We start from the raw sequence: 72,089 nt of genomic DNA, 5'->3' as shown, positions 1-72,089 counted from the left end.
CCTTAGAGGCTGCTGGCCTATATACATAAACTTGAATATTGGAACACTAGTAACTTTAATAATGTTTAGATAATGCTTTACTCATCTACTATGTACAGTTGAAGTTGGAAGTTTACATACACTTTAGCCAAATACATTCCTGATATTTAATCCTAGTAAAGATTCTTAGGTCAGTTAGGATCAGTGCACCAGTGTCTTCTGCAGCAATGCACCCCCACAACATGATGCTGCCACCCACGTGCTTCAAGGTTGGGATGGTGTTCTTCAGCTTGCAAGCATCCCCCTTTTTCCTCCAAACATAACGATGGTCATTATGGCAAAACAGTTCGATTTTTGTTTCATCAGACCAGAGGACATTTCTCCAAAAAGTCTGATCTGTGTCCCCATGTGCAGTTGCAAACCGTAGTCTGGCTTTTTTTATGGCGGTTTTGGAGCAGTGGTTTCTTCCCTGCTGAGCAGCCTTTTAGGTTATGTCGATATAGGACTCGTTTTACTGTGGATATAGATACTTTTGTATCTGTTTCCTCCAGCATCTTCACAAGGTCCTTTGCTGTTGTTCTAGGATTGATTTGCACTTTTCGTACCAAAGGACCTTCATCTCTAGGAGACAGAACGCATCTCCTTCCTGAGCGGTATGACGACTGCGTACTCCCATGGTGTTTATACTTGCGTACTATTGTTTGTACAGATAAACGTGGTACCTTCAGGCATTTGGAAATTGCTCCCAATGATGAACCAGACTTGTGGAGGTCTACAATGTTTTTTTCTGAGGTCTTGGCTGATTTCATTTGATTTTCCCATGATGTCAAGCAAAGAGGCGCTGAGTTTGAAGGTAGGCCTTGAAATACATCCACAGGTACACCTCCAATTGACTCAAATGATGTCAATTAGCCTATCAGAAGCTTCTAAAGCCATGACATCATTTTCTGGAATTTTCCAAACTGTTTAAATACACAATCAACTTAGTGTATGTAAACTTCTGACCCACTGGAATTGTGATACAGTGGATTATAAGTGAAATAATCTGTCTGTAAACAATTGTTGGAAAAATGACTTGTGTCATGCACAAAGTAGATGTCCTAACAAACTTGCAAAACTATAGTTTGTTAACAAGAAATTTGTGGAGTGGTTGAAAAATGAGTTTTAATGACTCCAACCTAAGTGTATGTAAACCTCCGACTTCAACTGTATATACTGTATTATATTCTACTATATTTTAGTCAATGTAACGGCCGTCGTCAGAATTAGACCAAGGTGCAGCGGAGGATGTGTTCATCATTAGAATTTTAATAGACTGAACGAACACAATACAAAAACGAAACAAAAACGACCAGAAACAGTTCTGTCAGGAAAACACACTGGCGGGCGGCCCCGGCGGCTCCGGGCTGGCGGGCGGCCCCGGCGGCTCCGGGCTGGCGGGCGACCCTGGCGGCTCCGGGCTGGTGGGTGGCTCCGGGCCGGCGGGCGGCACTGGCGGCTCCGGGCAAGCGGGCGGCTCTGGCGGCTCCGGGCGGCTCTGGCGGCTACGGACCGGCGGGCAGCTCTGGCGGCTCCGGACAGGTGGGCGGCCCCGGTGGCTCCGGGCTGGCGGGCGGCTCTGGCGGCTCCGGGCAGGCGGGCGGCTCTGGCGGCTCCGGGCCTGCGGGCGGCTCTGGCGGCTACGGACCGGCGGGCGGCTCTGGCGGCTCCCGACTGGCGGGCGGCTCTGGCGGCTCCGGACTGGCGGGCGGCTCTGGCGGCTCCGAACTGGCGGGCGGCTCTGGCGGCTCTGGCCCAGGATTCACCAGGCTGGGGAGACATGCAGGAGGCCTGGCTCTGGGCGCAGGCACTGGACTCACCAGGCTGGGGAGACCCACTGGAGGCCTGGTCCGTGGAGGAGGCACAGGACTGACCAGGATGGGGAGACCCACTGGAGGCCTGGTCTGTGGAGGTAGCACAGGACTGACCAGGATAGGGAGACCCACAGGAGGCCTGGTCCTGGGAGGAGGCACAGGATAGACCAGGCTGGAGAGACCCACTGGAGGCCTGGTCCTGGGAGGAGGCACAGGATAAACCAGGATCGGGAGACCCACTGGAGGCCTGGTCCGAGGAGGAGGCACAGGATAAACCGGGCTGTGGGGGAGCACTGGAGTTCTGGTACGTAGGCTATTCACCCATACTCCAGGCTGAATGCCCACTTTGGCCCGGCATGGGCGGAGCGCAGGCATTGGGCGAACTGAGCCCTCCCAGCGCCCTGGAGACACAGTGCGCAGAGCCGGCGCAGGATAACCTGGACCGAAACGGCACACTGGAGACCAGACGCGCTGAGCTGGCACAATCCGTCCTGGCTCGATGCCTACACTCGCTTGGCACTTGCGGAGGGCTGGCTTATAACGCACCGGGCTATGAGGGCGCACTGGAGACACCGTGTTCTTCACAGCTTAACACGGTGCCTGACCAGTACCACGCTGCTTCCGGTAAGCACGGGGAGTTGGCTCAGGTCTAACGCCTGACTCCGCCAATCTCCCCGTGTGCCCCCCCCCCCAAAAAAAATGTGGGGGCTGCCTCTCGTGTCCATCGCGCTCCCTCGGCAGGTTGTTGCAGTGGTCAAATAATTGTTCCCATGTCCAGTCAATCCTTGACTCCAAAACCTCCAGCGACCAGGATGCCATTACCTCCCGAGCACGCTGCTTCATCCCCTCCTGGTGCTGCTCCTTCCTCCGCTGCTTGGTCCGTTGTTGGTGGGTGATTCTGTAACGGCCGTCGTCAGAATTAGACCAAGGTGCAGCGGAGGATGTGTTCATCATTAGAATTTTAATAGACTGAACGAACACAATACAAAAACGAAACAAAAACGACCAGAAACAGTTCTGTCAGGAAAACACACTAACAGAATACAATCACCCACAAAACCCAAAGGAAAAACAGGCTACTTATGTGTGACTCCCAATCAGCAACAACGAACTACAGCTGTGCCTGATTGGGAGCCACACACGGCCAAACCAAAGAAACCAGCCAACATAGAAAAATGAACATAGAACGTCCACCCAATGTAACACCCTGGCCTAACCAAAATAAAGAACAAAAAACCCCTCTCTATGGCCAGGGCGTTACAGTCAATGCCACTCCGATATTGCTCGATCGAATAGTTATATATTTCTTAATTCCATTATTTTACTTTTAGATGTGTGTGTATTGTTGTGAATTGTTAGATAGTACTGCACTGTTAGATATTACTGCACTGTTGGAGCTAAGAACACAAGCATTTTGCTACACCCGCAATAACATCTACTAAATATGTGTATGTGACCAATACAATTAGATGTGATTTAATTTGATATATGTGACCGATGGTTCTCCTCAATTACTTCCTTTAGATCTGTTTCCCATTTATTCATTATAGGTTCTGAACCATCAGGTAGAGTTTCAATCAAGCGTCGATATAACTTGGCAATCAACTTCCTTGTCGTAGCAGCTTCAGTATTCTTTCTATGCTAGATGCCTTAGGTTCATCCAGATTCTGTTGAAGTGATTGAATAAGATTTCTGTGTTGTAAGAACTTAACTCTTAAGGATCCGCCCCCTCTTTTCAGTTTTTGCCTAAAATGACAAACCCAAATCTAACTGCCTATAGCTCAGGCCCTGAAGCAAGGATATGCATATTCTTGGTATCATTTGGCAAGGAATATGTTAGTCCTAAATATTTCAAAAATAAAATAATTGTATTTGGGACAAATCATTCACTAAACCCTAAACCTCAACTAAATTTGTAATGAATAATGTGGTAATTGAGCAAGTTGAGGAGACTAAACTGCTTGGAGTAACCCTGGATTGTAAACTGTCATGGTCAAAACATTCAATAGTAGCTTGGAGAAGTCTAACCATAATAAAGCTCCGCTCTGCATTCTTAACAGCACTATCAACCCAGGCAGGTCCTACCGGCCCTAGTTTTGTCACATCTGGACTACTGGTCAGTCGTGAGGCCAGGTGCCACAAAGAGGGATTTAGAAAAATTGCAATTGGCTCAGAACAGGGCAGCACGGCTGGCCCTTGGATGCACACAGAGATCGAACATGAATAATATGCATGTCAATCTCTCCTGGCTCATAGTGGAGGAGACATTGACTTGTATTTGTGAGAGGTATTGATATGTTGAATACACCAAGCTGTCTGTTTGAATTACTGGCACACAGCTCGGACACCCATTCATACCCCACAACACATGCCACCAGAGGTCTCTTCACAGTCCCCAAGTCCAGAACGGACTATGGGAGGCGCACAGTACTATATAGAGTCATGACTATATGGAACTCCACATCAAGTTTGTCATGCAAGCAGTACAATTTGATATAAAAAACAGATACAAATTACACCTTATGGAACAACACAAACATAGGCACAGACACATGCATACAAACACACAATAACATACCCATTATACACACACGTACACATGGATTTTGTGTTGTAGATATGTGGTAGTAGAGGAGGAGCCTGAGGGCACACACTTAATATGCTGGGAAATCTATTGTGAATGTATTGTAAATGTTTTAAAAAATGTAGAACTGCCTTAATTTTGCTGGACCCAAGGAAGAGTAGCTGCTAGCAGCAGCTAATGGGGATCCATAATAAATACAAATACAAAATGATCAATGCATTTTAATTGCTTTGAATGTTTAATTTATTTTCAAATGTTAATAGTACATTTTTGGCAAACCTTTAGCTACATTTTTACATAAAGATGTGCCTTGTTGCAACTCATAACATAAATTAACTTAGTTCCTACAGTACATTCATTTCCTCTCTTCCTTTTTCAATTTAATGCATGGAAAGGATCATGTGTAACAACATTCAGTTAACCTTGGCGGAATTAGCTAAATTGTGCTGGACTATGGTAGATGAAGAATCAATCTATCTGTTTAGAATGTTAGAGTATTTATCTGGTCAAAATCTTAGTGTATTATGTCTGTTTGTAGCAGTGTGTTATATGTGAAAATGAGATTGTATTATAAATTGTATTTTAATGTTTAAGGACTCTTGGAAGATTAGTCCAAATGAGGACTAAAAGAGATCCTAATAAAAATGAAATCAGGCCTTTATGGTAGAGTGGCCAGATGGAAGCCACTCCTCAGCACATGACATACCCACTTGGAGTTTGCCAAAAGGCACATAAACACTCTCAGACCATGAGAAACAAGATTCTCTGGTCTGATGAAACCAAGATTGAACTCTTTGGCCTGAATGCCAAGCATCACGTTTTGAGGAAGCCTGGCACCATCCCTACGGTGAAGCATGGTGGTAGCAGCATCATGCTGAGGGGATGTTTTTCAGCGGGAGGGACTGGGAGACTAGTCAGGTTCGAAGGAAAGATGAACAGAGCAAAGTACAGAGAGATCCTGATGAAAACCTGCTCCAGAGCACTCAGGACCTCAGACTGGGGCGAAGGTTCACCTTCCAACAGGACAACGACCCTAAGCACACAGCCAAGACAACGCAGAAGTGGCTTCGGGACAAGTCTCTGAATGTCCTTGATTGGCCCAGCCAGAACCTGGACTTGAACCCGATCTAACATCTCTGGAGAGACCTGAAAATAGCTGTGCAGCGACGCTCCCCATCCAACCTGACAAAGATTGAAATGATGTGCAGAAAAGAATGGGAAAAACTCCCCAAATACAGGTGTGCCAAACTTGTAGCGTCATATCCAAGAAGACTCTAAGCTGTAATCGCTGCCAAAGGTGCTTGAACAAAGTAGTGAGTAAAGGATCTGAATACATATGTAAATGTGATATTTCCGTTTTTTTTCAAGAGCTAAAATGTCTAAAACCTGTTTTTGCTTTGTCATTATGGGGTATTTTGTGTAGATGAGGGGAAAAAAACCCTATTAAATCAATTTTAGAATAAAGCTTTAACATAACAATATTTGAAAAAAGTAAAGGGGTCTGAATACTTCCGAAGGCACTGTATGTTGCCCTAGAAGACTAGATAAACCCTTGCTCACCAGAATCTACTTGACAGCGGTAAAGTTCTCTCTGTCATCTCTCCTTCTTTTGCGGAGAAAAGACATTTACGGATCGGGGAGAAAATGCTAAAAAACAATAATAATAAAAAATGGAATGATTGTCTGTGCAAAATGTCCAGATGACATCAGTTTGACAAGGAAATAGAAACCTGTGAAAAACGACCCAACATGTTCCTGATAAGATTTCAGTTCGGCTTGGATGCATATTTTATGTGGTTGAAATACTATCAGCTTTTATTACGCTGATAAAGATAGATACCATCTGTAGAGGTGCTAACTGCCCATTCACATTCTTTCAAGATGCTTAAGGAAAGAAATCGTATTTCAAAATGTAGCCTACATTTGGTGTATAATTTTACTGCAAGAAATGCTCGACGTGCCACAGGCCTATTTGAAGTCCCCATCTTGTGACTGTCGAATTTGTATAGCGCTTCACAATCATCAAACATAACACCAGCCATGTCACCCATGATACAAGTCAGTATTTGACGTCCATCCATGTCTAAGGATGTCGGGAGGTGGCGTGGAAACCGGCCACTAGGGGCAAGAGTGAGCGCTGTTACCTTCAAGTAGGTTTTTGTTTTGCAAGTGTTGTGGATGGGAATGGCGGATGGGTGTAAGCATCTGCCTCTGGTTGCAAGTTCAAATCCAGCAATAGAAAGTTAATTTTCATATTTTAGTTTTAAGCCTATCCCAAACCCTTACCTTAACCATGAGGAGTTAATGCCTACCCTTAAGAATTTGGAGTTAACGCCTGAATTTAACCCTAACCTTCAAAATTCGGAGTTAATGCCTAAACTTAACTTTAAACACTTCGACGTTTGGCGTTTGATAAACATGGATGAACGTCTGTTTCTGACGTGAGACTGTTAGAGGTGGCAGCAGCATAACACAGCCAGCACTGCTGTCATCCTCTTTTACCACTTCTACAAATCCTTCCCAAACATTACTTCTCTGGCCCTCCCTCCTCTTTATTTTCAACTCTCTATTCCACAGCTTTTCTCTTATTGAATTAAACTCCGACAATCTTCTTTTTGACACCGTGGATGGATGTTAACTTTTTCGGCCCATTCCCAAAAGCAATTGATGTGTAGCCTATTTGGCGTCAGAACAGATAGACCCTAAAGCTTAGTCTTACTCACTAATGCCAGATAGCCTAACATAATGAAAGAAAAAGCTCAATGTAGCGTAGTCTATAAATATAAATTGCACAAGAACAATACATTTGTGGATTTTTTAAGGTACTGTTTCTCTTTATTTAACCTGCCCACCACACACCCGCCCTTCATCCACACAATATTTCATGACTCTATACCCGCCCGCCCCATGGATATAACCACAGGGACTGCGGCTTATGAGTCAACCCGTGCATCACTAACAGTGAGTAGTACACTGGGGGACTTGTTCCACAGGACATATGACTGGCTACTTCTGGAAAGAGAGTGGAATTAGGAGGAGAAAGGAGACGGCACATGGAAACTATTATGATGTTGGTTAGTCGGTTCTACAATATGGCCCTGAAACACACACTGACGCAGACACACACACACCTTTATTACGCTGGTTAGTCGGTCTACAATCTGTCTGGGGGAAAACACACCAAAACAAACCAGTAGCAACACGAAGGAATCTCTTTCATCCTTATGTTCACCTGACTGGGCACAGACGCTGCTGTGATCAAAAGAAAGCTTGCGAAAGGTGTGGGGAAAGGCTGTTATTGATGTGAGTCTGAGAACCACAATGTTGTGTTGTGTTGTGTTGTCAGGGCACCCACCGCTGAATGCTGATATCAGTTATATGTTGGTTGTCTGCATGAGTAGACCATATTCTGTTTGATATATGATTCAGGATTCAGGACAGTGTTTCATAGTGTGTGTAGTGCTTTCATTGTGTGTTGGGTTGGAATTAGGGTGGAAGTGTGGGACACATGCTGTTGTTCCCAAAGAGAACTCCTGGCTGAATTCTAGGACTTCACTACAATCTAGGAGTTCCCAGAAGTACTTTTCCCCCAATTCCACCCCTGGCGTTACCCAGTGGCGTCATTAGGCCTGGGCTTCCGGGGCTATAGCCCTGGATATTTTGGTTCAACCCTAACCTTTTGATGGTAAAAGAAAACACATTTTAGTCTGATATGAGTTTCCACACATCACTTGCACTATGCAGTATTTAATCAAATAAAATAATTACTGACAAATTTGTATATAAAAAATAAACAATACAATATTATGCATTAGGCAGTACCATGCATTGCAAGAAGTCCCTGGAGTGACGCGGTGCCTGCTGTGATTGGTCAGAGTCTGCAGCATAGCACAGAGCAAATATGGAGGGAAAAAAGCATGCAGGTTAAGCAGGTTGCGGCAGCAGTGAATGAGGTGGAGAGGAGAGCAGAACAGCCGGAAAGTCAAAGTGACCACATTTAAAATACCCAAATGCGGAACAAAGGGATGATTTTGCGTGAACATTCGCAGGACAGTGTAGCCTACATGAGTAATATTCTTTTGGCAGCACCCCCTCCCTCCCCCTCACAAAACCCCCTTCCCGCTGCACCAAACGAGCTAACTGAAGTGTGCCTATAGGCTACTACTCCTTTGCCTTGTGCAAAATTTGGTCATGTGAAAATGAGAGACCAAATATGTGGCTGTTTTATGAAAATCTGTAAATACTTAGCCACCCTGCATCCCACTGCTGGCTTGCCTCTGAAGCTATCTAGGGTTGGTCCTGGTCAGTTCTTGGATGGGAGACCAGATGCTGCTGGAAGTGGTGTTGGAGGGCCAGTAGGAGGCACTCTTTCCTCTGGTCTAAAAAACGATCCCAATGCCCCAGGGCAGTGGTTGGGGACATTGCCCTGCGTAAGGTGCCGTCTTTCGTATGGGACGTTAAACGGGTGTCCTGACTAAAGGTCACTAAAGATCCCATGGCACTTATTGTAAGAGTAGGGGTGTTAACCCCAGTGTCCTTGCTAAATTCCCAATCTGGCCCTCATACCATAATGGCCAGCTAATCATCTCCAGCTTTCAATTGTCTCATTCATCCCCCTCCTCTCCCCTATAACTTATTCCCCAGATCGTTGCTGTAAATGAGAATGTGTTAGTCAACTTAACTTAAGAGTTAAATAATCAAATAAAACAAATCTATGACACATTTCTGGTTGGAATGTGAAACAGTTAGGACGGGAGACTTCTAAAATGGGATTGAGTGAAGTAGAAACAAATATGTTGAACGAGCATTGCGAGCCTCACAAGTTTGACGAAATCACCTTAAATCTTTTCAGTCGAATCACCTTATATATTTTTAGTCTAATACGGCTATCTACTTAATTTTGAAGATCTTCATCAGAAGCACGCTTTTTGTAGTAGTTAACTGTTCTCTCCAAATGTAGCTGGAATTTAGACCGAAAGGATTTGACAAATGTGATTGGTTGAAGATATTACATTGGGCTACGTCGTGCTGTGCAGTATATCAGATGTCAACAACAATTGGAGAAGTGTTTAACATTACCAGTACCACATCCTTTTGATATATATCTTGTCAAAAGCGCAATGTGACTGCAAACAGAGATCTGTTCATGATGAGATGCTCATGTCTCCGCCTTAACATTGGGAGTCGTTGTCCCAAATGCGGAAAGGCAGGCGACAAGCTTTGGTCCAAAATAAGCCCATAGAAAGGCATTGGGCTTATTTTGGACTGATTTGGGCGAGAGTGAAACCTCTCGCTTCGCTTCCTATCTGCTGCAAAATAGACAGGTTGGAATGTCTGACTGAAATACGGGACAATTATACCTTTTTTTGTAAATTAGTGGTGTTTGAATTTGTTGATAAAATGCGGGACATGATTGTTTGGTTGCGGTATAAGGGCCAAAATGCATGATTGTCCCGCACAGTCCGAGACATGCAGTCACCCTAGCAGCAGTAAGCCATAGGTTTGTGCAGGGTTGGTGGTGGCTAACTAGCTAGTCTCCCTCAGCATAAGGGTTGGCTAATGCTAATGAGCTAGCGCTAGCACTCAGCATCCTTAAGTTATTGGGTGTAAGAATTCTTTAACAGTATATTTAGTGAATGTGCAAGCTAAGGATGTTGATATAAGTCATGATATTAAGAAAAGTGTTTATTTCCAGCGAGTGTATTTGATGGGTTTCGTTTCTGTAGCTAGCTTGGCTGGCAGGCCACTTCGGTACTGGCTGGCTAGCTAGCTGAGACCGAAGAGATGAGAGAACGTTTTCCTGACTGAAGCACATATCTTCTGAAAGTGACACAGTGCCTCCCTGTGGACTGAAGGTGAACTTTACTACAACATTATATTAGCTATTTAGCAGGCATGTTTAGCAGTCTTATGGTGTGGGGGTAGAAGCTGTTCAGGGTCTTGTTGGTTCCAGACTTGATGCACAGGTAAAATGTTTTTGCCTTCCTCTGACGCCGCCTTGTATAGAGGTCCTGGATGGCAGGGAGCTCGGCCCCAGTGATTTACTGGGCCGTACTCACCACCCTCTGTTGCACCTTGCGGTCGGGTGCTTTGCAGTTGCCATACCAAGCGGTGATGCAGCCAGTCAAGATGCTCTCAATGGTGCAGCTGTAGACCTTTTTGAGGATCTGATGGCCCATGCCAAATCTTTTCAGCCTCCTGAGGGGGAAGAGGCATTGTTGCGCCCTCTTCACGACTGTGTCGGTGTGTTTGGACCACGATAGTTTGTTGGTGATGTGGACACCAATGAAATTAAAGCTTTCGTCCGCTCCACTACAGCCCCGTTGATGTGAATGGGGGCATGCTCGGCCCTCCATTATATGTATTCCATGATCAGCTCCTTTGTCTTGCTGACATAGAGGGAGAGGTTGCTGTCCTGGCATCACACTGCCAGGTCTCTGACCTCCTCCCTGTAGGCTGTCTCATCATTGGTGATCAGGCCTACCACCGTTGTGTCGTCAGCAAACTGAATGATGGTGTTGGAGTTGTGTGCGGCCACACAGTGGTGGGTGAACAGGGAGTACAGGAGGTGGCTAAGCACGCACTCCTGAGGGGCCCCCGTGTTGAGGGTCAGCGTTGCGTATGTGTTGTTGCCTACCCTCACCACCTGGCGACGGCACGGAAGTCTTTGACAGAATTTGGAAACCATATGTTGATCACCTTGGGGAACGTGTTGTATAGTGGGTGTTTTGATTTTGTGTTTTTTTTGTGGGGTTCTTTGTAAAAACAATAAAAACAAACTGTCAAAAGTTTTTTTTTTAAACATGTAGGTATTACAGACTGGGTCAGAGAGAGGTTGAAAATGTCAGTGAAAACACTTGTCAGCTGGTCAGTGCATGCTCTGAGTCTGCGTCCTGGTAATCCGTCTGGCCCGCAGCCTTGTGAATGTTAGCCTGTTTAATGGTCTTACTCACATTGGCTGCAGAGAGTGGAACAGGTGGTGCTCTCATGCATGATTCAGTGTTGCTTGCCTCGAAGCGAGCATAGAACTAATTTAGCTAGTCTGGTAGGCTCGTGTCACTGGGCAGCTCGCAGCTGGGTTTCCCTTTCTAATCCGTGTTAGTTAGCATGCTCTGCCACATCCGACAAGCGTTAGAGCTGGCGTAGTAGGATTCGATCTTAGTCTTAGTTTGATGGCTCGTCGGAGGTCATGGTGGGATTTCTTATAAGGGTCTGGATTAGTGTCCTGCTCCTTGAAAGCGGCAGCTCTATCCTTAAGATCAGTGCAGATGTTGTTTGTAATCCATGGCTTCTGGTTGGAATATGTACGTATGATCACTGTGGGGATGACGACGTCACCGATGCAATTATTGATGAGGCTGGTCACTGATGTGGTAAACTCCTTAATGTTATCGGATGAATCCCGGAACATATTCCAGTCTGTGCTAATGAAACAGTCCTGTAGCTTAGCATCCGCTTCATTGTACCACTTTCGTATTGAGCGCGTCACTATATTTTATCCATGTCCTTGTTCAGCCACAACTCAGAGAAACATAGGATATAACAGTTCTTCAGGTTCTGTTGATAGGATAGTCTCCGACGGAGCTCATCCAGTTTATTCTCTAGTGATTGTAAGTTCGCCCATAGGACGGAGGGTAGAGGTGATTTATTTATTTGCTGACATAGTTCAGGGAACCCGCTCGTTTGCTTCTCTTCCTCTTCCGAGTCCCGGGGATTAGGGCCTGGTCCGGAATGAGCAGTATGTCCACAGCTACCGACTCGTTGAATTAGAAATCTTCTTCCAAATCAAGGTTAGTGTTAGCTGTTCTGATGTCCAGAAGCTGTTTTTGGTCATAGAAAATGATGGAGGAAATATTATGTTCCAAAAAAGTTTCAATCAGTATTAAAAACACACACAAAATAGCAGAATTGGTCAGGAGCCCATAAGACAGCAGTGCCATCTTCAACTACCACGCAGGACCAGGAGTTTTTCCGGACCATGTATTCTGACCAGGAAAAACTCTAGAGTTTTTCAAGTTCATTTGGACAGGAAAAACTCCCAGGCCTACATAATTTATAAAGGAACAATTATCTGTTTTGACTCTGGAAAATGAGCCTTTGTATAATTCATACTCTCGATTGGTGTGACCTGGAAAAACATGGAACTTAAACAGACAGAGTCAGATGGATGACATTCTTTGCCCCGTACAGCACAATGGGGCTTAACTCAAGTAAGTTCATTTCTATTCTCACCAGGACTGCCCTAGAAGATCATTCTAGAAACATGAGAAAAAAAGGGGGGGAAAGTATGAAAATGTATGCACTCACTCTTGTAAGTCGGTCTGGATAAGAGCATCTGATAAATGACTAAAATGTAAAGTCTCTTGAAGTCTCACTGTATTCGTCGCATCTTACCAAATTGGCTCATATGTTTGCAGACAAATACAATCCCACAGGCTGTGTGGGTGACTATTAAGCCTTTGGCTTTACAGTTGAGTCTAATGACAAAGAGAAGCCCAATGTGGAGGCTGTAATTTGGGGTTTGGAGTTCCCTTCCCGCCACTGGAACAGCCTGAGCTCTGATAAATGACTTGGTCTAATTAGAAGTTGACTAAACCCTCCCCACTGCTACTAAATAGAGTTGTGCAACTTCATTCATTTGAGTACATCCCCATCACACCACAGGGTAATAACAGTGTGTGTGTGTGTGTGTGTGTGTGTGTGTGTGTGTGTGTGTGTGTGTGTGTGTGTGTGTGTGTGTGTGGGGGGGGGGGCAGGCGTATGTGCTCACATGGGTCTGTGTATAGGCTACCTCTTGATAAAAAGGGGTATAGGGATAAGAAAACCTGAGCTGCACAATTTCACATCTGTCTCCAGTCTATGAATAGCAGCCAGGGTCTGTTTCGGGGGCTGGGGGTTGGGATTAATACAAACCCAGTTACAGGGTTCAGTCTGAGGTCACCGACCACAGTATGACGTGACTCAGTCGAGGGTCTCAAGCAACCTGACGTGGGTCGTCCAAGTATTAATGATACGCTTAGCCAATCACAGCGTCTTTCACTGATCCAGAACCTCACTTCTGTGGAAGGTCTTTGTGATAACTCAACCAATCAAAGGAGAGTTTAGTCTGTGGGTGTCCTACAGTATCTCTGTTAACTACTTGGATTGAGTTCACACCAGAAAACACCAAAATACCGAAAAGACATCCAAACAGTGATGTATTGGGGTTGAGTCGCAGAGCATCATGGTCCTATGTGTTGGAGATGATCCTGTTCATATAAATAGTTTAACTTAATTCTTGTCTCCTGTCACATCATTATTTCATTTTTACAATGACGTGGTCATGAAACCCACAAGTCATAACAAAAGAGACCGCTCAGAACACCTGTGGTATCTGGGTACAGAAACTAGGACTTCCTCTCTCAACACTTTTTGTTGATGTAGCTCTAGCAAGATCCTGTTTGTCCATTTAAGGAGCAGATTTGCACTGCAGCCATCTTGTGTAGACTTCAGTTAGACTGAATCAATGAAGAATGCACTCCTAACCAAAACGTCTAGCTGCCTGGTACAACTCAGCAGCAGGACAACCAAAGACTTCTTATAGATACACTACTGTTCAAAAGTTTGGGGTCACTTCCAAATTTCCTTGTTTTTGAAAGTAAAACACATTTTTTGTCCATTAAAATTACATCAAATTGATCAGAAATACAGTGTAGACATTGTTAATGTTGTAAATTACTATTATAGCTGGTAATGGCAGATTTTTAATGGAATATCTACATAGGTGTACAGAGGCCAATTATCAGCAACCATCACTCCTGTGTTCCAATGGTAAGTCTACACTGTATTTCTGATCAATTTGATGTTATTTTAATGGACAAAAAATGTGTTTTTCTTTCAAAAACAAGGACATTTCTAATTGACCCCAAACCTCTTAACGGTAGTGTACATTTCCTGGTTTTCTTAAATCAGAAGTTTCTTCAGTTGCTAGCTTCCTATGCCAGTAGCTAGCTACTCACTGAGGTAGTCTGGAATACCTAAATACTTTGAAACCACAAATGCCTTGAGATCTCCAAATGGAACAAGTCTCCATGCTCTTAAAGGGCACAAAAACGAATAAAAGAACAAAAAACAAACATTATTAAGCCTCCTGTTTATTCATCTCTGCCAAATGTGACGAGTAGTTTGGTGCCAGACATGTTGGCGACCTCCGGCCATGTGTTCTGGCTTGTCTAACGCTGTGTTGACCTCGGTGACTGTGCTGGGCTTATTAATTACAGTTTGGGATCTGGGAATCTATTCAACGGTCATTTTAATGAATGTATACATTGATTCTTAAATAAATAACTTTTTAATGCTTCATGAGCTCAGTAAAACCGCCTTTTCCAATCACATCCCACAATATATGGTTGTTTTACTCCATTGTTTGTAACAATGTCTTAGTTCTTTTACAATGTATACCTTCCAAATATGCTTCTAAAACGACCATATTTATCTCATGGATTGTTAGTCCTTGCATCAATATATCTCATTACATTTCTCCAGCCCCATCCCTCAGCTTTAGAGCGCAACCAAGTGGTGGGGCTTCCGTTGTCCTGAAAAACAAATTACGGATTGTGGCTTTATTTTGGTTTTCCAGATCACTCATTTCCTGTCCAAAGCTTGGGGATGAAGGGGAAAACAGGATGCATCGGAACCACTGAAAACCTGAAGGAATACTTAACAGTGTTTGGGAAGAGGAGGTGTGTGGCAAAAAAATGCCTCCTGACTGCCAGGAGTCAGACTGTGGATCTGAAAAGTGGCATAGATCAAAAAGTCAACCATTATTTTGCCTGGCTTGCTATAAGTAAGGCATGTTCACTGCCCAAGGAGTTCCTGAACCATGGAGGAAGCCCTTCATGCATGCACGTGCGCGCACACACACACACACACACACACACACACACACACACACACACACACACACACACACACCCTCACACACACACACACACACACACACACACACACACACACACACACACACCACCACCACATCCCACACACACCCTATCCTAACTCACACACACATCTACCCACACACACACGCACACACACACACACCACATCCATCCATAGCAGCCAATACGGTGGAGGATGTCTTGGTCACTCCTTCTCTGCATGTGGCCGTCTAAGGAAAGCTTAAATCATCTCCAGCCCTGTTCCCCCCCTTAGTCATCCTCCCGTCCTCCCCAGGCTGCCACACACACACAGCAGCTGTTCCCAGCCTCACTATGACAGCCTAGCCTCACCTCTGTCTCTACAAACACACACATACCAGGCAACAGTACAGGAGGAGCACCACTCTGTCCGATAGGGATCAGTCATTCCAGAGAAACAGATCTGAGAACAGTGAGAGGAGAGAATGGGGCTGTGGACGATGCTGATCGTGGCTTCGCAGCTGATCTTAAACCTGTGCTCAGACGTGGGAGCCCAGGGCTCAGGTGAGTGTAGCTGAGATTTTTTTTCTTTGGCATCACATTCAGTAATAATAATGTGATCTTGATGTGGTCAGTAAAGTCTATCGAAACAATGCAATTGCACAACAAAGTATTTTGAAGTTATTGCTTTTTTATTTACATTTGTCATTTAGCAGACGCTCTTATCCAGAACGACTTACAGTTAGTGCTTCCATCTTAAGATAGCTAGATGAGACAATCGCATATCACAGTCATAGTGAATACATTTTTCCTCAATAAAGTAGCTATCAGCGAAGTAAAGCAAGACAAGCGTGAGTGTTAGCGCAAAGAAAGGCAAGGGTGATATTACATTTTTTCTTTGGGGAAGGGGGGGGGGGGGTGCTGTGGGATTAAAAAGGTAATTGAAGAGGCAATTACAGGATACTATAACAATTTGATGGTAGTCAGAGACAGACAGTTTAATTTGACATACGGAGAGACTGTGATGTCATCTTCAAATGCCTCTATCAGTGTAATAAAGCTCTCAGCACTCTACCCCAGAGGATTCTAAGAGGACCATGAAGCTCTGAGGTAATGATTGATCGAACAGACACTGTGATTGAGAATAGAACATTCATTCCTTCGCCAATCCAATATACACAAAGGGCTACACATGGCATTTGATACTCTGTTGTGATCAATATTCCTCTATAGCATTTGTGGTGAGAAGATTGAAAATACATCCGTCAGAAGAGTGTTGTGTACTGATGACTGAGGTGTGACTCTGTGTGTGTGTGTGTGTGTGTATATATATCTCTGTGTGTGTGGGGGGTCTGCAGTCTGGCTCTGATTTAAACAAAGTCCCAACTTAATCACACACATGGGAGTAATCACTAATGGTCTGTATGCAATACTGGAGTCTGAGCACACACACACACACACACACACACACACACACACACACACACACACACACACACACACACACACACACACACACACACACACACACACACACACACACACACACACACACACACACACACACACACACACACACACACACACACACACACACACACACACACACACACACACACACACACACACACACACACACACACACACACACAACGGGTTTTGAGATGCCATATGCTTAATAATATCCTCTTAGATGTCAAGTCCCCTGTTTTGGGGACCTGTGTAGTTCTGGTACCCGTTCCGACCAACATTTTTGCTTATATATTGATATGTGGCCAACATAGACCTAAATGGCTTGCATTGAGTGATAGCCCTGATTCTCACTGACGCAGGAGTATGTCTATTCTGCCTGTGTGAAGTAGGATGGGAAATCTGACACCAATTGAAGCTGGGATGTCCCTCCTACCATTTCATTTGCTCTTCTGACTGTCCATCAACTCCTGGCTGAACCCTACATCACAGTCACTAACATATGCCTAGAATCCTTACATCGTAATGCAACAGGAGAGAGTTTTTGTTGTTGCTGTTGCACAGTCAGTGATTGATTTATAGCCAGTAAGGTAAACTAACTAACTCATAGATTTTAAACAAAACCCACTTTCTGTTTGTCATAGATGGACAATATTAATATGAGACGAAAGGCGAGTTCCTAACAAGTTCAGGAAGCTACAGCTATGTGAGACGTTCACAGCGATGGGGGCAGATGTTTTGATCAATAGAGACATTTACAAAATATGCACATTTTCTATAAGACTAAATATACAAATATGTACACTACATGACCAAAAGTATGTGGACACCTGCCCGTCGAACATCTCATTCCAAAATCATGGGCATTAATATGGAGTTTGTCCCCCCTTTGCTGCTATAACAGCCTCCACTATTCTGGGAAGGCTTTCCACTAGACGTTGGAACATTGCTGCGGGACTTGATCCATTCAGCCACAAGAGCATTAGTGAGGTCCAGCACTGATGTTGGGCAATTAGGCCTGACTCGCAATCGGCGTTCCAATTAATCCCAAAGGTGTTCGATGGGGTTGAGGTCAGGGCTCTGTGCAGGCCAGTCAAGTTCTTCCACACTGGTCTCAACAAACCATTTCTGTATGGATCTCGTTTTGTGCTAGGCCTTCCCCAAACTGTTGCCACAAAGTTGGAAGCACAGAATCATCTAGAATGTCATTGTATGGTGTAGCGTTAAGATTTCCCTTCACTGGAACTAAGAGGCCTACCCCGAACCATGAAAAACAGTCCCAGACATTATTCCTCCTCCACCAAACTTTACAGTTAGCACTATGCATTCGGGCAGGTAGCGTTCTACTGGCATCCACCAAACCCAGATTAGTCCGTCAGAATACAAGATGGTGAAGCGTGATTCAACACTCCAGAGAACGCGTTTCCACTGCTCCAGAGTCCATGGCATGGCATTGCGCAAGGTGATCTTAGGCTTGTGTGCGTCTGCTCGGCCATGGAAACCCATTTCATGAAGCTCCTAACGAACAGTTATGGTGCTCATGTTGCTTCCATAGCCAGTTTTAAACTCGGTAGTGAGTGTTGCAACCGAGGACAGATGATTTTTATGCACTACTTGCTTCAGCATTTGGCGGTCACGTTCTGTGAGCTTGTGTGGCCTACCACTTAGAGGATGAGCCGTTGTTGCTCCTAGACGTGTGACAAACTATGTGGTAGTGATACTTTATGTGTGGGCTGTCGGTGGTTGATTTTATGGTTAAGATGTGGTTTAAGGTGGATTTAGGTGGATTTGAAGGACATGGTTTTGTGTAGCTCGATGGTGGCTGTGGGGATGAAAGCTGATCCTTTCTCATGGAGATCCTGACCCACACATGGCTCTGAGTCTAAAACACAGATGGGAGCAAGTGTGTGTGCATAGTGCGTCTAAACAGATGGATGAGAATAGAATAAGAGTGGGTTTGTTCAAATTATTTTGTTGGTGCACCCCCAGTCCCAGTTTGCAGGCCAAGTCACGTTGAGGCCAAGTCACGATGTTTGCCTTACCTCCCTCCACAGGCGAGGGGGACAATAGCGAAGCTGAAGCCTTTCACAAACCAGGTCTGTCTGTGGTTATAAAGGTGAAATTGAGCGCAGGAAACGGCATGAAAAGGAAGCCTGTTTTCGTGGCTCGGGTTACGTTTAACCACACGCCTTTAAAAGCCCCGTGCTGCTCCCCGATGAACTGGAACAGACTGAGACCAGGCAGTTGGAACCGGAGTAAAGACTGGGGTCAAGAGAAAAGAACAAAGATGTCTGAAGCTGAATACACACACACACACACACACACACACACACAATATCTTGTCTGAGGATCACACTCTGCAATCTTGGCTGAGAATATGGGGGGGGGGGGGATATGAGGGCAATTTTCTGGAAACATTTGGGAGGAATTTGTTGCCCTCATGACAGTGTGCCTTAAAGACAGCTGCTAGGGAACTTGTGTATTCATGTAGGGTCTCAGACTGGTGGTGAGGGATTCAAGGCACATGCTCCTGAGGCCTGCTGTGTCCCGGAGTGACTTTATTCAGCTAGAATTGTAACCGTGGGCTTACCTCTTCAATGGCTTCTACATTCCACTCCGTGGCATTGAGTACAGTACAGTTTATCCATATTTATCTAACTTAGCCTGGTCTTGATCTTCCAGCCATTTCTAGTCTATAGAAAGTATCCCTTCTCTACATCAAAACTACTAGCTCAAGAATTATCAGAATGTATGGTATTTTGATCAAAGTACAAATGTTTTACCCAAAACTCATTTCAGCCTCATCAACCAACTACCAACTCTCTTGACTACCAGTATCTTCTCAGCCAGGGGCGGACTGGCCATTTGGCATTTCAGGCAAATGTCAAATCGGCAGGTTCATTTTTAACTTAGATTGTTGTGCAAAATGATTATCATCTGGCAAAAAATGGGGTCCAGATGGGGGAAAAAAAATAGGCCGGTGTGGAGGCCTCAAGTAAAAAAGTTGGCCGGTGTGTTGAAAATGCCAGGGTTGATTTCTGGTCCCAGTCTGCCCTTGTTCTCAGCACATCAAATCCTCAGCATCATTTTCTGCCACATCTGACTCATCAACTAGCCTACAGATGTAGGATCTTAATTTGAGCCAGTTTGCTACAGCAGGAAAATGAAGCCCTGGGCCCAGGCCTGTAGGGGGCCCAAGAGGCAAAATAAATAAAGGAAATATATCCAGTATACAGTATATATTGTATATGTATTATACAGTTGAAGTCGGAAGTTTACATATACCTTAGCCAAATACATTTAAACTCAGTTCTTCCCAATTCCTGACATGTATTCTTAGTAAAAATTCCCTGTCTTAGGTCAGTTAGGATCACCACTTTATTTTAAGAATGTGAACTGTCAGATTAATAGTAGAGAGAATTATTTATTTCAGCTTTTATTTATTTCATCACATTCCCAGTGGGTCAGAAGTTCACATACAATCAATTAGTATTTGGTAGCATTGCCTTTAAATTGTTTAACTTGGGTCCTGGTCCCATGGTGTTTATACTTGCGTACTATTGTTTGTACAGATGAACGTGGTACCTTCAGGGGTTTGGAAATTGCTCCCAATGATGAACCAGACTTGTGGAGGTTTACCAATTTTCTTCTGAGATCTTGGCTGATTTCTTTAGATTTTCCCATGATGTCAAGCAAAGAGGCACTGAGTTTGAAGGTAGGCCTTGAAATACATCCACAGGTACACCTCCAATTGACTCAAATTATGTCAATTAGCCCATCAGAAGCTTCTAAAGCCATGACATAATTTTCTGGAATTTTCCAAGGTGTTTAAAAACACAGTAAATTTAATGTATGTAAACTTCTGACCAACTGGAATTGTGATGAATTATAAGTTAAATAATCTGTCTGTAAACAATTGTTGGAAGAATTACTTGTGTCATGCACAAAGTACTATAGATGTCCTAACTGACTTGCCAAAACTATAGCTTGTTAACAAGACATTTGTGGAGTGGTTGAAAAACACGTTTTAATGACTCCAACCTAAGTGTATGTAAACTTCCGACTTCAACTGTATATTTTATTTTTTACTGCAACCGACAATCACAGGAGGACTCTGCTAATCATCAGATGGGTGGAGGAGAGGAGGTATGGGGCCCACGTAGGTAACTGAGGGGCCCTATCTTGGTTTGGTAACTGATGGGATTTGCTTCGAGGGCCACCCCCACCTTGCGGGAAAAACACTTTGATGGCAGAGAGAAAGTACATTTCCTGCAATTCTACACATTTTGCCATGGGGCGCAGAGAAAATGTTGCAATTGTAAAGCAAGTTACCTATAATTCTACACATTTTGTCATGATGCTAAGTTAATGATATCTGAGTGGGATTCAGGCCTCCTGGAGGTCAGGGCCCCTGGGCACTTGCCCTGCATGCCCGTTCGGTATTTGGCCATGTTTAATACACGGCTGACTAATTTACCAATCTAAAAATTGTTAGCTGACATGGCTAATTGAGTGACTGTCAGGGACTGACATAAGCACAGGAAGTTGAGACCCCTACTGAGTTCCTAAAGAAATATATTATAATGATTTGTTAATCCGGCCCTGTATGTGGATTATAATGAATGAAAACATTTTGTAGGGGTTGATAAATTATTCGTTAGGGCAAATAAAGTATGACATTTTCAAGTGGAAATTACATACTTTAGTTGCCCTTTTAACCATTGAATAGACTACAAATGTGCATTTCCTGATGTGCATCAAATTACGATCCTACATCTGTACTCTCTCTTGACCAAAACCTCTAGCTCAGAAATCATTAGCATTCGGGAAAAAGTGAAGAAATGGATTCTGCTGCTGAGCAGGCAATTTAACATTTCCCGCCAGCTACCCAAACTCACTGTGATGTTCCAGCCTAGTTTAGTCTATAAAGTATTGACGTGGACTTTCCCCACGGTATATCCAAAACACCTTGCTCAATAACCATCCACTCCGTCTATTTAAGTTTGTTTATTCTCGCTCTACTGAGCCACAGACAGTTTGAATAATTAGAATAATGAATATTCATAATTTCCTACGGTTTGTGTTACTTTACTTTATTTTTCCCTCTGCAGTCTATGATCTCCTAAACACCCCGGACTGTCTGCCAGACCTGCTGCAGGGCGGCCTGGTGGAGCAGGGAGTGAATGAGGCATTCATCCTCACCACCTTTAAACTGCAGCCCAAGACTGGCACCACTGTGTTCGGTCTGTACAACCCCCGGGACAACAGCAAGTACTTTGAGTTCACCGTGCTGGGGAAACTCAACAGAGGTAATGGTTAGGAAGGAGAGGCTAGGGACTTAATGCCCAACTGAGGGGGTTTATCTACTTGTACACTGAAGATATAGAAGATATGGTTTCTTTTACGCATTATTAATTTAAAGATATCGAATTTGGCCATCAGTGCAGCCTCAAAGAATTAGGTGCGGAATGGCTCAGAGGATAAGGGATGCATAATATACTGCACTTTTCTGTAAAATGTGATATTGAAAAGTTCTCTCTCTCTCTTTCCATTTCATTTGTGTTTAAAAATCATTACTTTTGCCTTTCTTTTTCAACATTATTCATGTATTCAATTCATTGATGCATTTGCTGTGATTCACTCTCCATCTCATGTAATTTTACACTCTATGGCCTTCTTCTTTTTTATCCCTTTCCCTCTCTCCCTCACCCCCTCTCCCATCACTCACTCACTCCCTCTCTCCCAGCTGTGCTGCGTTACCTGAGGAGTGATCGGAGGATGAGCTCTGTGACCTTCAACAACATCCAACTGGCGGACGGTCAGCGCCACCGCCTCCTCTTCCACCTGAAGGGGATGCTGCAGGGACCCAGGGCGGTGGAGCTACACCTGGACTGCAGACTGGTGGAGACGGTCAGGGACCTCCCCTCCGTGTTTCAGGGCCTGCCTGCAGGCTACGGCGTGGTGGAGCTGAAGAGCATGCAGGGCAAAGCAGAGGTGATGTTATGGTATTTGTCTCAAATGGCAACCTATTGTACACATCTCAAATAACATTATATAGTGCGCTACGTTTGACCATTGTCAGATTGGATGTTATTCAAATGAAGCACATCATATGCGATGCAATCATTATTGTGCCCCACCAATGAAATCGGGAAGGGGGACTATAGATCTGTCTCTGTCTGTTCACACGCAATGTCTCAGACCCCACTGACCCATTTTGATGAACATTTTGCCATAGAGATCCAGCATTTACATAATTAGACTGATTGGCACGATTTTGAGGAAACTTGGGTGAATGATGTTACTTGCCATAGAGATCTGGAATTGACTAAATTACACTGATTGGCCCAAGGGGGGCGATTCATCATTTGTGGGGAACAACATGTTTACTGTTGTCTTGTTTACTCATAGAACCATAGATGTTTCTGTTATCCATCCCAAACCATTACCTTTGTACTCAGGGACATCATTTATTTACTCATAGATCCTCCTTCCCAATTCAAATGACCCTAACCCTAGCCTGGGTGCCAGATGTTGCCAAATCCTTGTCTATCAAAAATGCAGCATTTGTCAAACGATTTAGAGTTGCCTAAAGCAGGAACAAATCTGGCAACCAGAAAACAAACCTGGCAACCACCTTGTCCTCATCAAGCCCATCCATCAGCACTGACTCCAACTAATGGATCCCTGTTGTTGGACTTCTTCACAAACAGGAGGAGCTGGAGGAATTGAAACTGGTGGTGGGAGACACGTTCGAGAACGTAGCCTCTCTACAAAACTGCCACCAACAAGGAGACTCAGTGCAGACTCTGGGTAAGAGTTTATGACAAAAAAACAAACCAGCTCATTTCCCTCTGTGTTCCCTAAACTGTTAATTTAGTCTCTACTGTCTAGTTTAGTCAGACATTGTTTTTGAGGAAAGGCCTTTTCTTGTACGTCACCCAACCACTTTTCATGAAAGCAACTAAATGGTGATAGAATGCTCATATGTACACTACCGGTCCAACATTTTCTAAACATCTACTCATTCAAGGGTATTTCTTTATTTTTACTATTTTCTACATTAAAGAATAAAAGTGAAGACATCAAAACTATGAAATAACACATATGGAATCATGTAGTAACCAAAAAAGTGTTAAACAAATCAAAATATATTTTCTATTAGAGATTCTTCAAAGTAGCCACCCTTTGCCTTGATGACAGCTTTGCACAATCTTGGCATTCTCTCAACCAGCTTCATGAGGAATGCTTTTCCAACAGTCTTGAAGGAGTTCCCACAAATGCTGAGCACTTGCTGGCTGCTTTTCCTTCACACTGCGGTCCAACTCATCCCAAACCATCTCAATTGGGTTGAGGTCAGGTTATTGTGGAGGCCAGAACATCTGATGCAGCACTCTATCACTCTCCTTGGTCAAATACCCCTTACACAGCCTGGAGCTGTGTTTTGAGTCATTGTCCTGTTGAAAAACAAATGATAGTCCCACTAAGCACAAACCAGAATGGATGGCATGTTGCTGCAGAATGCTGTGGCGGCCATGCTAGTTAAGTGTGCATGGAATTCTAAATAAATCACTGACAGTGTAACCAGCAATGCACCCCTACACCTTCACACCTCCTCCATGCTTCACGGTGGGAACCACACATACGGAAATCATCCATTCACATACTCTGCGTCTCACAAAGACACAGCGGTTGGAACCAAAAATCTCAAATTTGGATTCATTTGACCAAAGGACAGATTTCCAATGGTCTAATATCCATTGCTCGTGTTTCTTGGCCCAAGTAAGTCTCTTCTTACTGGTGTAGTGTAGTGTAGTGGTGTCTTTGCAGCAATTCAACCATGAAGGCCTTATTCACACAGTCTCCTCTGAACAGTTGATGTTGAGATGTGTCTGTTACTTGAACTCTGTTAAGCATTTATTTGGGATGCAATCTGAGGTGCAGTTAACTGTAATGAACTTATCCTCTGCAGCAGAGGTAACTCTGGGTCTTCCTTTCCTGTGGCGGTCCTCATGAGAGCCAGTTTCATAATAGCCCTTGATGGTTTTTGCGACTGTACTTGAAGAAACTTTAAAAGTTCTTGACATTTTCCGGATTGACTGACCTTCATGTCTTAAAAATAATGTTGGACTGTCATTTCTCTTTGCTTATTTGAGCTGTTCTTACCATAATATGGACTTGGTATTTTACCAAATAGGGCTATTGTAACGGCTGTCTTCAGGAATGGACCAAAATGCAGCGGAGTTAGTATTCATCTTTCAATTTAATTAGAAAGAACACTATAACAAACAAAACAAGGAAACTGACAGCCAACAGTCCTGTCAGGTGCAAACACACTAAACAAGAAACAATTACCCACAAACCCCAGTGACAAACAACTCCTACATATGTGACTCCCAATCAGGAACAACGATTCCCAGCTGTTCCTGATCAGGAGTCACAAGACACACACCAGACTGCCACGTCCTGACCCCCAAACTACTACACCAGCTCCATCTGCTGGTCAGGACGTGACAGCCATCTTCTGTATACCAACTGATTGGCTCAAACGCATTAAGAAGGAAAGAAATTCCACAAAATAACTTTTAACAAGGTAGACCTGTTCATTTAAATGAATTCCAGGTGACTATCTCGTGAAGCTGTTTGAGAGAATGCCCCGAGTGTGCAAAGCTGTCATCAAAGCAAAGGGTAGCTACTTTGAAGAATCTCAAATATAAAATATATTTTGATTTGTTTAAAACATTTTTGGTTACTTCATGATTCCATGTGTGTTATTTCATCATTTTATGTCTTCACTATTATTCTACAATGTAGAAAATAGTCAAAATAACGAAAAAAAGCCTTGAATGAGTAGGTGTGTCCAAACTTTTGACTGGTACTACATACGTATATACTGTCTAATTCACCCTGTTACTGTAGATTGAGGGTAGCTCAAACAAGAACCCCAACTCAAGTGTTTTGGTATGACCCATGTTCTTCCCCCATGCAGGGGTCAACACAAAGCAGCTCTCCAATCAAATGCTTGAGCTCACCCAGGTGATAAATGAGCTGAAAGATGTCCTTATTCAGCAGGTAACTATAATGGTCAAGCTCCTCTTGGAACTCTTAAACTGCACCTCCTGACCCACTGAGTCCATATAAAAACATGCTACCTGGGGCGGCAGGTAGTCTAGTGGTTAGAGCGTTGGACTAGTAACCGAAAGGTTGCAAAATTGAATCCCCGAGCTGACAAGGTACAAATCTGTCGTTCTGCCCCTGAACAAGGCAGTTAACCCACTGTTCCTAAGCCGTCATTGAAAATAAGAATGGGTTTTTAACTGGCTTGCCTAGTTAAATAAAGATATAATGAAAATGTTTCTGCTGCTTTCTAAAGGTCAAAGAGACATCTTTTCTCAGAAACACCATCTCTGAGTGCCAGGCTTGTGGTGAGAACATCCAATTCCACCATTATTACAAATGATTTATTAAAGTTCTGTATTCATGTTATATGTTGTTTATAGATTGGGCCAAGATTTTTTCCTGACCATGAGACCTAACAAGGAAAATCCCTAGGCCCTAGTTTTACTTGAAGCATGTTCGCTTATGACACATTCATAGCTAATACATGAGAAGCCACTGGTATTGTGAAAATTAGTGTCATAAAAATATATTTCCTCTGGGTGTTTTTGAAGGACTGGATGGAAGTGAGGTCATGAAGCCAAAGTGTGCCCCTGGTGTTTGTTTCCGTGACGACATGTGTATTGAGACGGAGGAGAGTGTTGAGTGTGGACCCTGTCCTGATGGATACACAGGGGATGGCTTCAGCTGTAATGATGTGGATGAGGTAGGGTGTGTGTGTCTGTGTGTTTACTGTATGTATTTGTATGGTTGTAATCATTCTAAAATACCATCCAAGCGTCTTCTACTGTCTCTCTCCCTCTCTCTCTCTCTCTCTCTAGTGTCAGTTTAACCCTTGCTTCGCCAAGGTAAAGTGTGTGAACACAGCTCCAGGGTTTCGCTGTGACGCATGTCCTCTGGGCTACACTGGTCTGGCTGTGGAGGGGGTGGGAGTGGTCTACGCACAGACAAACAAACAGGTCAGTCAACAACACCAAATGGAGTCAAGGTCTCCATATCAATTGGTTTAATGAAAAGGAAAAGCTACACACTCTAGAAGCTTAATAAAACTCCTTTACACCCCAACGTTTCGACAGCGAGCTGTCTTCCTCCATTTCAACTTGGTAAACTCAAGAAGATGAATTGAAATGAAATCGACCCCCACCCGGTGACTTTGGAGGATAACTCATCTTGTAACATCTTTTCACGCTATATATCATCATTTGTATTTTTAGGCTCATCTCCGGTTTTGTACTGTATATCTCTTAGGTCTGTGACGACATTGACGAGTGCAAAGGACCCAACAACGGAGGGTGCACTGCTGACTCTCTCTGTCACAACTCTGCGGTAAGGGCTGAGTGTCTGTCTGATAGCCTGGTGGTCGCCACGTCTTTTTGCTTCAGCCAACTCCTGACCTTCGTTATCATACAACAGAAACTACTTGAAGCACAAGCAGATCTGGGGACCAGGCTAGTATCTGGAATCCAAATAGAATATTGCTCCATTTTAATAAACAATAGGACAATGGAACAATGTGTGTTAAAAGGATTCCAAGCTAAATATCTGACACAAGTACAAGTACTACATGTTTTATATGTTGTTCATTGCCTGTTACCCTGTATTATCCCTGTATTAACCTTGTATTATCCCTGTAGGGTTCATACGTCTGTGGGGGCTGTAAAACAGGCTACATAGGGGGCCAGGTGAAGGGCTGTAAGCCAGAGAGGAGCTGTGGTAACAGTCGGACCAACCCCTGTGATGTCAACGCCCAGTGTATCCAAGAAAGAGACGGCTCCATCACCTGTCAGGTGGGGTCCTATGGATCACAAACTAGCCTCCATTGACAGAACTCTCTCTCACTCACACACGCATGCACGCACACACACATAGATACAGTGGGGGGAAAAAGTATTTGATCCCCTGCTGATTTTGTACGTTTGCCCACTGACAAAGAAATGATCAGTCTATAATTTTAATGGTAGTTTATTTGAACAGTGAGAGACAGAATAACAAAAAAAAAATCCAGAACAACGCATGTCTAAAATGTTATAAATTGATTTGCATTTTAATGAGGGAAATAAGTATTTGACCCCCTCTCAATCAAAAAGATTTCTGGCTCCCAGGTGTCTTTTATACAGGTAACGAGCTGAGATTAGGAGCACACTCTTAAAGGGAGTGCTCCTAATCTCAGCTTGTTACCTGTATAAAAGACACCTGTCCACAGAAGCAATCAATCAGATTCCAAACTCTCCACCATGGCCAAGACCAAAGAGCTCTCCAAGGATGTCAGGGACAAGATTGTAGACCTACACAAGGTTGGAATGGGCTACAAAGACCATCGCCAAGTAGCTTGGTGAGAAGGTGACAACAGTTGGTGCGATTATTCGCAAATGGAAGAAACACAAAATAACTGTCAATCTCCCTCGGCCTGGGGCTCCATGCAAGATCTCACCTCGTGGAGTTGCAATGATCATGAGAACGGTGAGGAATCAGCCCAGAACTACACGGGAGGATCTTGTCAATGATCTCAAGGCAGCTGGGACCATAGTCACCAAGAAAACAATTGGTAACACACTACGCCGTGAAGGACTGAAATCCTGCAGCGCCCGCAAGGTCCCTCTGCTCAAGAAAGCACATATACATGCCGTCTGAAGTTTGCCAATGAACATCTGAATGATTCAGAGAACAACTGGGTGAAAGTGTTGTGGTCAGATGAGACCAAAAGGGAGCTCTTTGGCATCAACTCAACTCGCCGTGTTTGGAGGAGGAGGAATGCTGCTTATGACCCCAAGAACACCATCCCCACCGTCAAACATGGAGGTGGAAACATTATGCTTTGGGGGTGTTTTTCTGCTAAGGGGACAGGACAACTTCACCGCATCAAAGGGACGATGGACGGGGCCATGTACCGTCAAATCTTGGGTGAGAACCTCCTTCCCTCCGCCAGGGCATTGAAAATGGGTCGTGGATGGGTATTCCAGCATGACAATGACCCAAAACACACGGCCAAGGCAACAAAGGAGTGGCTCAAGAAGAAGCACATTAAGGTCCTGGAGTGCCCTAGCCAGTCTCCAGACCTTAATCCCATAGAAAATCTGTGGAGGGAGCTGAAGGTTCGAATTGCCAAATGTCAGCCTCGAAACTTAATGACTTGGAGAAGATCTGCAAAGAGGAGTGGGACAAAATCCCTCCTGAGATGTGTGCAAACCTGGTGGCCAACTACAAGAAACGTCTGACCTCTGTGATTGCCAACAAGGGTTTTGTCACCAAGTACTAAGTCATGTTTTGCAGAGGGGTCAAATACTTATTTCCCTCATTAAAATGCAAATCAATTTATAACATTTTTGACATGCGTTTTTCTGGATTTTTTTGTTGTTATTCTGTCTCTCACTGTTCAAATAAACCTACCATTAAAATTATAGACTGATCATTTCTTTGTCAGTGGGTAAATGTACAAAATCAGTAGGGGATCAAATACTTTTTTCACTCACTGTATGCAGAATAATACACACACACACACACACACACACACTCGTCACTCTATAAAACTAGGCCAAACTTTTACTTACTGCCTTACACACACACCGACACACATACACTGCCTCAAGTGTTTTCTCTTATTTTCCCTGTCAGTGTGGGATTGGCTGGGCTGGTAATGGCTACCTATGTGGGAAGGACACAGACATTGATGGATACCCTGATGAGAAACTCAAGTGCAAGGATATGGTCTGTAAAAAGGTAACCATGACAACTGAACAAATACAACTATCCTGGAATAAACAGCACAGGTGATCTCTTTCCGTGCCTTCCCGTCTCTCTCGCTTTTAACTCTCTCTCTCTCCCTGTATCACCATCTCTCCCTCCCTCACTCTCCCCCTTTCTCACTCCCTCTTTCCCCTGCTCTCCCTTTTCCCCTCCCCCATCTTATTTTGATGCTGTGTCTGTTAAAGGGATAACAGCGTGTTGAAATAAATCTGTCTGTTGTCAGGATAACTGCATGCGTGTTCCCAACTCTGGCCAAGAAGATGCTGACGAGGACGGACAAGGGGACGCTTGTGACAATGACGCTGATGGAGACGGTATTCTGAATGAACAGGTAGACACACACACACACACACACACACACACACACACACACACACACACACACACACACACACACACACACACACACACACACACACACACACACACACACACACACAGTACAGCTCCCTCCCTCAAACTCTCTGCTCCCCCTGTGCCCCTCTCCCATGCAGGATAACTGCTGGCTGAAGCCTAACGTGGACCAGAGGAACAGTGACAAGGACAACCATGGTGACGCCTGTGACAACTGTCGTATGGTGGAGAACCCCGATCAGAGGGACACTGACAGTGACAGGAAAGGAGACGCCTGCGATGATGACATGGATGGAGATGGTACGTACAGCGACACATCACTACCACCTAACTAGCGTCACAGCAGTCTGATACAACAGCCGTTTGACTAGAAAACACCAAACACCAACCCTACCCTGATCCCATTACTAAAATCACCTCTCAAACAAACACAAACACACAGTATGCCTTTGTCCTCCTCACGCTTTGATAGAGTACATGATTGTCTGGGTTTATTTTTACAGACTCTCTACAGACCACTTGACCTTTATGCAATGATCACAGTACTGTTGCTTCCCTGAGATAAATGAGAAATGACACACCTAGGGCCTTCTGTACAAACACTTCACTCAGATGACAAATGCAACAGCGCCTGCCTGTGGCACTAGTGAACTATTAGAAACGGCATATCAACGTAAACAGCATCAACCACATGGAGTTTGCTTTTAAATAATAATGTATTGATTCAACATCAGTGAGTAAGCCTTCAAATCACATAAATCATGCTTTATGATTTTTCTCATGGGCCATACTTACACTTTTTTTTACACTTTCACAGATGTTCTTGAAATATCTAGAACAGCTATCCCCGGTGTGCAAACATCACAAAGCAGTAATCCTGAAAGAGACTACTTTACTTAAGCACTGTCATGTATTTCTCTAACACTTCTGCAGAGTGGTGGGATACTATTGGTCAGATAACTTTACAATCTCAAACTCTGTAATTTAATTTGTTTCCAGGCTTGAAGAACTTCCTGGATAACTGCCAGCGGGTGGTGAACCGGGACCAGTTGGACCGGGATGGAGACGGAGTGGGAGATGCCTGTGACAGCTGCCCCGATATTCCTAATCCTAACCAGGTCAGACTGCCTCCACAGGCCTCCATTGGAGGTTCTGAGACCTGTTCAGTTTACAGATATATACTGGAATATGGAGCAACTGAGATGTCGTCCCCTGTGAGAGGTCAAAAAGTGTTTTAACAAATCTGTGCTCTGATTTCAGTCCGACATCGATGATGACCTGGTTGGGGATTCTTGTGACACAAACCAAGACAGGTAAAAGAAAACATATTTTAAAGTATCTGACGTTACAAAAAGTATTCTCTTAAAATATCAACTTCATGATTTAATTGATTTAGTCAATACATGATTCCAGTAGTCAATTCATCCCTTTATTTTTATGAATATTCAACTACAGTATATATACTGAACAAAAATACTGTGTTGTGTGACAAAACTGCACATTTTAAAGTGGCCTTTTATTGTCCCTAGCACAAGGTGCACCTTTGTAATGATCATGTTGTTTAATCAGCTTCTTGATATGCCACACCTGTCAGGTGGATTGATTATCTTGGCAAAGGAGAAATGCCCACTAACAGGGATGTCCAAAAATTGTTTACAAAATTTGTGAGAAAGACCTGATCCTATCTTTTCTGTCCCTTCTCCTTTTGTGTTACCTGCCTGGTCTGTAGTGATGGTGACGGTCACCAGGACACCAAGGACAACTGTCCCAACGTGATCAACAGCTCCCAGCTGGACACAGACAAAGACGGCCTGGGGGATGAGTGTGACGATGATGATGACAACGACAGCATCCCTGACTTCCTGCCACCAGGACCCGACAACTGCAGACTGGTGCCCAACCCCGACCAGCTGGATGAGAACAGTCAGTAGTAATCTTTCTTTCACACTTTTAAATTTACATTACTGCTGCGACCAAATTGCCCAGCAACAGGAAATAACACTTTTCTAAATCTGAATTATTGAGTTATCACCTAAAAGCTATAGCCTAGTGTTTCAGTCTGTTTGGGCTTTGACCAACTCTTTTCTGTGTACGTTTGTGTCCTGCCAAACGTGCTGTAAATGGTGTGATAACAATAGAAGACTTGACTACACATACAGTATGAGTATGCACATTTTTTAACTGAAGGTAAAACGTGAGGAAGTGAAGCACCTATGGACTGACAAGGTTTTCCATCACATTCAGCTTTGACACCTGCAAAAGAACTGGAGCTTCACTGATCTAATACTGTACTTCAAACAACGTATACTCAGTCACCATTGATCTTCAACCAATCAACCAACAAATCTTAAACTCTCTGCTTTACTAGTGTATTGCCTATGCTTAGAACCTTATCGGACATCATTTCTAAGCTTTTGTGTATTCTCTCCTCCCAGATGACGGTGTTGGGGATGTGTGTGAGTCAGACTTTGACCAGGACAAGGTGATTGACAGAATAGACAACTGTCCAGAGAACGCTGAGGTCACTCTGACAGACTTCAGAGCCTATCAGACGGTGGTGCTGGACCCCGAGGGTGACGCCCAGATTGACCCTAACTGGGTTGTCCTCAATCAGGTGTGATGGCCATTTACAGGACTACCGGAAATAATAAGCTAAATATGTTCAAATGCTTTGACTTTGACAACATGACTGACATTTTATCTCTCAAACAGGGAATGGAGATTGTGCAGACCATGAACAGTGACCCCGGACTGGCTGTGGGTAAGAAAGACTTCCAAATCATTATCAAGTATCATATCGTATTGTATCAACTCGTATCCTATTTCATCGTAACCTCTTTGTTCTGTTCCCTAGGTTACACCGCGTTCAGTGGGGTGGACTTTGAGGGGACGTTCCATGTAAACACAGTGACTGACGATGACTACGCAGGCTTCATCTTTGGCTACCAGGACTCCTCCTCCTTCTACGTGGTCATGTGGAAACAGACAGAGCAGACCTACTGGCAGGCCACACCCTTCAGAGCTGTGGCCGAGCCTGGCATCCAGCTCAAGGTGTGTGTGTGCCTTATTTCATTGTATGATTCGTCTTTTTTATTTTTGTATTTACCACTTCTTACCTTCTCTCCCTCGCTATCTCCCAGGCTGTGAAGTCTAAGTCGGGTCCAGGTGAGCACCTGAGGAACTCCCTTTGGCACACAGGTGACACCAACGACCAGGTGCGTCTGTTGTGGAAGGACCCCAGGAACGTGGGCTGGAAGGACAAGGTTTCCTACCGCTGGTACCTGCAGCACCGGCCCCAGGTTGGATACATCAGGTGAGACGGCTGATATGACGCACACAGGATGGCTTCTGAGAGTGAGTGAGTGAGTGAGTGAGTGAGTGAGTGAGTGAGTGAGTGAGTGAGTGAGTGAGTGAGTGAGATGTGATGTGATCTCTCCATCTAATACTCTAGTTTTCTAACAAGAATGACTGTCTGTTGGGTTTTTGGACAGGGCCCGTTTCTATGAGGGTACAGAACTGGTGGCTGACTCTGGTGTGACCATTGACACCACCATGAGAGGAGGGCGACTGGGCGTATTTTGTTTCTCTCAGGAAAACATCATCTGGTCCAACCTAAAGTACCGCTGCAATGGTAAGTAAAGAGGCTAATTGAAACTGGTCACTTGAAATGCTCTTTTTTCTTTACTGAGATTATTTGTACATTTATAACTATATTCAAGCTATTTGTTGTTAACTCAAATTTGTCCAATTTTTGAACCACATTGGCATCCTTGATTTAACTGACCCTCAGTAGAAATTGACCCTGATCCTTAACCTCTGACCTATACAGACACCATCCCTGAGGACTTCCAGGCGTTCAGCACGCAGCACGGTGTCAACGACAGGCTCTAATCCTACAGAGAGTCTGAAAGAAAGACCGTTTCTCCACGTGTTTGGAATGTTTGTGGTGTGTGTGTGTGTACACAGTGGCAATACTGTATGTACTGTATGTTGTCTGTTTATGTCTATGCCACCCCCCCTCAAAAAAAAAAAAAATCGAATCAACTTGTCTTCCTGAGTATTATAATCAGTGTCCTTGGGGCTCTGAATGAGGACTACTAGAGTAAAATAAAATTATGTTTATCATTTCATTTCATGCATATTACAATTCAAACTCTAGATTCCCTTTATTCTTTGAGCACATTTTGCATTATCATCCACATACACAATCATCAGCCATTGATATAAGCTTCCTTCTCTGTCAGAGCAGCATTTATTCCCAGTGTGATATACCAGCCCCACACTCTGCACAATGTATTCACATGACATGGACATGAGAGGGAGCACAAGAGAGGAGTCAGACCATGGTGACTTGGCCATGCCTGAGCATATTCCATTTTCTTGTACCCTGGTCCCATATCTGTGTGTGCTATCTTGCCATTTTGGAAAGACAACACACACAGATCTGGGACCAGGCTAACTGTCTTGTAACTCTGACCTCAATCGTCACCCGAGGCCTAGTCTTAACCAAGAGTTTGGTTATCATTGCTTATCACGGCTCCTTGACGCAACTCTCTGGAGGCTAATGGAAAGTGATGCTTTACATACTTAAATGATTCTCAAATCAAATCTACTCCTCTGTCTGGTTTCACTCTTAGACATAGGTGTTGATATGTTTGAAATTCATGTTGATTCTTTTCTAATTGTAAGGTTATAGACTAGAGAATTTCACATAAAAAAAATGTTAAGAGACATTGCATCATTTTGTTGTCTTGCCTTATTGTAAGAACAGATTCCATTTGTTTCTCAAGAATTTCATCAGCCAATCTCTCACTTCATGTGGTCAAAATAATTTGACCACGTTGTATATTTATAGAAGTGAGGAAACAAGACTGTTGACCTGTTAACCTATTATTATTGGGGGTGACCATGTGACACGGGCATACATGAAGTCTCCTTATATATATTTTTTTTTAAACTAGAGGGCTTAACAATCAATCTACCGACTAGGGTCATTTTGACCCCAGAGGCATAGTGCGAGGTGGTTTGTTAAATTCGTACTTTTTTTCATGACTTGACCAATCAACTTGTTCTTAACAAATCTAAATCATTGTTTAGTGTTTCTGTATCAATAGGGGCTTTAAAAAATATATATTTTGTCCTTTGAGATCATTTTGTTCTCCCTAGACCAATAAAAAACTAAATTAACTTATTTTTGTGCATATAAAAATGTGCCAATCAAATAAAATTGTATTTGTCACATGCTTATTTACAAGCCCTTAACCAACAATGTAGATTTAAGAAAATACCCCAAAAAAGTAAGAAATAAAAGTAAGAAATAATTAAAGAGCAGCAGTAAAATAACAATAGCGAGGCTATATACAGGGGGTACCGGTACAGAGTCAATGTGTGGGGGCACCGGTTAGTCGATGGTATAAATACTTAATAGAACTGCAATACAGAACTCAGATACACTCTGAATCTCCACACAGCAGTATTGGGGTGTATTCTCCAAAAAGTAGTTATCCAACACTCTTAGAAAAAAGGTGCTATCTAGAACCAAAAAGGGCTCTTCAGCTGTCTTCACAGGAGAACCCTCCAGGTAGATCCCTTTTGGATTCCGTGTAGAGAGCCCTTTCCACAGAGGGTTCTACATGGTACCCAAAATAGTTTTACCAGGAACCAAAAAGGGTTCTCCTATGGGGACAGCTGTAGAACCCTTTTGCAGCGCTTTGAGTGTAGGGAAAATCTAAAAAACGATCTATTTGAATCCAGGTTTTTCTGGAGACATAATATTAAAATTATACATATCATCAGAGGATGGAGGGGGAGCTATTGGAGTGATCTTGACCTGATAGACACCTGCAGAGATGGGGCACCTTATGTACTTGCCTATGGTTAAAACTAGGCATGACCACGTACAAAATCTAAATTACCCTAGATATATGCTTAGTTTCTGTAAAAACAGCTCATAAAAGTATGTAAATTGTATGAATACTTTGTAGAACTGTAATACAACTGTAATATAGAAACAGCTACCCTCTAAATGTACACATTGTGCTGTATTGGTGTGTATTCTCCAATCAAATAGTTATTTTACTGAAAATTGTATATGTATACCAGAATTCCTATAATATCCTCCAATACATTATACGTGCAATTTGTTATGATACTGTATTTTGGGTGCTATACCAATTGGTTTGAAGTGATTTAGAGGATCTGGGCATGATTTTTGAAGCAGCCTGCCATAGGCCCTATAGTCCAATTATTTCACTAGCAGCAATGCTAATGCGGTCTCTGGGGTAAGTAAATAAAGAAAATGAATCCATATGTTGGTCAATGTCTCTCAGGATCACTTGGCATTCATCTTTACCCCATAAATATGACAAAATGTGTACAGTGCTTTCGGAAAATATTCAGACCCCGTCACTTTTCCACATTACAGCCTTATTCTAAAATGGATTTAAAATATATATATATATTATCAATCTACACACACAATACCCCATAATGGAGCAAAAACTGTTTTTTAGACATTTTTGCAACAAAGAAATAAGTCGATTTTTTGCTAAAATTGTTTTTCCCCATAGTTTCTGTTAATTTATGTATGTAAAATATGTTGGTAGCTTGAGGGTTAATCAGTAAAAAACATAATATTACGATTTTCGTGGTAAGTCATGCCAATGAGTCAGTCAAGGTTTTTGTTTAATAAATTACAGTACCTGAGAAGAAAGAAGAAACCTGCACACTGCTCTTGCTAGTATCACTGCTCGTTATTAAGCTTTAGGTATCGACCTCAAGGCCTTCGTCAGAGCTTTTGAGAGTGTTCACAATTTGCACCCCTATGTAGACATTTCCCCTCCCACATCCGCTCAATGCATCGAATGGGGTTGGAGTCGAGGGAAAATAAGCAAGTGTTACCAAATATAACAATGTGCATTTCTATCAAGTAAGTTTTCATCAATCATTGGGTATAGTGCAAAAAAAAACGTCATTGTAATCTGAAGTGGTGGCATTAATTCATATTCACATTTACAACATAACATGCATGGGCATTTCATCATTAAGACCTTTTGGGAATAATGTCTGGAGGGTGAAAATCCAAAAACATTCTCTTTTACTCAGAGTATTATTTATATCACCTCCCCTGTCTGATACTTTCTCTATGCCACAAAATCCCCCCAAAAAAGGTAGACATGTCATGTTTTAGGTCATTAAAATGTACTGCGACTGGATAATCCCTGTCGTTTCACCTGATTGAACCTTTATGTTCTCTAATTCTCTGTTTGACAGAACGAGAGGTTTTAACGACATAACACAGCCCACATGAACATTTATTCATGTGGAACCATTTTCCTTTTCACCCTCCAGACATTATTCACAAAAGGTCTTAATGACGAAATGCCCATGCATGTTATTTTGTAAATGTGAACATGAACATGAATTAATGCCACGACTCTAACCCCATTCGATGCATTGAACAGATGTGGGTGGAGCAACATCTACATAGGGGTGCAAATTGTAAACGCTCACAAAAGCTCTGATGAAGGCCTTGAGGCCGATACCTAAAGCTTAATAATGAGCAGTGTACAGGTTTCTTTTCTCATTTTATTCAACTGTTACCATGCACCTGCAACAAAGATAGCTCAGATGTGCGAGTGCCTTCAGATTTTTTAAAATAAATTACCTAAAGAATAAATCATCACTACCAAAAGAAGTCAATTCACCACATTTATAAAATACGGCCCACAGTTTTCCTTGGTCAGGTCACATGGTCAGCAAAACCCCCTTGCCTTAACCAAAGATGGTGGTATAGGCCTATACTCCCTCACTATCAGGAATCAAGGTAAGACCCAAGTGAGCCCTAGGACCATGCCTCAGGACTACCTGGTATGATGACTCCTTGCTGTCCCCAGTCCACCTGGCCGTGCTGCTGCTCCAGTTTCAACTGTTCTGCCTGCGGCTATGGAACCCTGACCTGTTCACCGGACGTGCTTGTTGCACCCTCGACAACTACTATGATTATTATTATTTGACCATGCTGGTCATTTATGAACATTTTAACATTTTAACATTTTGACCATGTTCTGTTTTAATATCCACCCTGCACAGCCAGAAGAGGACTGGCCACCCCTCATAGCCTGGTTCCTCTCTAGGTTTCTTCCTAGGTTTTTGGCCTTTCTAGGGAGTTTTTCCTAGGGAGTTTTTCCTAGCCACCGTGCTTCTTTCACATGCTTTGCTTGCTGTTTGGGGTTTTAGGCTGGGTTTCTGTACAGCACTTTGAGAATATCAGCTGATGTACGAAGGGCTATATAAAAAAAAAAAAAAAAAAAAACAAAATAAAAATAAAATTTAAAAAAATTTGATTTGATTTGATTTGAAGTGCAGACTGTGAAGTAACAATGTTGATCGTAACCACAGGGGCAGGCAAACGACAGGTCAAGGCAGGCAGGGGTTGATAATCCAGAGCAGAGGGCAAAGTAAAGGACGGAAGGAAGGCAGGCTCAGGTCAGGCGGGCGGGTACAGGATCGGGACAGGCAACGGTCAAAAACCAGGAGGACGAGAAAAAGAGACACTAGGGAACAACAGGAGCTGAGACAAAATGCTGGTAGGCTTGAACAAACAGAAAACACAGGTATAAATACACAGGGGAACAATGGGGAAGATGGGCGACACCTGGAGGTGGGTGGAGACAAGCACAAGGACAGGTGAAACAGATCAGGGTGTGACACACTGTAATTAGGTTCAACTCTTTGGGCCCAATTCAGACTTAGGAAATTGATACCTTTCCTACACACTTCTCAGTAGTTCGTATTCAGACTTACCTTATGCAGGTGTGTAACAGGTTTTGCAGGCATGGTTCCTTTGCGCTCGCTGAGTAAATGTAATTGAACCGCCGACAACCCTCCCACTGTGCCACTCGGGGGCTCCCGAGTGGCACAGCGGTCTAAGGCACTAAATCTCAGTGCAAGAGGGGTCACTACAGTCCCAGATTCAATTCCAGGCTGTATCACATCCAGCCGTGATTGGGAGTCCCATAAGGCTGCGCACAATTTGCCCAGCGTCGTCCGGGTTTGGCCGGGGTAGGCCGTCATTGTAAATAAGAATTTGTTCTTAACTAACTTGGCTAGTTAAATAAAGGTAACATTTCAAATAAAATAAAACTTGCTGGCCTACAGATTTTCTCGTGGAGTTTTCATTCAAAAGGGTTTCCATTACATGGAGCAATTTCCAAACGCCTGAAGGTTCATCTGTACAAACAATAGTACGCAAGTATATACACCATGGGACCACGCAGCCATCATACCACTCAGGAAGGAGACGCGTTCTGTCTCCTAGAGATTAACGTACTTTGGTGCAAAAAGTGCAAATCAATCCCAGAACAACAGCAAAGGACCTTGTGAAGATGCTGGAGGAAACGGGTACAAAAGTATCTATATCCACAGTAAAACAAGTCCTATATCAACATAACCTGAAAGGCTGCTCAGCAGGGAAGAAGCCACTGCTCCAAAACCTCCATTAAAAAAGCCAGACTACGGTTTGCAACTGCACATGGGGACAACGGTTGTACTTTTTAGAGAAATGTCCTCTGGTCTGATGAAAAAAAAATGGAACTGTTTGGCCATAATGACCATCGTTATGTTTGGAGGAAAAAGGGGAATGCTTGCAAGCCGAAGAACACCATCCCAACCGTGAAGCACGGGGGTGGCAGCATCATGTTGTGGGGGTGCATTGCTGCAGGAGGGACTGGTGCACTTCACAAAATAGATGGCATCATGAGAAAGGAAAATTATATGGAAATATTGAAGCAACATCTCAAGACATCAGTCAGGAAGTTAAAGCTTGGTCGCAAATGGGTCTTCCAAATGGACAATGACCCCAAGCATAATTCCAAAGTTGTGGCAAAATGGCTTAAGGATAACAAAGTCAAGGTATTGGAGTGGCCATCACAAAGCCCTGACCTCAATCCTATAGAAAATTTGTGGGCAGAAGTAAAAAAGCGTGTGCGAGCAAGGAGGCCTACAAACCTGACTCAGTTACACCAGCTCTGTCAGGAGGAATGGGCCAGAATTCATCCAACTTATTGTGGGAAGCTTGTGGAAGGCTACACGAAATGCTTGACCCAAGTTAAACAATTTAAAGGCGACGTTACCAAATACTAATTGAGTATGTAAACTTCTGACCCACTGGGAATGTGATGAAAGAAATAAAAGCTGAAATAAATCATTCTCTCTACTATTATTCTGACATTTAACATTCTTAAAATAAAGTGGTGATCCTAACTGACCTAAGACTAAATGTCAGGAATTGTGAAAAACTGAGTTTAAATGTATTTGGCTAAGGTGTATGTAAACTTCCGACTTCAACTGTAGGTATTGGTCTGAAACCGAAAAAGGAAATTCACATGAGCACCACAATGCCTACTCCACCCATGTTCTTCCAAGGTTTTCCAGCACTATTGTACTATTTCCAGTCTATTGTACTTCAAACAATGTGTATGCAGGTTGCTTAAGATTCAAACATTCTCAAACAGCCTAATTCATACTTTTAGAGGTGCTCCCACAATAATGTGATTTGTACCGCATACATGTTAAAGTATTGGATTCTTCACACAACACACTCTACCCTGCCTGTATTTCCTTAAACCTTAATATTTAGCAATACATGTCATTGAGAAAATTAAAAAAATAATAACATATTGTTTGGTCAGTAGGTGCCCAACATAACAAGTAGGAGCCCAACATTCTGACCTTAAAAAACTACTCAGGAACTATTCAGTAAAGTGTTGAAAATAATAGATTAACTTTATATAATTTACATTTTTTTCTCATTCCATCAGTGCTGCTCTTACAATATTGCTCTTGCTGTAGCCTATAACCCTTTTAGATAAGACTCAAAACCACATAAGAATATATTTCTTACATTTTAGTAGACACTCTTATCCAGAGCAACTAGGGTTAAGTGCCTTGCTCAAGGGTACATTAAAATATGTTTCACCTAGTTAGCTTGGGGAATTGAACCAGCAACCTTTCGGTTAACGGCCCAACGTGCTTAACCACTAGGCTACTTGCCACTCTTTCAATTCTTCTGAAGTCTCTTTTAACAAACTGAAGAAGCAACACAAAGCAAGTTTGAAAACAGTTCAGATGTGCCCCTAGAATCTGGTCTTTTATTCTTGCAAACCATTGGCTCTCAGCGGTCACCTGTGGCTCCATTTCAAAGTTCAAAGTTTAAATCAGCATCTTGTTGTGAAACCCCCGTCAGACATTTTGTCCAAAGTTGCGTAACAAAATCATGTAAACCCGGCCCAATGAACTCATCTTACCTAACTGCGTTCGTCATTAGCTTTTGTCATTGTTTTTGCACACAAGGTTTGCATAAAATGGCATCCTATTTCCTATATCGTCCACTACTTTTGACCAGGCCCATAGGGATCTGGTTAAAAGTAATGCACTATGTTGGTATTAGGGTGTCATTTCAGACACACAAGAAAATACATCTTTAAAGTAGAGCAACAAAGAGAACCCAAAGGATTGAACTATGAACTGCACTTTAGACTCAGCTATTCTCAGGAACATGTACATAAAGCATGCTTAAAGGGCTGATAGCCAGAAGCTCATAAAAGAGTTAGAAGAAAGTGGATTTATCAGTGTTCATGATAATCTAGGCTGTTAAACCAATGTGCTGACCGCTGTGTAATTTGACCACAACAGATTTTACAAATTGAATTATTTAAATAAATAAGTGTAGCCTACCATGCATTGAAAAAAACGTGTTGTAGTGGTCTTTATGGGAGATGCTATCACCTTTCCATTTTTTGGCTACATGATTTAGCAACTGGTTTCTCTCTGGTATCTTTCATTCCTCATCAGACTGATTTCCCAACACTAAAGGACATATAAGAGACCACCAGAGATTCTAAATATCTAAAACCAGCTGCAGAATAGTTTGTCTCCTAACTCATCATCCTTGTTTCACTCCAAATGTCATACAATTATTTGAGTTACTTCAACAGTCCACTGCTAGCCTTCCACTGCATTGTAGGCCAGGCCTACAGACTAGTACATGTTCACACATTATTATATTTCAGGGTTTGCACTAAATGTAGTTCTCTCATTCAAAATGAATAGGGACCTAACTGCACACTATCTGCATTCTCCGTGTAATCTATTTATTGATAAGGTATCCAATAGATGTCCTACATATCATGCCGAGAGCAGACGTTTTGGGGACAGTGCATTTCAAAACAAGTTTAGGGTATGTGAAATCACCGAAACGGGTAAGAGTGTGGGGGGGGGGGGGGGTAAAGTAACCGGTTGGAACCGGGCCAACATCACTGGAACATTTGTGAGAACCTGTTTATTATCTGTGAACTTTGCCCTCACTAACCTGCTCAGCCACATGTGTTCTCAACCTCGTCCCTCCCTTTGAAAGGCCAACTGTGATTGGTTCAAACAACTGCACACCCCCGCCTCTCCCGCTCTCTCGGCTCTTTAGTTATATTTTAACTTTACATACATTGAGGAACTCACCTGTCCTGGTCCCCTCTCAAGAACCTGTACAGCCTTCTAAGTCGCCATGTCTGACCGGGGCTCATTCGACACTAATGTCGTTACCCTCACGAGATTCGTGCTGGAGGAGGGAAGGAAGGCGAAGGGAACCGGAGAACTGACAACCCTCCTCAACTCCATCTGCACAGCCGTCAAAGCCATCTCCACCGCCGTCAGGAAAGCTGGGATTGCCAACCTGTAAGTGTTGCTGCATGCAGAAAGTGATACTGTCAGCGGTTGTGTTCGTTCGTAGTCTAAATGACACATTTATCAACTGAGCGGAGGAGGACGATAAGTAAGCATTTCACTGTTGGTCCACACCTGTTTACGAAGCATGTGACAAATAAAATTGAATTTGAAGTATTTCATAACTGATCAACACTGATTTTTGCTGAATTTGTGAGTTACTACAACCAACCATGCACCGGGGCAGGGAGCCTCAAATATAATATTTACATTGTGCCTGACTGTCCATCTAATCTGTTGGCCCTAATACCGTTGTCAACCTCGACTCAGGTCAATGTCCACACGAAATGCATAATTGTATGTTGTTATTTTCATGCAAGCCAAGGCTATTGGAATAAGGTAGGCTACTCACAAATCATGCATGTTTTACCTCGTGAGACATGCCTATTGTCTTCATTAGGAGGAAGTAGGCCTAGTACCTGTTTATCAGGCATTTCTCTGTGCGTTCTATCAGAGACTGCATTCCAAACTGACACAAAGCAGTGGCCAATTCAATGCCATCCGGAGGGGATGGCATACGTTTTTATGGGTTCCTAACCAACTGTGCTATTTTGTTTTTTCCCCCGCATTGTTTATAACTTATTTTGTACATAATGTTGTTGCTACCATCTCTTATGACCGAAAAGAGTTTACCCAAGTTACACCTACAAATTACCTCGACTAACCTGCCTCGGTACCAGTACCCCTTGTATATGGCCTCGTTATTGTTATTTAATTGTGTTACTTTTTATTTTTTTAACTTTATTTAGTAAATCTTTTCTTAACTCTATTTCTTGAACTGCGTTGTTGGTTAAGGTCTTGTAAGTAAGCATTTTACGGTAAGGCCTGTTGTATTTGGGGGCATGTGACAAATACAAATGTGATTTGATTATATAAATACATTACGCCCTGTCCTTGTCCCTCCCTCCCATCAACTGTATGACAGAGATGGGCCTAGTGATGTTACTGCTCTCACACGTCTGCCCCCTGTTCCTCTCTCCTTCTCTCCCTCGCCTGTCCTTCTCTCCCTCGCCTGTCCTTCTCTCCCTCGCCTGTCCTTCTCTCCAGCTATGGCATTGCTGGGAGCACCAACGTGACAGGTGACCAGGTAAAGAAGCTGGATGTTCTGTCCAACGACTTGGTCATCAACATGATTAAGTCCTCCTTCACCTCCTGTGTCCTGGTGTCAGAGGAGGACGAGAGGGCCCTCATCGTGGAGCCAGAGAAACAGGTGCATGTGGATGGACAGGGGAGTGCATGTTTTTGTGGCCCAGATTGAAGTTGGGATCTTCTTGTGACATCAATGTGACAATGTCCTTTTTATTTCTCTCGCAGGGGAAATATATTGTGTGCTTTGACCCACTTGATGGCTCGTCAAACATTGACTGTCTTGTATCAATTGGAACAATTTTTGCCATCTACAGAAAGGTTGGTGTTTGTTTTGTTTCTGGTGTTTTTTTTCTATGATTCCTCTATGGCCCAAACATACATTATGTTTTAGCCTCAGACATTCTGTAACATTCCCAGACATTCTGTTTCATTCTCAGACACTTTGTTTATCTCAGTCACACCACAGTGCCAATTTCTACTGTAGTTAGGCTGTTTCACTGTTCTGTTATTTTCGGTAATAACTGTCCTCATGTTTGTCTCCCAGACGACAGACGATGAGCCCAATGAGAAGGATGCACTGCAGTCTGGACGTCACATTGTTGCCGCCGGTTACGCCCTCTACGGCAGTGCCACCATGATGGTACTCTCTACAGGACAAGGGGTCAACTGCTTCATGCTGGACCCTGTAAGTTCCAAATCAAAATTAAAGGAGAAGTTTACCCAAAATCCAGAAACTCCCAAATGATTCCATACATTGAAACTAGTTCAGTGGAGTTTGCCCTCTCCCCCCCTGGAATGCTGAACTGAGACAACTTCACTGAATGAATTTCAATGTATGGAATCACTTGGAAGTTTCTGGATTTTGGGTAAACTTTCATGATTAAAAGTGCATTTAAAATAGCAACACACGACAGTAAAACAGCAATTAAAGAACATGAAAACACAAATGATATCTAAATCCAATGGTCCATGAACTTGCTCAGTCAGTCCTTGCTCTGTCTGTTTAGTCCATCGGGGAGTTCATCCTAACAGACAAGGATGTGAAGATCAAGAAGAGAGGAAAGATCTACAGTCTTAACGAAGGTTATGCTCAGCACTTCTACCCAGATGTCACAGAGTACCTGAAGAAAAAGAAATACCCAGAGGTAATTAATTAACTACAAACCTGAAAGGGCAGAGGGCATACATTTTACACTGTCATTTTAAACCATTAACTCTTTGGGTACTATTAAGTGACCAATAAAATTACTGAAATATGCCTGATGTGGTTGTCTTATCTACTTTTTAAAATCCCCTATTGTAAGTCGCACTAAAAAAGAGCGTTGGCTAAATGAAGAAAATATAAAATGACAGAATATCTGGGACTAAAACTGAAGTGACTACTTCAGTTATTGAATTATTTCTAACTTTATATTGCTTTTTGTTTCCAGGATGGCAGTGCCCCCTATGGTGGGCGTTATGTTGGTTCAATGGTGGCTGATGTGCACAGGACTCTGGTGTACGGAGGCATCTTCTTATACCCCGCCAATGTCAAGAGCCCCAAGGGCAAGGTGAATCAGGCAGAGCGCTTCAGTTCATATAAATGAATATCTACTCTAAAAAATATATATATACATACAAGTGACCAAAAAAGGGCTGGCTGTGTCCAAGAGAGATAGGCAATGTAACGATCAATGAGAGAAGTTTATTCAAGTGTAGGATGAATGAGGCCTTTTCTCAGTATATTGACGTGACTAACCATTGTCTCTCTTCCACCCCACTCTGTGTAGCTGAGGCTGCTGTACGAGTGCAACCCCATGTCGTTTATCATCGAGCAGGCTGGCGGCATGGCCACCACGGGGGAGATGAACGTGCTGGACATCCAGCCAGAGAACATCCACCAGCGGGTTCCTGTAGTCCTGGGCTCCCCTGAAGACGTCCAGGAGTACATTGCCATTTACAAGAAGACACGCATGTGAGACAGCGCTGGAACCTCTGGATCCATCATGACCTGCTTGTCCACGAGGGTCAACCGTTGACCCTGACCACAAGCTAGTAATCTTTGCATCATATAGATGGACCTGTGGATATACAGTAGAAGTCAAAAGTTTGGACACCTACTCATTCAAGTGTTTATCTAGATTTTTTTATTCTATTTTCTAAATTGTAGAATAATAGTGAAGACATCAAATCTATGAAATAACATATGGAATCATGTAGTAACCAAAAAAGAGTGAAACAAATCAAAATATATTTTAGATTCTTCCAAGTAGCCACCCTTTGCCTCGATGACAGCTTTGCACACTCTTGGCATTCTCTCAACCAGCTTCATGAGGAATGCTTTACCAACAATCATGAAGGAGTTCCCACATATGCTGAGCACTCGTTGGCCGCTTTTCCTTCATTCTGCGGTCCAACTCATCCCAAACCATCTCAATTGGGTTGAGGTCGGGTTATTGTGGAGGCCAGATCATCTGATGCAGCACTCCATCACTCTCCTTGGTCAAATAGCCCTTACACAGCCTGGAGGTGTGTTTTGGGTCATGGTCATGGTCCTGTTGAAAAGCAAATGATAGTCCAACTAAGCGCAAACCAGATGGGATGGTGTATCACTGCAGAATGCGGTGGTAGCCAAGCTGGTTAAGTGTACCTTGAATTCTAAATAAATCACTGACAGTGTCACCAGCAAAGCACCATCACACCTCCTCCATGCTTCATGTTGGGAACTACACATGCGGAGATAATTCGTTCAACTTCTCTGCGTCTCACAAAGATATGGCGGTTGGAACCAAAAATCAAAAATTTGGACTCATCAGACCAAAGGACAGATTTCCACCGGTCTAATGTCCATTGCTTGTTTTTTTTGGTCCAAGCAAATCTCAAATCTCTTCTTATTGGTGTCCTTTAGTAGTGGTTTCTTTGCAGCAGTTAGACCATGAAGGCCTGATTCACACTGTCCTCTGAACAGTTGAGATGTGTCTGTTACTTGAACTCTGTGAAGCATTTATTTGGGCTGCAATCTGAGGTGCAGTTAACTCTAATGAACTTATCCTCTGCAGCAGAGGTAACTCTGGGTCTTCCTTTCCTGTGGCGGTCCTCATGAGAGCCAGTTTCATCCTAGTGCTTGATGATTTTTTTGCGACTGCACTTGAAGAAACTTTAAAAGTTCTTGAAATTTTCCTGATTGACTGACCTTCATGTCTTAAGTAATGATGGACTGTTGTTTCTCTTTGCTTATTTGAGCTGTTCTTGCCATAATATGGACTTGGTCTTTTATCAAATAGGGATACCTTCTGTATACCACCCCTACCTTGTCAAAACACAACTGATTGGCTCAAACGCATTAAGAAGGAAATAAATTCCACAAATTAACTTTTAACAAAGCAGACCTGTTAATTGAAATGCATTCCAGGTGACTATCTCATGATGCTGGTTGAGAGAATGCCAAGAGTGCAAAGCTGTCATCAAGGCAAAGGGTGGCTACTTTGAAGAACCTGTAATATAAAATATATTTAGTACTTTCTTGTTTGTTATTTCATAGTTTTGATGTCTTCAGTATTCTACAATGTAAAAAATAAAGTAAAACCCTAGAATGAGTAGGGTGTGTCAACCTTTGACTGGTACTGTATATATTTAATGGAATATATCATACCCAGTTGTTTAGAAGTTGAGGTGATTTGTTGATCACATAATCAGTGCAGTGCTTTCCTCCAGCTGATCCTTGTGAACATGGAGAGTAGTATTTTTATCTCCACAGACCTGACCAACCAGGTCTGGGACCAAAGACACTGGAGGTGGGCAAGAGTATAGGGGGAGTCAGTCAGAGATCCTAGGGTGCATTCTCAGTAGTCTGAAGTGGCTTTTGCTTCTCTTTTCCTCTCCTACTCTCATCTGACAAGGTCGGAGATGCTTGAGAGAGGGGAGGAAGCCTGTTTAAATTATTACGACGCATCCCACGAGTCTTACAGTGAACCAAGATTTGTTTGGATCACTAAACTGAGGGACCAACCCTCTCATAGACCAAATAAAACCTCAGCCTCCCCCTCCTAATGGAGGGTTGTTGTATCATTTGCACTGGTTGACCTGAAGGATGTTTTGAATAAAACCCAATGTACAAATCCCTCCACTTGTTGTCCATGTTGTGTTGCTGACTCACCAGCAGGGGGAGGTGTTACTCCTTCAGTGGCTTAGCTCAGTACAGTGTGTCAAACCATGAGAAACGTTTATTAGTGTTATTTAGATGGAAGACAGTGAGCTAAATGCGCTATAGCTTTCATTTACCGGTTCACTTCCATTCTCACGGTCTCTGCTGGCTGTTTGAAATGCTTAGAAGCCACATTGATGGTAGGGAGAGCATCCACTTTTAGAAGCAACTTCTTGCTGAAGCCCTCTTTCCATTGTTGATAGCCGTGGAAGTTTTCAGGGTTGAAATGTGCCCTGCAGATTGACGAGTAGACGCCCAATTTGCCCGCCTCATTCTTACAAATGTATCCCACTTTTAACAAAGTTTTCCATTCATTGTGTGACTCTGACTGCGGGGCGTTGTGGAACTGTTTTCAAAGTTTTAGAACCGCATTATAACAGTTGACTTAAGAGTTAGTAATTTGGGTATGTTCTCTAAGTTACTATTATACTGTATGTGTTTCTGGCATTGAGACATATAGGTTCTACACTGCTATTAAGCCTCCTGCTTTGGGCTGGATGTGTCGATGTGTAGATCATACATGCATAATCTATGATCAGAATTACTGTCTTAACTCAATTAGCCACAAAGTCCCTAGTTTGATAGCAACTGTTTTTCTGGAAGCAGTGCTGCACCATTTCCCTTACATTTTCTCCCACATGGGCCAGCAGCCTAGCAATTTGAGTTCTAGCCAATGAGCTTCAGCCCCTCGCCATTTGAGTGACAGCTAGCAAGATTCATTTAAAAAAAAATGTATTTCACCTTTATTTAACCAGGTAGGCTAGTTGAGAACAAGTTCTCATTTGCAACTGCGACCTGGCCAAGATAAAGCATAGCAATTCGACACATACAACAACACAGAGTTACACATGGAATAAACAAAACATACAGTCAATAATACAGTAGAAAAAAAGAAAACAAAAAGTCTATATACAGTGAGTGCAAATGAGGTAAAATAAGGGAATTAAGGCCATAAATAGCCCATGGTGGCGAAGTAATTACAATATAGCAATTAAACACTGGACTGGTAGATGTGCAGAAGATGAATGTGCAAGTAGAGATACTGGGGTGCAAAGGAGCAAGATAAATAAATAAATACAGTATGGGGATGAGGTAGATAGATGGGCTGTTTACAGATGGGCTATGTACAGGTGCAGTGATCTGTGAGCAGCTCTGACAGCTGGTGCTTAAAGCTAGTGAGGGATATATGAGTCTCCAGCTTCAGTGATTTTTTTCAGTTCGTTCCAGTCATTGGCAACAGAGAACTGGTAGGAAAGGCGACCAAAGGAGGAATTGGCTTTGGGGGTGACCAGTGAGATATAGTGAGATATACCTGCTGGAGTGAGATATACCTGCTACAGTGAGATATACCTGCTGGAGTGTGTGCTACGAGTGGGTGCTGCTATGGTGACCAGTGAGCTGAGATAAGGCAGGGCTTTACCTAGCAGAGACTTGTTGATAACCTGTAGCCAGTGGGTTTGGCGACGAGTATGAAGCGAGGGCCAACCAACGAGAGCGTACAGGTCGCAGTGGTGGGTAGTGTATGGGGCTTTGGTGACAAAACGGGTGGCACTGTGATAGACTGCATCCAATTTGTTGAGTAGAGTGTTGGAGGCTATTTTATAGATGACATCGCCGAAGTCGAGGATCGGTAGGATGGTCAATTTTACGAGGGTATGTTTGGCAGCATGAGTGAAGGATGCTTTGTTGCGATATAGGAAACCGATTCTAGATTTAATTTTGGATTGGAGATGCTTAATGTGAGTCTGGAAGGAGAGTTTACAGTCTAGCCAGACACCTAGGTATTTGTAGTTGTCCACGTATTCTAAGTCAGAGCCGTTCAGTGTAGTGATGCTGGACGGACGGGCAGGTGTGGGCAGTGATCGATTGAATAGCATGCATTTAGTTTTACTTGCATTTAAGAGCAGTTGGAGGCCACGGAAGGAGAGTTGTATGGCATTGAAGCTCGTCTGGAGGTTAGTTAACACAGTGTCCAAAGAGGGTCCAGAAGTATACAGAATGGTGTCGTCTGCGTAGAGGTGGATGAGAGAATCACCAGCAGCAAGAGCGACATCATTGATGTATACAGAGAAGAGAGTCAGCCCGAGAATTGAACCCTGTGGCACCCCCATAGGGACTGCCAGAGGTCCGGACAACAGGCGATCTGATTTGACACTGAACTCTATCAGAGAAGTTGTTGGTAAACCAGGCGAGGCAATCATTTGAGAAACCAAGTCTGCCAATAAGAATGTGGTGATTGACAGAGTAGAAAGCCTTGGCCAGGTCGATGAATACGGCTGCACAGTAATGTCTCTTATCGATGGCGGTTATGATATCGTTTAGGACCTTGATCATGGCCGAGGTGCACCCATGACCAGCTCTGAAACCAGATTGCATAGCGGAGAAGGAACGGTGGGTTTCGAAATGGTCGGTAATCTGTTTGTTAACTTGGCTTTCGAAGACCTTAGAAAGACAGGGTAGGATAGATATAGGTCTGCAGCAGTTTGGGTCTAGAGTGTCACCCCCTTTGAAGAGGGGGATGACCGCGGCAGCTTTCCAATCTTTGGGAATCTCAGACGATACGAAAGAGAGGTTGAACAGGCTAGTAATAGGGGTTGCAACAATTTTGGCAGATCATTTTAGAAAGAGAGGGTTCAGATTGTCTAGCCCGGCTGTTTTGTAGGGGTCCAGATTTTGCAGCTCTTTCAGAACATCAGCTATCTGGATTTGGGTGAAGGAGAAATGGTGGGGACTTGGGCGGGTTGCTGTGGAGGGTGCTGGGCAGTTGACCGGGGTAGGGGTAGCCAGGTGGAAAGCATGGCCAGCCGTAGAGAAATGCTTATGATGTTTTTGTGCTGGTCAAGGGCAGACAGGTCTGGAGTGAACCAAGGACTATATCTATTCCTGGTTCAAAATGTTTTGAATGGAGCATGCTTGTTTATGATGGTGAAGAAGGCACTTTTAAAGAATAACCAGGCATCCTCTACTGACGGGATGAGGTCAATGTCATTCCAGGATGCCAGGTCGATTAGAAAGGCCTGCTCGCAGAAGTGCTTTAGGGAGCGTTTGACAGTGATGAGGGATGGTCGTTTGATCACATACCTATTACAGATGCAGGCTATGAGGCAGTGATGGCTGAGATTTTGATTGAAAACAGCAGAGGTGTATTTGGAGGGCGAGTTAGTTGGGATGATATCTATGAAGGTGCCCGTGTTTACGGATTTGGGGTTGTACCTGGTAGGTTCATTGATAATTTGTGTGAGGTTGAGGGCATCAAGCTTAGATTGTAGGATGGCCGGGGTGTTAAGCATGTCCCAGTTTAGGTCACCTAGTAGCACGAGCTCAGAAGATAGATGGGGGCAATCAATTCACATATGGTATCGAGGGCACAGCTGGGGGCAGAGAGAGGTCTATAGCAAGCGGCAACGGTAAGAGACTTGTTTCTGGAAAGGTGAATTTTTAGAAGTAGAAGCTCGAATTGTTTGTTTACAGACATGGATATTAAGACAGAACTCTGCAGGCTATCTTTGCAGTAGATTGCAACACTGCCCCCTTTGGCAGTTCTATCTTGGTGGAAAATGTTATAGTTAGGGATGGAGATTTCAGGGTTTTTGGTGGTTTTCCTAAGCCAGGATTCAGACACAGCTAAGACATCCGGGTTGGCAGAGTGTGCTAAAGCAGTGAGTAAAACAAACTTAGGGAGTAGGCTTCTAATGTTAACATGCATGAAACCATGGCTTTTACGGTTACACAATTCAACAAATGAGAGCACCTGGGGAGTGGGAGTGGAGCTAGGCACTGCAGGACCTGGATTAACCTCTACATCACCAGAGGAACAGAGGAGAAGTAGGATAAGGGTACGGCTAAAGGCTATACGAACTGGCCGTCTAGCACGTTCAGAACAGAGAGTAAAAGGATCAGGTCTCTGGGCACGATAGCATAGATCAAGGCATAGTGTACAGACAAAGGTAAGGTAGGATGTGAGTACATTGGAGGTAAACCTAGGCATTGAGTAATGATGAGAGAGATATAGTCTCTAGAGACGTTTAAACCAGGTGATGTCATCGCATATGTAGGAGGTGGAACAACATGGATGGTTAAGGCATATTGAGCAGGGCTAGAGGCTCTACAGTGAAGTAAGACAGTAATCACTAACCATGACAGTAATGGACGAGGCGTATTGATATTAGAGAGAGGCATGCGTAGCCAAGTGATCATATGGGTCCAGTGAGTGGTTGGGCTGGCTGGGGACATGGCGATTCAGACAGTTAGCAGGCCGGGGCAAGCTAGCAGTTAGCAGACCGGGGTTAGCGGACCGTCTTCCCTGTGGCTCAGTTGGTAGAGCATGGTGTTTGCAACGCCTAGGTTGTGGGTTCGATTCCCACAGGGGGCCAGTACAAAAAAAAAATGACATGAAATGTATGCATTCACTACTGTAAGTCGCTCTGTAAGTCTGCTAAATTACATAAATGTAAATGTTAGCAAGCAAGCAGTTAGTAGGCCGGGGCTAGCAGTTAGCAGACTGGGGCTAGCAAGCTAGCAGTTAGCAGACCGGGGTTAGCAAGCTAGCAGTTAGCAGACCGGGGCTAGCAAGCTAGCAGTTAGCAGTTAGCAGACCGGGGCTATCAAGTTAGCAGAAGGGCCTTTGGGGGACGTCGCGATGGAGGAAAGTCTGTTTTTGCCTCCTCGTGTGGTGACGTCGATAGACCAGTCGTGGATTAGTAGGGTTCCAAGTAGCTCTAGATAGCTAGCAGGCCGCGGTTAGCATAATGGGCCTTCAGCGGACGTCACGCCTGAGGGGCCTGTTGGAATCCTCAGGCAGATTATGTCGCTATTCCAGTCGTAGAGGATAGGCGGGGTTCCGTGCCCCATACCGGCAGTATAAGGGGTCCGGATATTGTAGCCCAGGAGTGGGCTTCGGTGGTAGCCCAGGAGCCCTAGCTGGGCTAGCTTCAGGCTAATTGGTGCTTGCTCCGGGATGGAAACGCTAACCAGGAGTAGTCACCCGGGATTGCGGTTAGCTAGTTGCGAAGATCCAGATGAAAAGGTTCAGAGTTTGCGGTACGAATCCGGGGATATGGAGAGAAAATAGGTCCGTTATGCTCTGGTTTGAGTCACGTTGTACGAACTGGCGAGAGCTTTCCGAGCTAAAGGTTAGCTGATGACCTCTAGCAGTGGTTTGCTGACTGATAGCTGGTAGCTAGTTAGCTGGCTAGCTTCAGTTGAGGGATTCCAGATCCGAAGTAAATAGAAATACTTTAGAAAAAAAAACTGATCCACGCCACATTGGGTGAGGCGGGTTGCAGGAGAGTATTTAGAAGTTGAGGTTTAGGAAAATATTTTTAAAAGATATGCGAAGAAAAAGATATATACAAAGGACACGACAGGACAAAGACAAAGACGTCTGACTGCTACACCATCTTGGTACTCAAAGCTGCACAATTTTCTGGGACAAATTTTGACTCTTGAGCAGTACTTTCAGAACTACTAGCTAAACAGTATACAAAAGTACTGCTGAATCTCTTTAATCCTTTAAGATCAATCAATACTTGGTAACACATCCTTTTAAGGGGTCCTTATTACAGTGTAATAACAAGTATTGTAGTTAACTGTAACAACTCATAGTTACAGTGTAAAAACAACATGTAACTGGTAGTATTGCGGACTGTAATTACAGAAATTAAACAATGATTGCTTGTTACCATGCTTGTTACAAATGGGCAGGTTTTCACTAAATTCACCAAATTAGTGTTTGGCTTCTTCTCAGCTGCATCCAATTAATTAACAACTGTGACAAAATTTGAGATCCCTTGTGGATGCGCTAAGTGTCTGAGAGATTATTGCCTATGCTATAATAGGCTCAAATTATTTACCCATGAATGTGCACTGTTTAAAATATATCTCCAGTCAATGTTGTTGCTAGCACTTGCCCCCAAAATGAAGCGTACCATCTGGGTTAACTTGGTTGAGCTTACGAAAACAGATCTAATATGAGTGTCATCTCAGATGAGGAATAAAACACATTTAAAAATAAATAAACACACTCGTACACCAGAGTACGTGTAATATCTGCATTAGTACAATGTAATTACTAGTTGATACACAGGATTTAGCTAGTTAAAATGAATTGTATCTTAATAAGCACCTATTTGTAAGAATGGCGCTGGAGGCGATGGCGCCGCAGGGATAGCCAATGTTTTATGTGCTCCTAACCAACTGCTATTTTGTAGGTTCTTCGCGTTGTTTGTAAATAATTTTTTTATGTATATTGTACATAATGTTGCTGCTTCTGTCTCTTATGAATGATAATAACTACTGGACATCAGAACAGCGATTACCCACCTCGAACTGGAAGAATAATTTTTCTTTAACGAGTCTGACGCGAAAGATATACTGCTTTCTCGGGAACGGGCCTAAATCCCTGTCATTTGCATGAAAATATGGAATAAAAGGGGGTGGAGGTCGGGCTGCCTTCTGAGAATTCATAGGCGAGTGAGTAAACTCCCACTGCCATCTGTTCTATTGGCCAACGAGCATTGGAGAAACAAAACGGATGACCTACGATCAAGATTATACTACCAACGGGACATTAAAAACGAATATCTTATGTTTCACTGAGTCGTGGCTGAACGACGACATGGATAATATAGAGCTGGCCGGATTTTCCATGCACCGGCAGGCAGAGAAGCTAGGGGCGGGGGTGTGTGTCTATTTGTCAATAACAGCTGGTGCACGATGTCTAATATTAAAGAAGTCTCGAGTTATTGCTCGCCTGAGGTAGAGTACCTTATGATAAGCTGTAGACCACACTATCTACTAAGAGAGTTCTCATCTATATTATTCGTAGCCGTCTCTTTACCACCACAAACCGATGCTGGCACTAAGAGAGCACTCAACCAGCTGAATAAGGCCGTAAGCAAACAAGAAAATGCTCATCCAGAAGCGACACTCCTAGTGGCCGGGGACTTTAATGCAGGCAAACTTAAATCCGTTTTACCTCATTTCTATCAGCATGTCACATGTGCAACCAGAGGGAAAAAAACTCTAGATCACCTTTACTCCACACATAGAGATGCATACAAAGCTCTCCCCCGCCCTCCATTTGGCAAATCTGACCATAGTTCTATCCTCCTGATTCCTGCTTACAATCAAAATCTAAAGCAGGAAGTACCAGTGACTCGCTCAATACAGAAGTGGTCAGATGACGCGGATGCTATGCTACAGAACTGTTTTGCTAGCACAGACATCAAATGGCATTGAGGAGTATACCACCTCAGTCATCGGCTTCATCAATAAGTGACCATACATACATATCCCAACCAGAAGCCATGGATTACAGGCAACATCCGCAACTAAGTGAATTTGACTAAAACTAAAAGTGGAAGTCGCTTGCCATGACAAGGCTTGACACATGATTCTAGATTACACAATATAACACACACGTCACACTATACGCTACAAGCTCCATCTGACTCAAGCCAAACTGCATCATCCTGGGGCCTCGGTACAGCCCTGAGTCTGGGAAAGTAAAAGAAGAAAACCTTAATAATCAGTGAAGTGGAACCATGACACGGTAAAAGAGCAGAAAGACAGCTTTCAGGACAGCGTGTGCGCTCTTGTGTTCTCTGTAGTATGATTATTAGATATCTGATTGACATGTTTGAACAGAATTAGGAATTTGAATAGTAATTTAGTAGGATCTCTATGTGTTTGAAGCTGAAATAGCAGAAACAATATCCTGTGACAAGCAAAGAGGAGTCACAATGCTTTTGAAAAGCCAGACCAGCAGAAAGGTTCCACTCTATCCTGGACATCTTGGGACGTCCCTAGCCCATAGTTGAAATGTAAAATGGTTAAGGTAATGGTTATGGTTAAGGCTAGGGTTAGGGCAGGGGCGTCCCAAAGATACCGGATAGCACTGACCCAGCAGAAAGTAGGCCTGTCTGGACAATGCCTCCAGTAGTCATCAGCATGTATCACAAATGTGTGATGATGACAGTATTCAAATAGGGGCCCTGTTATCAATGTGTTGTTGTTGATCTTGCCATACAAATTAGGTTTAAGAGTTACTTACTTACCCTACCTTGCGATAAGATCTGTCATATTATCTTATCTCAAGGATTTTACAGCATTGCAATGCATGTCTGTTTCAAATCAAAATCAATCTTTATTTATAGAGCACATTTCTTACAGGAGATGCATTTGAAAGGGCTTAACAAATAAAATAATAAAAGGTGAGAAAAATAAAAACATGAATAAAACATACATGAGACAAATTCAAATAGTAAAACAATAATAAAATAACAGTGGATGTGAGAGACTAAAATAGATAGCATGTGTCACGTCTACTCCCGCTCCCCCTCCCTGGCGCTCGTTGTAGCCAGTTTACTCATTATTACGCACACCTGCCACCATCGCCTCATGAGACTCACCTGGACTCCATCACCTTCCTCATTACCTCCCCTATATCTGTCACTCCCTTTGGTTTATATGTTTCATGTCTGTACGCTACTTGTGTTGTTCCATGTTTGTTAATTTATTAAATTCACTCCCTGTACTTGCTTCCCGATTATTAGAGTACACGTTAAAGCACCCTAAGTAAAAGTACGGCTAAAAAGGTTTCAAGATCTTTCATAAAATGTCAAAGTTATCAGGGTCTGTAGTTGGGGAGGGGGAACAGATTATTGGGTATTGGGTAAGAACAATACAATCTAAATAGCATAGCAAAGCCTGCTTTTCCCAGTGAGTAATTTCTCTTTAGACAAGACATTGTCAATTCTACTGATACCAGTTCTGCCATTACAAACACGCCCAAAAACAGTTTGATAAGGTGATGTCATTGTAATCAATATATCACTACTACTTGATGACATAACTATTGTCATATCACTTGCAATGAGCCTAAATATGTGTCTCTCATCCCCCCCCTTTGTTTGTTCTTGTTTCAACCAGGGACATATCTAGGATACAGTCTACTGTGTGCTCACCTGTCCTCTGTCTCTGTCCATTGCTTTCTCTGTGTTGTCTGTTTCTGTCTCTCTTGTCTGCCCTCTTCTGTTGATGTCTCTGTTGTCTACTCTCTCACATCCTGTCCTGGTTGTAAAAAGTGTCAAAATAAACAAATGTTTTAATATGAATAGGCTTTTTCACCTAACCTGCAAATTCTTTGTAAACCATGTTTTACTCTTTTACTGTCTGAATTTCACCTGTTATAATTTGTGCAATAAATACAACTAATTAGAGTCTATAGAGCAGCTTGAATTGATACAGTCTACTGTGTACTCAACCCACCACTGTTCTCTCTCCATCTGCCCTCTTCAGTCACTTTCTCTGTGTCTTGTCTGTTGCTGTCTGTCTTGTCCGTTGCTGTCTCAGATTCTTGTTTTTTATTGTCGCATTTGTCTATACTCTTCTCTTATGGCCTGTTCTGTTCTTCTGGTGTCTCTCTCCATCATATCACATTCTTCTGTTGCTGTGTCTTGTCTGGTGTGTCTCTCTCCATCAGATCCCACTCTTCTGTTGCTGTCTCTGTGTCTTGTCTGGTGTCTCTCTCCATCATTTACCCTTCTGTTGCTGTCTCTGTGTCTGGTGTGTCTCTTTAGTTTTGCAATCCAAAACGGTCAAGGGGATACTTGGGTAGCTTAACTTGTTTTGGGCCTGTGTCTGGGTCACCTAAATCATCCTCTTCCCTACCATTTGCCCCTGGCTGCTGCTGTTCTTATCTGTCTTCCTCCTTAGCTCATCTGAAAGGTAGCAAGGTAGAGGGTCAACATGTCATTAGTTAGTTGTAAAGGGGGACTGCACTTCCTGATTTGGCCTCATTTTAGATCTGGTTCATTAAGAAATGCTTGCGGCCAAGACTGAATTCAAACGTGAGTATGTTTCGGGGTGTGGTTTGATGTCTCGTGTGTGTTTGCAGGTGGGAAGAGTTTACCAAAAATGTTAGGCAATTAGCTTTAGGTGGGTGGTGTGCAACCTGACTTTGACTTTGGATAGCCTATCTCTGGGCCTAGTTAGGGAACATCAATAAATGACATACAATGTAAATGAGACAATATCTTCATGTTGCACACCTTTTACATTTCTCATTAAATGCTTTCAATATTTGTATATGAATTTCTACAATTTATAGTTGGTTTGAAGTTTTTAAGTCATTCAAATTTGGGACTATTGGGATTTTAACATATTATCCGATGCACATTGTGTAATTTACCGATGGTCCCAAACTAGCCCCATAGCCATATCCAAAGCCAACCCAAATGTACCATATTACCGCCACACAGGCAGTCATGAGACTGCTGTAAATTTCAAAGGACAGTTTAGTCATGGTAATCTCCTGTTACGCACTCTGGACATGTTTGGTCCTAATGGCCTGGTACTGAGGGCTCTATTGACCCTGTAACTACTCTGAAATCAATGCAAATTAAATCGAAAATCACATAAAACACTTATCATAAAAACAGTATCATGCTTTTAAAACTCACCTCAAAGTGATGAATTTGAAGAAAGAAGTTCGACAGCAGGTCTTCCACCGAAGTCGGTCCCTCTCCTTGTTTGGGCGGCGTTCGGCGGTCGGCGGCCGACGTCACCGGCCTTCTAATCATCGTCGATCCACTTTTAATTTTCCATTTGTTTTGTCTTTGTCTTGCACACCTGGTTTCAATTCCCCAATTACTTGTTCATTATTTAAACTCTATTCCCCCATGTTTGTTTGTGAGTAATTGTTTGTATGTAATACGGTCCGTTATTGTGGGCTCGCATTATTGCTTTGTATTTGTTTGTATTTTGAGTAAATACATTTTTTACTCATATCTGCTGTCCTGCGCCTGACTTCTCCTCACCAGCTCACACAGACTTTATTACAGAATTACTCACATGAAATGGAGTCAGCAGGAGCAGACGACCCCCCTTTTGCGGTCGAAGAGTGCGTCCAGCAGCACGCTACCATGTTACAACGTCTGGGCACCGCCATGGATCGCGTGCTGCAGACGATGGATAGATGAGAGAGAGAAGGAGGTCCTACAACGCCTCCACCAGCCCCACTACAGCAGGCTCCACTGTCCACCTCTCCTTCACCAGGTCCCAGCGGGATTTGGCTCGCACTCCCGAGGGAGTATGATGGGACGGCTGCCGGATGCCAGGGGTACCTACTCCAGCTGGAGCTCTACCTGACGAGAGTCCACCCGGCTCGTTCGGGACGTGAGAGCGTGTCCGTCCTTGTCTCCTGCCTCTCAGGTAAAGCCCTGGAATGGGCCAATGCTGTATGGAGTGAGGGAGACGCGGCGTTGGACCATTACGCAGCGTTCACCCGGTTTTCGACCACCCGCCTGAGGGTCGAGTGGCAGGTGAACGTCTGTTCCACCAGAGGCAGGAGACGAGGAGCGCGCACGATTTCGCTTTGGACTTCAGGACCCTGGCCGCCAGCATGGGATGGAACGACAGGGCTCTGATCGATCACTACCAGTGCAGTCTGCGCGAGGACGTCCGTCGGGAGTTGGCCTGCCGAGACACCACCCTCACGTTGGACCAGCTGGTGGACCTGTCCATCCGGCTGAACAACCTGCTGGCCACCTGCGAACGTCCGGATCGGGGTCCGTCAGTTCCATCCCCCAGCACCTCCGATCTGACGCCAATGGAGCTAGGAGGTGCTGCATTTAGGGCGACCGGAGGAGGGGTCATTCCCTGCACCATCTGTGGCCGCAGAGGGCACACTGCTGGTCGGTGCTGGGGGGGTTCCTCAGGGAGTCGAGGCAGCAGGCAGGGCACTATCGTGTCACCCCAGGTGAGTCGGCACCAGGCTCACCCAGAGCCCCCTGTTGCTCACATGTATGGGTTTATCAAATTTCCGGAGTTTTCCCCGCATTCCCAGCATAAGGCACTCGTAGATTCAGGCGCAGCTGGGAATTTTATTGACCATTCATTTGCTCATAGTTTAGGGATCCCCCTTGTTCGTGTAGATATTCCCTTCCCTGTGCACGCCCTAGATAGTCATCCATTAGGGTCAGGGCTGATTAGGGAGGCCACGGCTCCACTAAGCATGGTTACGGAGGAGGGTCACAAGGAGAGAATCAGTCTCTTCCTTATTGATTCTCCTGCGTTTCCCGTGGTGCTGGGCCTACCCTGGTTGGCCTGTCATGACCCCACTATTTCGTGGCAACAGAGGGCTCTCAAGGGGTGGTCACGAGAGTGCTCAGGGAGGTGTATGGGAGTTTCCATCGGTGCGACTACGGTGGAAAGTCCAGACCAGGTCTCCACCGTGCGCATTCCCTCAGAATATGCCGATTTGGCTCTCGCCTTCTGTAAGAAGAAGGCGACTTAATTACCACCCCATCGACGGGGGGATTGTGTGATAAATCTCCTGGTAGACACAGCACTTCCCAGGAGTCACGTGTATCCTCTGTCACAGGAGGAGATGGCGGCTATGGAAACATATGTCTCCGAATTCCTGGGGCAGGGATCCATTCCTGCCCTCCACTTCACCTGCCTCCTCGAGTTTCTTTTTTGTGATGAAGAAGGATGAAGGTCTGAGCCCGTGTATTGACTATCAGGGTGCTTGGTCGACTGTTAGAGCATGACCTGTACGTCAAGGCTGAGAAATGTCTGTTCTTCCAATAGTCCATCTCCTTCCTAGAGTACCGCATTTCCACTTCAGGGGTGGAGATGGAGAGTGACCGCATTTCAGCCGTGCGTAATTGGCCAACTCCCACCACGGTAAAGGAAGTGCAGCGGTTTCTAGGGTTTGCCAACTACTACCGGAGGTTTATCCGGGGTTTTGCTCAGGTAGCGGCTCCCATTACTTCACTGCTGAAGGGGGGACCGGTGCGACTGCAGTGGTCGGCTGAGGCGGACAGGGCTTTTGGTCACCTGAAGGCTCTGTTTACCTCGGCTCCCGTGCTGGCTCATCCAGATCCCTCTTTGGCGTTCATGGTGGAGGTGGACGCGTCCGAGGCTGGGATATCAGCCGGTTCTGGCACCTTGGCATCAGAGCCAGATCGAAGCTCCTGCGGTGGACGAATGGTTTAAGCACTCAGAGGCAACCTGGGATGCTGCCCATGTACACCTGCAACAGGCCGCGAGGTGGCAGAAGGCGAGCGCCAACCGCCAACGCAGTGAGGCCCTGATGTTCGCACCAGGGGACCAGGTCTGGCTCTCAACCCTCCACCTGCCCCTCCACCTGCCCTGTCGGAAGCTAGGTCCGTGGTTTGTGGTGCCATTCAAAGTCCTGAGAAGACTGAACGAGGTATGCTACAGGTTGCAGCTTCCCCCAGATTACCATATTAATCCCTCGTTCCATGTGTCTCTCCTCAGGCCGGTGGTGGCTGGTCCACTCCAGGAGTCTGAGGTGCGTGAGGTTCCTCCGCCCCCTCTGGACATCGAGGGGTTCCCGGCGTATGCTGTTCGAGCCATCCTGGATTCGAGGTGTCGGGCGTACCTCGTGGAGTGGGAGGGGTACGGTCTAGAGGAGAGATGCTGGGTGCCGGTGGAGGATGTCTTGGACCGTTCGTTGCTGCGGGAGTTCCACCGTCTCCATCCGGATCGCCCTGCGCCTCGTCCTCCGGGTCGTCCCCGAGGTCAGTGTCGGCGCAATGCTGGAGCCGCGCGTCAAGGGGGGGTACTGTCATGACTTCTTCCGAAGTCAGTCCCTCTACTTGTTCGGGCGGCGTTCGGCGGTCGACATCACTGGCCTTCTAGCCATCGCCGATCCACTTTTCATTTTCCATTTGTTTTGTCTTTGTCTAACACACCTGGTTTCAATTCCCCAATTACTTATTCATTATTTAACCTCTGTTCCCCCATGTTTGTTTGTGAGTAATTGTTTGCATGTAATACAGTCCGTTATTGTGGGCTCGCATTATTGCTTTGTATTTGTTTGTATTTTGAGTAAATATGTTTTTTCATATCTGCTGTCCAGCACCTGACTCCTCCACAGCAGCTCACACAGACTTTATTACATAGATGCTTTTTCCACTTGGAACCGACAGGTTTGTTTGACCTTATTCATGGATTCCTCGCACGTAAAGGTGGTGGAATTATCAAGAAATTAAGCCAAGGTCAGAATACGGCGTATCTGTAGACACACCTCCGCCACACCTTAATTTCTTAGATCTCCACCCGAATTAATAGCATGTGAATAACCTGCTATTCTCATGCTTCAGTTCAAAGTTCAAGAGAAAAGTGCATAAAGAGGGAATTAAGTTCCATTTATGCACGCTTAACTCGTGTCGGAATCGGGCCCCAAGTAAATAAAAAGGGTAATACAAATAAAAGCTCAATAAACAAGACAAAGTAAACATGTCCCTCCCATCCCCGTCCCCCACCCCTTGGGCTAATGGAGATATTGTGTGTGTGACTAACACATTTCAGTTATCGTGTGCGCCCACAGATTATTCAAGTGGCAGCTCTAACAATGAAAATAAATGTATAAACAAATGGAAGGTAGTAAGCCTGGGTATCAGTCTCTTTAGCTATTCCACTCCCTGTACTCTCTTTCACGTGCCAAAGAAATATCGCCACCTGCTGGAGAAGACAGATTTCGGTTATCCCTCTCGCTTTGCCTCTTCTTCTCTGGTGTGACTCACCAATTTCAGTTAATTACTATAGCTCTTGCCTTGGCCAGTCAATGTAATTTTGTAAATGTCGGATCTCTATGGCAAGACGCATCATTCATCCAAGTTTCATCAAAATCAGGCCAGTGCTTTCTGAGATATTGCATGTGACTAACAGAAAGAAGGAAGGATGGCCAGGCAGGTGAAGACCGATCAACAGTCCCCTCTCTGATTTCATTGTGAGGGACAATAATTTCACCACTTTAATAGTATGCAGTTTTTTACAAACAGTTGCATAACCTATAATGAAATAACTGACATGAGCCAAGCATGTTAACCTGTCGAATGGAATAGGTTATAAGACCTCGATGATTAATTTAATTTGGTCAGTTCTACCACCTCAACATTGCTAATTTTAAAAAGGGTAAAAATAATGTTTTACTGAAGTTCCGCTTCAGAACTGTGCTCCAGTCAGAAAAACGTTCTGTCATCTCTTTGGTCATAGCTAGCTAGCCAGCCAGTAGTTACCAATGTGGCTAGCCAGCCAAGCTAGCTACAAAACCGAAACCCATCAAATACACTAGCTGGAAATAAACACTTTCCTAATATTATGACCTATCAACGTCCTTAGCTTGCTCATTCACTAAATATACTGTTAAATAACTCTGACTGACACCCAATAGCTTAAGGATGCTGAGCGCTAACGCTAGCTTATTAGCTTTAACCAGTAACGGCACGTCACCCCACCTGTTTAGCTAAAAATTAAATAAAATACAAAATACAAAAAAATTATACAATTGTTGCCTGTTTTGCATGTTATTTTGTCATAAATACGTTTCACATATCAGTTTGCAAACAATGTAAAAAAAATATTATTGAGTTAATAAAACAGAATACAAACATTTTTGCTTTCATGAGTAAGGTAGCTCCGAAATGCAAGTGTTTCAGCCTAGCTCAATGCTTTCTTTGGTGGAGGGGCATCAGCGGAAAATACAGAGCGCAGGCATGGGTAATCTTCTCTAGTTGCGTCGTGATTGGCTCAGTGTTCTGTCACTCATGGGGACAATACATCGTTGCAGAATCTACAGGGAGAGCTAGGCAGTTCAAGCCTCGTTGGGTGCTGCCATAGATTTACATTAAAAGTGCCCATCCAAGAAGGTTCAAGGTCATTGGTCACAGATAAAATGATGTCAAATCCCATTGTATCTACCATAGCTTTGATTGGACTGATCATGTCAACATCATACTTTCAAAATCTTAGCTAAGAATCACGTCGACAATCTCCTGGCAAATCCTTTTCAGTCCTTGTCATATGAAGAGAAATTATAGATAAAATGTATTGGTGCTCATCGGCCATTGGACATAAACATTACACAACAAGTTGGAAATTGCAAATTCAACAATGAGTGGTTTGGAAGGAATCAGTGACTAACTGCAAGCATTGCAAAGCAATCACTATTTTGCTTGCCCTGCCTGCTATTCGGTGGAGAGGGTGTGTGTTCGAAGTCTGGATTTAAGGGTCTCTTCTCCAAGCTTAAAAGGATAAACATTCACATGCAACACCATGGGCCAGAAAAGGTTGAATACATTGTCCGTGCTGTCAATCCATCATGACTTCTGCCACGTTCAAAACAACTGGAACTCGGAACTGGGAAATCTCAGACTTCAGTGAGTTCAAGACAACTGGGAACTCTGAAACAAATTAGCTCAGACTGAGAAAATACGTTTTGAACGGTCATCTAACTCAGAATTCCAAGTCGGAAACTCAGGCCTCTTTCTAGAGCTCCGACTTGAAGGTCACTGACGTCATTATTCAACCTTGTTGTTTTTCCCGCGAGTTCCCAGTTGTCTTGAAAGCGCCATAAATCCAGACAATGCCAGACTTTTATATATAAATAAAAAAATTCACCTTTATTTAACCAGGTAGGCTAGTTGAGAACAAGTTCTCATTTACAACTGCGACCTGGCCAAGATAAAGCAAAGCAGTTCGACACATACAACAACACAGATTTACACATGGAATAAACAAACACACAGTCAATAATACAGTATATATACTGTATATTTAAAAAAATATATCAATCGGTTGCTGATTAGATTGCTGTTTATTTAAAATTAATTTTATAATCTGCAATGTTTGATTTTCCAACTTTAATTAGGTTACTGAACAAGTAATTACATTATTGCCGCCAGGCAACAGTCCAGCATTGCGACACTGTGTTTAGCTTTGTGAAATGTTAGGCGAGAAGAAAGGAGAAAGGCATTAGAAAATAATGACCAAATAGGCTTACCATTAAACATTTATCCAATTAATAATTTTTTTGCTAAAAATGTGGGTCTCAAACCCACCTGCCCTGAATGATGGATCGCCACTGCATTGGGCACACATTGGTGGAATCAACATTGTTTCCATGTCATTTCAATGAAATTACATTGACCCAAAGTGGAATAGTGAATTGATGTCTGTGCTAAGTGGGTTACTATTGATAGGCCTATGTCATTTAGTACTTTCAAATTACACATCAAATAGCCTAACGATAAGGAAAATTGTAATTATCTTGAAGATACATTAAGCCACTCTTTAATGTTGAACTCAGATGGTTTGTCTGGCTAATAGCCTACACAAACAGAGCACCACAGTATGAGTCATAATACCCATAAAACCTAGCGGTCAAACAGGGAAATGGTTCCAATCGTTTTCCCACCATTAATTTTCCCATAGGGGATTTTAGAAACACCTCAAACAAGGGCTGTGTTTCGTGTAGGCTTACCCTAGTGTGACGTTTTGATAACCCTGTAAATCTCTCTCGTACAAGGGGACTTTTATCAATATATTAGTCTGTATTTACTCTCATGGTATGGGCAGACATAAGCTACAGACAACGAACACAATTGCATTTTATCCATGGCAATTTGAATGCACAAAAACACTGTGATGAGATTCTGAGGCCCATTGTGAGGCACATTTTTTTAAGGTATCTGTGACCAACAGATGCATATCTGTATTCCCAGTCATGTGAAATCCATAGATTAGGGCCTAATGAATTTATTTCAATTGACTGATTTCCTCATATCAACTGTTATTCAGTAAAATGAATGAAATTGTTGCATGTTGCATTTATATTTTTGTTTAGCATAATTAAATCCAACTTGAAAGACTCCTGATATCCGAAGTCCTTGCTGATTCTCTCTATTAAAACTTCTTTGGGATCGGTGTCCCATCATCGGGACCGTTAACTTCTCTTGTGCCGGCGGGACGAAATCGTCCCACCTACGTAACAGCCAGTGGAATCCTGTGGCGCGTTATTCAAATACCTTAGAAATGCTATTACTTCAATTTCTCAAACATATGACTATTTTACACCATTTTAAAGACAAGACTCTCGTTAATCTAACCACACTGTCCGATTTCAAAAAGGCTTTACAACGAAAGCAAAACATTAGATTATGTCAGAAGAGTACCCAGACAGAAATAATCAGACACCCATTTTTCAAGCTAGCATATAATGTCACAAAAACCCAGAAGACAGCTAAATGCAGCACTAACCTTTGATGATCTTCATCAGATGACACACCTAGGACATTATGTTATACAATACATGCATGTTTTGTTCAATCAAGTTCATATTTATATCAAAAACCATCTTTTTACATTAGCATGTGACGTTCAGAACTAGCATACCCCCCCGCAAACTTCCGGTGAATTTACTAAATTACTCACGATAAACGTTCACAAAAAGCATAACAATTATTTTAAGAATTATAGATACAGAACTCTTCTATGCACTCGATATGTCCGATGTTAAAATAGCTTTTCGGTGAAAGCACATTTTGCAATATTCTCAGTAGATAGCACGGCATCACAGGGCTAGCTATTTAGACACCCAGCAAGTTTAGCACTCACCAAAGTCAGATTTACTATAAGAAAAATGTTATTACCTTTGGTGTTCTTCGTCAGAATGCACTCCCAGGACTTCTACTTCAATAACAAATGTTGGTTTGGTTTAAAATAATCCATAGTTATATCCAAATAGCGGCGTTTTGTTCGTGCGTTCAAGACACTATCCGAAAGGGTAAATAAGGGTTACGAGCATGGCGCATTTCGTGACAAAAAAATTCTAAATATTCCATTACCGTACTTCGAAGCATGTCAACCGCTGTTTAAAATCCATTTTTATGCAATTTTTCTCGTAAAAAAGCGATAATATTCCGACCGGGAATCTGCATTTAGGTAAACAGACGAAAGAAAATAAAGCATGGGGTCGACTCGGGCACGCGCCTAAGCCCATAGTACTCTGATCGGCCACTTGCCAAAAGCGATAATGTGTTTCAGCCAGAGGCTGCCTCGATATCGTTCAGCTTTTTCCCGGGCTCTGAGAGCCTATGGGAGCCGTAGGAAGTGTCACGTTAGAGCAAAGATCCTCAGTCTTCAATAAAAAGAGCCCAGATGAACAACAACTTGTCAGACAGGCCACTTCCCATATAGAATCCTCTCAGGTTTTTGCCTGCCATATGAGTTCTGTTATACTCACAGACACCATTCAAACAGTTTTAGAAACTTTAGGGTGTTTTCTATCCAAAGCCAATAATTATATGCATATTCTAGTTACTGGGCAGGAGTAGTAACCAGATTAAATCGGGTACGTTTTTTATCCGGCCGTGTCAATACTGCCCCCTAGCCCTAACAGGTTAATAATATGCAGTTTTTTACAAACAGTTGCATAACCTATAATGAAATAACTGACATGAGCCAAGCATGTTAACCTGTAGAATGGAATAGGTTATATATTACTGCCACTAAAAGTAATAAAGCCTCTCTTGAAAAGCCAAATCTTGACCCAGAAATTATAAAAAACTATTGGCCTATATCGAATCTTCCATTCCTCTCAAAAAAAATTGAAAAAGCTGTTGCGCAGCAACTCACTGCCTTCCTGAAGACAAACAATGTACACGAAACGCTTCAGTCTGGTTTTAGACCCCATCATAGCACTGAGACTGCACTTGTGAAGGTGGTAAATGACCTTTTAATGACGTCAGACCGAGGTTCTGCGTCTGTCCTCATGCTCCTAGATCTTAGTGCTGCTTTTGATACCATCGATCACCACATTCTTTTGGAGAGATTGGAAACCCAAATTGGTCTAAATGGACAAGTTCTGGCCTGGTTTAGGTCTTATCTATCGGAAAGATATCAGTTTGTCTCTGTGAATGGCTTGTCCTCTGACAAATCAACTGTAAATTTCGGTGTTCCTCAAGGTTCCGTTTTAGGACCACTATTGTTTTCACTATATATTTTACCTCTTGGGGATGTCATTCGAAAACATAATGTTACATTTCACTGCTATGCGGATGACACACAGCTGTACATTTCAATGAAACATGGTGAAGCCCCAAAATTGCCCTCGTAAGAAGCCTGTGTCTCAGACATAAGGAAGTGGATGGCTGCAAACTTTCTACTCTTAAACTCGGACAAAACAGAGATGCTTGTTCTAGGTCCCAAGAAACAAAGACATCTTCTGTTGAATCTGACAATTAATCTGGATGGTTGTACAGTCGTCTCAAATAAAATTGTGAAGGACCTCGGCGTTACTCTGGACCCTGATCTCTCTTTTGAAGAACATATCAAGACTGTTTCAAGGACAGCTTTTTTTTCATCTACGTAACATTGCAAAAATCAGAAACTTTCTGTCCAAAAATGACGCAGAAAAATTAATCCATGCCTTTGTTACTTCTAGGTTGGACTACTGCAATGCTCTACTTTTCGGCTACCCGGATAAAGCACTAAATAAACTTCAGTTAGTGCTATATACGGCTGCTAGAATCCTGACTAGAACCAAAACATTTGATCATATTACTCCAGTGCTAGCCTCCCTACACTGGCTTCCTGTTAAGGCAAGGGCTGATTTCAAGGTTTTACTGCTAACCTACAAAGCATTACATGGGCTTGCTCCTACCTATCTTTCCGATTTGGTCCTGCCGTACATACCTACACGTACGCTACGGTCACAAGACGCGGGCCTCCTAATTGTTCCTAGAATTTCTAAGCAAACAGCTGGAGGCAGGGCTTTCTCCTATAGAGCTCCATTTTTATGGAATAGTTTGCCTACCTATGTGAGAGACGCAGACTCAGTCTCAACCTTTAAGTCTTTACTGAAGACACATCTCTTCAGTAGGTCCTATGATTAAGTGTAGTCTGGCCCAGGGGTGTGAAGGTGAATGGAAAGGCTGGAGCAACGAACCTCCCTTGCTGTCTCTGCCTGGCCGGTTTCCCCTCTTTCCACTGGGATTCTCTGCCTCTACCCCTATTACGGGGGCTGAGTCACTGGCTTACTGGTGTTCTTCCATGCTGTCCCTGGGAGGGGTGCGTCACTTGAGTGGGTTGAGTCACTGACGTGGTCTTCCTGTCTGGGTTGGCGCCCCCCCTTGGGCTGTGCCGTGGCGGAGATCTTTGTGGGCTATACTCGGCCTTGTCCCGGGATGGTATGTTGGTGGTTGGAGATATCCCTCCAGTGGTGTGGAGGCTGTGCTTTGGCAAAGTGGGTGGGGTTATATCCTACCTGTTTGGCCCTGTCCGGGGGTATCATTGGATGGGGCCACAGTGTCTCCTGACCCCTCCTGTCTCAGCCTCCAGTATTTATGCTGCAGTAGTTTATGTGTCGGGGGGCTAGGGTCAGTCTGTCACATCTGGAGTATTTCTCTTGTCTTTTCCGGTGTCCTGTGTGAATTTAAATATGCTCTCTCTAATTCCCTCTTTCTTTCTCTTTCTTTCTTTCTCTCTCTCGGAGGACCTGAGCCCTAGGACCATGCCTCAGGACTACCTGGCTTGATGACTCCTTGCTGTCCCCAGTTCACCTGGCCGTGCTGCTGCTCCAGTTCCAACTGTTCTGCCTGCAGCTATGGAACCCTGACCTGTTCACCGGACGTGCTACCTGTCCCAGACCTGTTGTCCCAGACCTGCTGGAACCCTGACCTATTCACCGGACGTGCTACCTGTCCCAGACCTGCTGTTTTCAACTCTCTAGAGACAGCAGGAGCGGTAGAGATACTCTCAAAGATCGGCTATGAAAAAGCCAACTGACACTTACTCTTGTGTTACTGACTTGTTGCACCTTCGACAACTACTATGATTATTATTATTTGACAATGCTGGTCATTTATGAACATTTGTACATCTAGGCCATGTGCTGTTATAATCTCCACCCGGCACAGCCAGAAGAGGACTGGCCACCCCTCATAGCCTGGTTCCTCTCTAGGTTTCTTCCTAGGTTTTGGCCTTTCTAGGGAGTTTTTCCTAGCCACCGTGCTTCTACACCTGCATTGCTTGCTGTTTGGGGTTTTAGGCTGGGTTTCTGTACAGCACTTTGAGATATCAGCTGATGTAAGAAGGGCTATATAAATACATTTGATTTGATAAGACCTCTATGATTCATTTAATTTGGTCAGTTCTACCACCTCAACATTGCTTATTTTAAAAAGGGTAAAAATAATGTTTTACTGAAGTCCCGATTCAGTCAATAAGGGGTCCCTGTGTCACTGTCAGAAGATATGTGCTCCAGTCAGAAAAACGTCCTGTCATCTCTTTGGTCATAGCTAGCTAGCCAGCCAGTAGTTACCAATGTGGCTAGCCAGTCAAGCTAGCTACAAAACCGAAACCCATCAAATACATTAGCTGGAAATAAACACTTTCCTAATATTATGACCTATCAACGTCCTTAGCTTGCTCATTCACTAAATATACTGTTAAATAACTCTGACTGACACCCAATAGCTTAAGGATGCTGAGCGCTAACGCTAGCTTATTAGCTTTAACCAGTAACGGCACGTCACCCCACCTGTTTAGCTAAAAATTAAATAAAATACAAAATACAAAAAAATTATACAATTGTTGCCTGTTTTGCATGTTATTTTCGTCATAAATACGTTTCACATATCAGTTTGCAAACAATGTAAAAAAAAAAATATTGAGTTAATAAAACAGAATACAAACATTTTTGCTTTCTTGAGTAAGGCAGCTCCGAAATGCAGGTGTTTCAGCGTACCTCAATGATTTCTGTGGTAGAGGGGCAGCCAGCGGAAAATACAGAGCGTAGGCGTTGGTAATCTTCTCTAGTTGCGCCGTGATTGGCTCAGTGTTCTGTCACTCATGGGGACAATACGTCATTGCAGAATCTACAGGGAGAGCTAGGCAGTTCAAGCCTCCTTGGGTGCTGCCATAGATTTACATTAGAAGTGCCAATCCAAGAAGGCTCAAGGTCATTGGTCACAGATAAAATGATGTCAAATCCCGTTTTATCTACCGTAGCTTTGATTGGACTGATCATGTCAACATCGTACTTTCAAAATCTTAGCTAGCAAGCTAGACAAGCAGTCATCTTTATGAATCACGTCTACAATCTACTGGCAAATCCTTTTCAGTTCTTGTCATATGAAGAGAAATGATATATAAAATGTATCGGTGCTCATCGGCCATTGGACATAAAAATTACACAACAAGTAGGAAATTGTAGCCCATGTGCCTCACCCTAATAATGTGGTCCCTTTCCCCCTCATAACTTAGCCAACTGTTTTGACTTGGTAGTGCACATGTAGCCTATAGCCTGTTTTAGAGAAATACTATCCTCGAATACACACAGCTCCAAAAAATAAAGGGAACACTAAAATAACACATCCTAGATCTGAATGAATGAAATAATCTTATTAAATACTTTTTTCTTTACATAGTTGAATGTGCTGACAACAAAATCACACAAAAATAATCAATGGAAATCCATTTTATCAACCCATGGAGGTCTGGATTTGGAGTCACACTCAAAATTAAAGTGGAAAACCACACTACAGGCTATCCAACTTTGATGTAATGTCCTTAAAACAAGTCAAAATGAGGCTCACTAGTGTGTGTGGCCTCCACGTGCCTGTATGACCTCCCAGACCTGGACTAAAGCATCCGCCAACTCCTGGACAGTCTGTGGTGCAACTTGGCGTTGGTGGATGGAGCGAGACATGATGTCCCAGATGTGCTCAATTGGATTCAGGTCTGGGGAACGGGCAGGCCAGTCCATAGCATCAATGCCTTCCTCTTGCAGGAACTGCTGACACACTCCAGCCACATGAGGTCTAGCATTGTCTGGCATTAGGAGGAACCCAGGGCCAACCGCACCAGTATATGGTCTCACAAGGGGTCTGAGGATCTCATCTCGGTACCTAATGGCAGTCAGGCTACCTCTGGCGAGCACATGGAGGTCTGTGCGGCCCCCCAAAGAAATGCCACCCCACGCCATGACTAACCCACCGCCAAACCGGTCATGCTGGAGGATGTTGCAGGCAGCAGAACGTTCTCCACGGCGTCTCCAGACTCTGTCACGTCTGTCACGTGCTCAGTGTGAACCTGCTTTCATCTGTGAAGAGCACAGGGTGCAAGTGGCAAATTTGCCAAACTTGGTGTTCTCTGGCAAATGCCAAACGTCCTGCATGATGTTGGGCTGTAAGCACAACCCCCACCTGTGGACATCGGGCCCTCAT

At 43.6% G+C, this 72,089-nt stretch overlaps 2 protein-coding genes across 2 annotated transcripts; both read left to right on the top strand.

Moving 5' to 3' along the window:
* Nucleotides 1–15,600: 15,600 nt before the first annotated feature.
* LOC106561998 (thrombospondin-4-B) lies at nt 15,601–34,735 on the top strand. Its single transcript, XM_014126513.3, has 22 exons — nt 15,601–15,878; nt 21,896–22,093; nt 22,531–22,778; nt 23,498–23,597; nt 25,774–25,856; nt 26,158–26,209; nt 26,456–26,607; nt 26,723–26,860; nt 27,150–27,227; nt 27,536–27,688; nt 29,514–29,618; nt 29,869–29,976; nt 30,140–30,299; nt 30,999–31,117; nt 31,260–31,312; nt 31,729–31,922; nt 32,435–32,613; nt 32,712–32,760; nt 32,854–33,050; nt 33,140–33,312; nt 33,491–33,630; nt 33,829–34,735. Exons 1-22 carry the CDS (start codon nt 15,800–15,802, stop codon nt 33,888–33,890), a joined length of 2,820 nt encoding a protein of 939 aa, XP_013981988.1. The 5' UTR covers nt 15,601–15,799; the 3' UTR covers nt 33,891–34,735.
* Nucleotides 34,736–42,431: 7,696 nt separating this feature from the next.
* LOC106561989 (fructose-1,6-bisphosphatase 1) lies at nt 42,432–47,966 on the top strand. Its single transcript, XM_014126502.3, has 7 exons — nt 42,432–42,728; nt 43,824–43,986; nt 44,091–44,183; nt 44,410–44,550; nt 44,873–45,010; nt 45,296–45,415; nt 45,635–47,966. Exons 1-7 carry the CDS (start codon nt 42,559–42,561, stop codon nt 45,821–45,823), a joined length of 1,014 nt encoding a protein of 337 aa, XP_013981977.1. The 5' UTR covers nt 42,432–42,558; the 3' UTR covers nt 45,824–47,966.
* Nucleotides 47,967–72,089: the final 24,123 nt, after the last annotated feature.

Source organism: Salmo salar, chromosome 01, assembly GCF_965601325.2.
Source record: "Salmo salar chromosome 01, fSalSal1, whole genome shotgun sequence".
Lineage (NCBI taxonomy): Eukaryota > Metazoa > Chordata > Actinopteri > Salmoniformes > Salmonidae > Salmo > Salmo salar.
Note: the sequence above shows the minus strand (reverse complement) of the source record. Positions and strands in the feature narration are given on the sequence as shown.

Coding starts and splice junctions, on each gene's coding strand:
- LOC106561998 (XM_014126513.3), top strand. CDS start 15,800: ATGGGGCTGTGGACGATGCTGATCGTGGCTTCGCAGCTGATCTTAAAC. Junction 26,861..27,149: donor ACGCACAGACAAACAAACAG/GTCAGTCAACAA, acceptor TATATCTCTTAG/GTCTGTGACGACATTGACGA. Junction 27,228..27,535: donor CTCTCTGTCACAACTCTGCG/GTAAGGGCTGAG, acceptor TTATCCCTGTAG/GGTTCATACGTCTGTGGGGG.
- LOC106561989 (XM_014126502.3), top strand. CDS start 42,559: ATGTCTGACCGGGGCTCATTCGACACTAATGTCGTTACCCTCACGAGA. Junction 42,729..43,823: donor AAAGCTGGGATTGCCAACCT/GTAAGTGTTGCT, acceptor CCTTCTCTCCAG/CTATGGCATTGCTGGGAGCA. Junction 44,551..44,872: donor ACTGCTTCATGCTGGACCCT/GTAAGTTCCAAA, acceptor CTGTCTGTTTAG/TCCATCGGGGAGTTCATCCT.